General features: G+C 35.4%; 4 protein-coding genes across 4 annotated transcripts in view; 1 reads left to right on the plus strand and 3 right to left on the minus strand.

Annotated features, from left to right (window-relative positions):
* Window positions 1-6,168: 6,168 nt before the first annotated feature.
* LOC122318214 (L-type lectin-domain containing receptor kinase IX.1-like) lies at window positions 6,169-8,511 on the minus strand. The gene has a single exon (XM_043135412.1). The coding sequence runs from the start codon at window positions 8,472-8,474 to the stop codon at window positions 6,378-6,380; it is 2,097 nt and encodes a 698-aa protein (XP_042991346.1). The 5' UTR covers window positions 8,475-8,511; the 3' UTR covers window positions 6,169-6,377.
* Window positions 8,512-38,801: 30,290 nt separating this feature from the next.
* On the minus strand, window positions 38,802-40,696 carry LOC122317775. The gene is made up of 2 exons (XM_043134776.1): window positions 39,737-40,696; window positions 38,802-39,621 (listed from the first exon to the last, which is right to left on the minus strand). Exons 1-2 carry the CDS (start codon window positions 39,836-39,838, stop codon window positions 39,244-39,246), a joined length of 480 nt encoding a protein of 159 aa, XP_042990710.1. The 5' UTR covers window positions 39,839-40,696; the 3' UTR covers window positions 38,802-39,243.
* Window positions 40,697-45,176: 4,480 nt separating this feature from the next.
* Window positions 45,177-47,138, minus strand: LOC122274598. Its single transcript, XM_043083623.1, has one exon. It carries the CDS (start codon window positions 47,136-47,138, stop codon window positions 45,177-45,179), a length of 1,962 nt encoding a protein of 653 aa, XP_042939557.1.
* A 24,742-nt stretch (window positions 47,139-71,880) lies between these two features.
* LOC122274315 (MADS-box transcription factor 23-like) overlaps window positions 71,881-72,089 on the plus strand; it is a 34,048-nt gene continuing 33,839 nt past the window's right edge. The window contains exon 1 of the mRNA XM_043083356.1: window positions 71,881-72,062. Within this exon, the coding sequence (XP_042939290.1) occupies window positions 71,881-72,062 (182 nt within the window). The remainder of the gene's footprint in view (window positions 72,063-72,089) is intronic.

Below are 72,089 nucleotides of genomic sequence, written 5' to 3' on the forward strand. Positions count from 1 at the left end.
GGTCTCCCCATATTCCCGTCACAACACTACTCTTGACCCTCCTTTAAGAAAACAAATAAAACCATCATAAAACCAATAAAAACAAAAACAGCACTACACAGCAGAAACAAAAGAAACCAGCATGCCAAAACATAACTAAATAAATAAAAACAAACAAACAAGCTCACACAAATAAAACAAATAAAACAACTATACTTAACATAATTTTCAAAACACAACTTTAAAAACATTCTGGTACTACCTACGGGACATGTGGTTTTACCCAGAGCCAAACCACTCTGATACCACCTGTGACGCCCCCAAATCCCCACGCCCGGACACTGGGAAATTGAGACGTCCGGATGGTGACAACCCGAGTCACCATCCCATCGACGGGTGCCGAGTGTGTGCAAGGCAACAGATGTGTACAGAGAAACATGCAGCGGATAACGAAAGTCATAACTAAGTACCAGAATTTTTCTTAACGTAATACAAGCTGTTTAAAACGTACATAGATAAATATTACAAAACACGAATACAGTTATAAACTAATATAAAGATAGCATCAGCAACCCGGCGGAGCCGCATCCTCGGGCTCAGCCTCCTCCTCTTCGTCCTCTAACTCTCCACCAAAAGCTACGGAACCACGAATGGTACCGCAGGTAAGTAAAACCCAAACACTACCAGATAAAAACACATAAAACTCATACAAGATGCATGAAACATGCCCAATGCACAAAGCCCACAAAAACCCAAGTTTTCCACACACGCCAAAAAAACTCATTTGGCCCAAAAGCATATCCTTTCTGAAAAACACGCCAAAAGTCACATTTGGCCGCCAAAAGTCCATTTGGCCCAATATCTCGCCAGAAGTCCATCTGGCCCACGCCAAAAGTCCCATTTGGCCTCATAAACCATTATCCAATTTTAACCGTATGCACCATGACCTCCCCTAGGGGTCACCCGCACACCCTGGCTCCGGTGTCACACCGTAGAGTACCACCACGCATGTGACGCCTAACGAGCGATGCCCAGTTCCGCGCCTCCCGCGCGTGCGTAGCCAAGCATCCTCTAGCCCTCGCCAGCGAAGGGCCACGGAGTCGGTGAGTAGGGCGATGCCCGGTTCCGCGCCCGGCGCGTTCGTAGCCAAGCATCCCCTAGCCCCGCTCCCGTCATCTCTCTCGACAACTCAGGGGACATCACTCAGTTTATTCCACTCCCGAGTGACCAGAGTAGCTCCACCGAGATAATAACCCATCCCGGCTTGGGCTCGTGATACACACGCACCCGTAAAACCACTCACACCAATACACAGGCTTTTCACACGTGAACAAAAACACACATGCATGCACCATGAAATGTCAAATCAATGCATAATAAAATAACCAACCAACATAAATAAATTAAACAGACAACTCCGTCCTCCGTCCATCCGACCCCCGAAACTCCTCGGACTCAGTCCGGAATCAACAACCAACAACAGTAAATAATTGAATGAGCAATATGTATTAAAATCTGAAAATAGGGTTTGGAAAATACTTACAGCGCTATACGGCAATTTTAGAAAACAAGCGGCGTTGCAAGCGGCGGAAAAACAGCAACGTCACAGTGAAAATTCACTGTGGCCGTGGGTCTGAAAAACCCACTTTTGAACGGGGACAAACTAGGACACGAGATTGATGGGGGATGGTCAAGGGATGGTTATGAAGCTAATGGAAGTGACGGACGGTCGTGGGTGGCGGCGGAATGGCCGGAAATGGCCAAAAAGAGCAAATCGGAAAACAAGCTCGTGGGAGCTGCTCCGGTGGTCGTTGGAGGCCGGAAATGGGTGGGTTAGGACGGCAAGGGACCGGTGATGAAGTGGTGAAAAAATGGTGGCAGGAGGTGGAGAGACGGCGGCGGATCGGAGTGAAATCCGTGGAGGCTTGTTGGGCTTTTTCCGGCCAAATGGCCGGCCGGTTGGGGGTGGTTTTCGGTGGGGAGGCGCACCGGAGGGAGGGGAAGAAAATGGGACTGGTGGGGGTCCGGTTGGTGGCCGGACGGCGCTGGGCTGGAGGAGAGAGAGGGACGACACGGGGGGAGAGGGAGGAGAGAGGGAGCACGGGGGGGGGTTCGATCGAGCGGGAGAGGAGAGAAAGAAAAAGAAAAAAGAAAAAGAAGGAAAAAGGAAAAGAAGGGAAAAGAAAAAGGAAAAAGAGAAAAAAGGAAAAGATGTGAAAAGAGATGAGGTCCAATCCTCACTCCGGGAAAACGAAACAAACCGCCAAAAAGATTAAAACCACAAAACAACTTAAAGAAATAAAACACAACCTCAAATAAAATAAATTAAATTAAAACCCCATTATTTAAAACGCAAATAAATTAAAATAAATAGCTAATATATAATTAAAATAAAAACAAATATTTCAGCGAAAATACACTCAAAAACGGGTCATCACAAATATTGCATAATGTTATATGCATGTTAGGAATATTCCATCTTATATGTCATGAACGGGGGCAAGTAACCTTGTATTGCATGTCTCGACGCTTCAATATCCGTCCGATCCCAAACGGAATTTGGGGGCGTCACACAATTCTAGGCTTTTTAGGACTGGATCAGATCAATTCCATTTAATATATAATTTAAATTATTTTTTAAAATATTATATATAAATTTTATATATAATATATAATAATATAAATTATAATTATATATAAGATAATATTATTATAATTTATAAAATAAAATTTTAATCTTAAACATGAAAATTTAATTAATCATATACTTTAAACATAAAATATATATTAATAACATTTTATCACAAGAACTACTTAGATTGAGAAAAAATACTTAAAAATAAAATTTATAAATCATGAAATTGATAAATAATAAATTAATTTAATAATAAACTGAAATTGTAAAACTTCAAACTGAAATTGATAAATAATAAATTAATTTAATAATAAACTGAAATTGTAAAACTTCAAACTGAAATTGATAAATCACACCAAAATTTTTTTATCACTTTAAATCAGTCTAAAATTGAAAAATATAAATCCTAAATATCAAAAGATTTGAATTTATATATCAAAATTGTAAATAAGATCAACCTAAATATTATTTACAAAAAAGAAAGAAAATCACTCAAATTTTATTAATTTATTACTAAATTTTTATGGCTTAATAAATTCTTAATATATTCTTTTTTATAAGTACATAATACATTAATATATTCTTTTAGAACTTGGACTTGTAATTTAATGAATTGTTAGACTTTTGGACTTCTAATTTAGATTTTTGGACTTATTTTATTCTATAGTAGATTTTTCTTTTTATTGTAGATTTGTTTCAGTTTTTGTAGTGGTTATATTAATAGGCTTGTAGCAAATGTTTGTAAAGCAGTTTTTAGTAAATCAGATTTTATTTTTTTTTTAGTAAAGCATATGTTTTTTAATAAAGTAGATTTTTGTAATAGTAACATATTTTGGAATAAAATTATAAAATATATTTTTTTAAAGTAGTTCTTTAAATAAACATTTTTTTATAAATTTATATTTTATTAAAAGAAAAAATTAGACCAAATCGAACTGGGACAGACAAAATCGGACATACCGGTTTAGGAGATAATCAATACGTAATCGATTTTTAAAAATGTAAAACTGGTATATATCATTTCAATTTTAAATTTTACCTAAAATTAGACTGGACCGATTACATCCCTACTTAAAAGAGAATAAATTTTTTTTTTCAGATATATTTTATTCTACTTTTTATCTTATTATATAAGATGTGGCATATTCATTATCATTAGATAATAAATAAAAAAGATTTTATACAACATGCTGCTATCCTATTCTCATTCTACTATATAAGATATAGCACATTTATTATTATTAGATGATGTTTTATTAGATTATTCTTTATTATTTAATGATGATAAATATACTACATCTTACATAGTGATATGAAAATAAAATAAGAGTATGGGGCATGAGATTATTCAATAAATAATTATTCAATAAATGATTATTTAATAATAATATGTTCTTATATAATATGATTGTAGTGTAAGTATAAACATTAGTTATTATAACACCATTGGATGAAAAATAATTATTTAATAAAAAATCATCTAATAATGATAAATATGTCACATCTTATATAATGAGATAAAAATAAGATGATAATATAGTCAATAGAATTTTATTTTTTATTTTAATTTCGAAATGAGATTTCTGATTCCATCATTTGACCTCAACAATTCACACAGCTGTGTACGATACTTTGTAGTGCCGTCGGTCATGTCCTACGGGTAAAAATGTAAAACGTGACATTTTTCTCTCTTTGATATTGTTTATTTCTAAAGTTAAGGTACAATGTCACCTCGTTATAATGTGTTAAAAATAAATAAAAGTACAGTACATAGAATTTTTGTTAGCATAAATAATAGGAGAATTGGCTTTCAAATTTAATAAAATTTTGTTAAATACAAGCAAGTTCGTCCATCAATTTGCACATCAATTTTTTTATTTAAAAAAAAAATTAAAAAAAAAATCTCATATTTTATAAAAATTATTTATATTTTTAATTCATATTATTTCGTTAAATATATGTTTTATATATTAATATCAATGTACAAATTAATATACGAACTCTTCTTACAAAAAGATTTTTCGATTTATAAGAATGTTGAGCAGCTGATGTTTTGTGATACATATGGCAGATCTGTCTCGGTACAACTACTGTACAAGTACTTGTGCAGGGCATAGAGAATAACATCGCTTTCGACCGTGTTCACTGTTCAGGCTGATCTAGGCCCAATGCATGAGCCCGTGGCTACATCATAGGTCCTGCAAATAAATTAAGATAAATTAAAGATGCAAAACTTCATTCAAGATATAAAATTACAAAGGTGGTTGGAAGGGATATTTTCACTCTCACGGCCGTCAACGGGCCTGGGCCAGGTCTATGGAGTCCAATTATTAGGATGTAACCAACCCACCAAGCAAAGGAGGAGAAATAGCACCCAGTGTCCACGTGGGAAAACGATCTGCATGGTAGATAACAATGCTTGCTAAGCAATTTGTCCATATGACCTGTGAGGGCGTCACGCGGACAGATGACCTGCGAGGGCGTCACTCCACGTTAAATATATAGATACAAAACACAGACAAGAGATCTCGTTCGGAGGCATTATTCCTGACTTAATACCCAGGTAGCGTTCCTAACATAATGCCCAAGTAGTGATTGCACTCACCCACTTGCCACAAGGGACGTGACCCGAGAGAACCACACTGCATTAAAAGTGACGATATGACACCTTATATTTGAGACGGAAACCCCTCAAACAGCAAATGGGGACACCTCCATAGGAAGTTTAAAAACTTAGCTCCAGGTCAAAATTCGACTCTCATGCATTCTTACTTATATAGAAAAATCATGTCTATTACACTGAGATCTAACTTAAATATCAGGAGTGTTTAATCACCCACCAAGCCTTTATGTTGCTTGTGTGCAAGATCGTTGGGCCCGGTGTGCAAAATACGTCGTCAATAGTGGGAATGCATGATATATCCTTTAATTTATATCATTGGAAAGAAGGTAATAGTCTCCGTGGTGAATTAAGTACTTAAGGGAATTAATTCTTTCAAGTTAGAGGATTGTGGCCATATATTGCGTCAGTTTATGCGCCGAAATATTTGAAAGGTGACTACCTGCAACGTTATTAAGATAGATTCAGTATAATGATCCTGTTGTATTAATTAAATGTTGTTCTGGTCAATGTGAACTCCAACACTAAATATATCGGAGTTCATATACCTATATCTATATCACACCAAATTATAAAAATGCTTGAATAAAAGAATTGTAGAAAATCTTCATCTGCTTGATTAAAGTTCCCTTTCATTATAGATATGTGAATATGGATTTTTTTAAAAAGCTTTTTTTGCCAAGGCTTACATAATTTTCTCAGTGGGTTACCTTAACTTTTGAGGAGGAGACCAAGACGTTGGTGAATTTTGGGATGGAATTTTTCTAACCAGGGGGTGCTTTTGAGTCTTTTTACTTGCAAGCTATTAAGATAAATATAAAATTAAATTTAACTTTTTCCATCAAACCACGGACGAGTACTAAACTTACAGCCACCTAACTTAGGCCATCCAGTACCAACTAAAAGAAGTCAGAAAGATTAAAAAAGGGGGTGATTTTCTTGGAATATGACAGATTAATTAATATTCAAACTTGGTAGGCAAAGAAAATGCCAAGCAATTAATGATCACTCGTTAGGTGGATCTTGATCTTGTCGAGCCAGCATCTTCTTCTTCATAGAAGTCGAATATTCCTTCTAATTAATATTGGAGAATATGAAAAAGAAAAATACACAAATCAATGCGGCCTAATTGAAGTAAATCTATTAAGCATGATTATAAGCTTGATCGACACCCCAATTTAGAAGAGCTTTTGCGGAACCCTCTGACGTATTTGACAAATAAGTAGAGCAACTGCTACATGAACACTGTGTCCGGTCTTTCGTTGACCCTGTGTGACCCAATGATATATCGGAGAATATAGACATATTCACCGGAGGTAGAGAATACATGGGCACCGGAAACTTTGAGGGAAGTTCGGGCAATAGAGCTTCGGAATTAAGAACATTTATCACTTGCTTTATTGAGGGTCGGATAATGGGATCGGGATGGCAACACCATAGCCCAACTACCATCAAGCGTTCCATTTGCTGCTCATCGAACTCCATGCTTAATCCCTTGTCAACAGCTTCAAGGATTTGGCCTTTTCCATAGAGATTCCATACCCACTCTACCAGCCTTACCTTGCTCTGTTCTTCCCTTGGGTCCACTGGCTTTCTTCCACATGCAATCTCAAGGCAAACCACCCCAAAACTATAGACGTCAGATTCCTTACTTGCCCTGCCTGTGGTGACACACTCTGGGGCTAGGTAGCCCATGGTGCCTGCCAAAACAGTTGTTTGTGACCCCAACTCATGGTCTACAAGCCTCGCAAGACCAAAATCACCAAGCTTGGCATTGAAATTTGCATCCAACATGATGTTGCTTGACTTGATATCTCTGTGCACTACACATTGTTCCCATTCTTCATGAAGGTACAACAAAGCAGAAGCCAATCCAAGGGCTATCTTATCCCTTACCGGCCATGTTAGCATAATCTTTCCTCCAAAGAGATGAGTATCGAGGCTTCCATTAGGCATGTACTCGTACACGAGGAGGAACTCACCCTGTGCATGGCACCAACCAATAAGTTGAACCAAATTTCTGTGTCTTAAACGACTTATGATTTTCACTTCTGATATATACTCCTTTCTCCCTTGCTTTGATCCTTTCGAGACCCTCTTAACAGCAATTTCTGTACTGGATTCACTTAAGAAACCCTTGTAAACGCCTCCGAATCCTCCCTCCCCAAGCTTCCCTCCTTCGTCAAAGTTGTTTGTTGCATGAGTAAGTTCACGACAAGTGAACCTCCTTGGCCCAGTTCCCTTTTCAAATTCATCATCCGTGAAGACATCGTCGCCCAAACCTTCATTTTCTCCATCGCCCCTTTTTCTCCAATAGATGAACCAAAGTAGACCTAAGCCACAACTCAATACACCAAAACCCACACCTAAACCAGCCCCCAGCCCCACTTTGTTTTTTTTAACTTGATTTTCGACCTCCAAACTTGAATTGAATGACCAAGAATGTATTGTATGTAATTCTATGTGCAGACCTGTAGCAGCGGAGAAACCAACTCTAACCAATTCAGGCAACACATTTCTCAAATCAACTTTATATGAAAGGCTGGAGTTGCCACCGAAGACCGGATTATCAGCATACGTTAGGAAGACACTAAGATTTTGGGTGGTTGAGTTATAACTTACCCATGCGTTTGCCGTTGATCCATTCTTGATGCTGCTTTTCCATGTGACATTCGCCACAGAGACAATGGAATTGACATTGATTCCTACGTGATTATCATTTGGATCCCAGCGGTTTTTGAAAGTGTCAAACTCAACTGCCACAATTTTATTCATTGAGGTGTTAGTGGAATTGGATCCAGAACTAAACAGTCCAAGAGTCCCACCTGATGAATTTACAGGTATATCAAATTCAAATGGTGCAATGAAGAAGGCAATCCCATCACCATATAGCTTTGCATTCAAAGCATTGACGACAAAGGAGAAATGAGTAGTGAAATCGGCAAGCTTCCCTGTTCTTGCATCCCAGAGGCGGACAGCTTCATTATATGAGGCATGACCTACACTTCCACCGATGGAGCCATCGAGTTGATTCTTTGTGAGTTCAAGAACATCATTACCAGACCGGAATGCATCACCCTGGAGTTTTATGTTTGCCATATTTGGCTGGAAACTAGGATAGTCGAAGGAAAATGAATTAGCTTGGGGAAACAGAAACAAAAAGAAGAAGATTTGATTCAAAAGGGGTCGATGGATGTTTCGAGGTTGAAGAAAGCATGAAACTATGTTGGAGAGCGCCATTATTGAAACGCATATAGAAAGAAAGAAGTTCGTTATATTTATATGCAAGATCTGGGATGCTGATTCAACATATATTGTTTTCTATATTACAATTCCTCAGTCTATTAATGCGGCCTCTTATGGTTTGTCAAAGACAAGTTTGAATCATCTTGAATGAAAGTTTCAACAAAAGGATAATTCCTTTTTTTTTTTTTAATACTTAGTAATTAAAAAAATATTTTTAAATGATGTTGTGAATTTAAAAAATATATATATTTATAGATATAAAGAAAATGTATCGAAAAACATTTGACTGTTTAATAATTTTTTTCTATTTATTTAGAATAATATTATATAAAGTCGTAGAATTCCAAATATAGCCACTTCAAAAAAGTGTAGGTTTTACGATAAAAGTTTTAATTCTTTTTATGTAAATTTTATATTTATTTATTTTTTTAAAAATAATTACACTGTACATGTACCCTCACGAATTTACTATCATTTCCCTGCTCATCATACGGTAGATTTGGTTGTCTGCTTCTCACCAGGAACCAAATTCTTATTATGTCAAGGTTTCTTGGACTGGTTCAAATGCAAGTATATTATATATGTATATGACCTTGACGATCAAGAAGAAAATGCAGACACGTATCTGCGTAAGAATTAGGCTTTATGCCCAATAAAGTATTAGAACCTTCATCGATCATCAATAAGTCATCCACTCCCTATTTGTGTCCTTTTTGTTTTCTAAGCTTATACCTTCTAAATTTTATAATTAGTGGATTCATAAAATATTATATATTAAAGTGAAATAGTCTACCGGCCATCATAACTCTTGACGATGGCCCGCGTGTATTTTGGCACATTATATAAAAGATCAGCTCTTAATTCATGTAAAGTATTTTGTGAAGATATATAGTCAATAACATAGAAAACGAGATGGCTAATTAAGGAGATAGATCATAGAAGATAAAATTAGATATTCTGGAATGGATCTAAAATTAATAAATTTTAAGAAGTGTTGGAGCAATAAAAGTAAATTCTTGACGTAATTTTATGTAATCGATTAGATATATTTTTATTAAAAGTAGTAATTTTATAATCTGACATATCATATTAATTCGTCATTTTATGAATTTACTTTTATGTAATTATTTAATTTATGTCTAAAATTTTTTTGCATAAATTTTATATGACTGCTAATTGCTTGTTTGCATCTAATTGGATTAGGTTCTCAAATCACCATCATCTAGCATTGCATCGAAGAAAATGTCAACTGGTTTCTAAAGTAATTCATGGTTCTCCTAATCAACATTTGAAGCTCTTACTGACACAAAGAGCAAAGCTTTTAGAGAGAGAAACTCTCTCATCTCTCTAGAACCAAAAAACAAAATCTCCTCAGAGGGAGGGGCTGCTTCAGCTCCCCCCTCCCTCCCTCCCTCCCTCTCCTTTTGTTTTTTCTTTTGGTTTTGTTAGTTTTCCCTTTTGCAGTCCAGCCCATGTTAGTTCCTAGATTTAGTGTTGTGAATAAAAGGAGACGGTATCTAGTCTCCATGGCTATGGCGCAAGGCATTAGGGGGTTCAGGTCCATATGTTTTAAGGGAGTGATGCCTGTTTCTCGAAGCCATAGAGCAAGGGTTAGAGGCATGGTCTGATCAATCCCGAGAGGTCTAGACTCGAGATGGCCTTTACTCTGTTCTAGACGTGGCCCACGGTGAACGAGTTGGTGGAAAAGGTTGAAGACGAGGTGGCCCACAGCGCACAAGTCGGTGCTAGTCAAAACGAAGGTGAAAACGCCAGAGAAATGCATGGAGGTTTTCTCTGGCGAGATACCAGAGAGCAAAGTTTTTTCTATGGCCTACGGAGGACCGCTGGAAAGCATGCATGCATCTGGTGTTGTCAGCCAACGTGGAGGAGCTTGGAGCCATGAGCAGCCCTTGTTTTCAGACGGCGAGGAAGAGCTTGGAGCCGTGAGCTTGGAGGAGTGCTTTCCCTGCACATGGTGTTTCTCTACACCTGCTTGGAGGGAGGGGCGCCGCACGGTGAGGGAGCAGCAGCAGAAGTTAGTGATGAAACCCTAAGTGGGTTTGTACGCTGGCTGGGCTGTTTTTGTTTGGGCTGAAGAGCGAGAAACCCAACATATTTGGTTGGGATGGGTTGTGTTTTGTTTAGTCTGGCCCAGGATGTTTTTTAAGTGGTGTTTTTTGTTGTATTTGTTTATTTAGTTTGTTTTAGTTAGCAGTAGGAAACATAGTCTCTAGGACCGAGGGTTTGTAGAGTTTGTACTCCACTTCTTGGGAGGAGAAGTTGTGTGGACTGTCTTAGACGGTGGTCTAAGACAAAGTTTAGTCTCTCAGACTGTTAGTCTGGAGGCCTTGGACAAGACCCTGTCAGTCGCAAAGAAATTTGTGAACTGAAAAGCGAGAAAATATTAGAATTTGACTTGTATTTTGCAGGTTAAAAGTTGTAATTGTCCGCTTTCATGAATGAATGGAACTATGTTTCACTTTCAAAAAAAAATAAAAATTCATGATTCTCCTTGTTTGCTTGGTTTATAAGCTTCTCTGTCACCATCAGCATACATATAATTTAATAATTATTTATATATATGCTTCGTCGATAGGTTGCAAATGTTGACTCATACGGTTTCTTCATTATTGTTTCTTATTAATTTATACCGCTTCATCTTCTCCAATTTAGGCTCCAAATTTTTTGCTTCTTTCGTCCTTAATTATTCCAAGTCAAAAGAAAAAGTCTTCCATATCCATAGTATATATTATGTATACATTTTATGTTTCTGTGATGCGCTTCTTGGATACCATCTAGAACTACTAGTGTTACTTCTCCCACATTTGGATTGGTGTTGTTGATGAAGTTTGTGAGGATGAAAATGAGAGTTTCATCACTTGCTATGCAAATGGATGTTGTGGTGCTTCCATTACTTTTGACTGCCATGTCAAATTGGAGCAGATTGAAACCTTCCTTTGTTGTGTGAGTATTTTCTATGGAATGATTGCACTTTTGTGCCCATGCTGAGTCGTGGTCCAAGAGAAGTGAAGATACAGTTGAGACAAGCCAACTTGGGGTAGGTTTGAAGGCTTTGTGGATGACCTTGTTTTGAATGAACCAGATGTTATCCATAGCTAAGGAAGCAAAAAGTTGGAACTTGTGGGATTCTTCTTCTGGGATCAAGAGTGAGCTAGTGGGGTTTAGAATGTTATTGATCCAAACTGTGATGGGAAACACATTGAATTTGGCAATGTCAATTAGCCATTTTGACTATCTCCATAGAATTCTGAAAAATTGGCAGTTAAAGAACAAGTGGTGAAGGGTTTCCTCTTGTGAGTCACAAAAGGGGCAAAGTGTTTGTTCTGCGTTAATGTTGATGACTATTTTCAGGAAGGATTTGGTGGTAAGGATGTTGTGAGCAACATTCTAGATTAAAAGTTTGATACAATCTTGGATTTGAGCTTCCACAATTTTTTCCAAGAAATATTCGAGGCAGTTGCTATTGAGGAGTTAGTCATTGTCGCATAAGAAGACTTCACAAAGAAATTTCCATAGTAGTTATGTGTCGACTTGATTTTATCCTTCACATGGAAGAAGTTGTGCTTTGGTAGAGGAATTTTGAGAATTTCATGAACAGAATTTGGAGAGAAAATGGTATTAAGAAGAAGAATGTTCCATCTCCTTGGTTTCTCAAGGGTAAGCTCAACAATGTCGAGGTTTTAGTCTATTGTGGGGTTTTCCAAATTTGGATCAAGGATATGAGCATGGATTATTGGGATTCATGGATCTATCTAGACACAGGTTGAAACTCTATTGTTGATCTAAAAGTTGGTACCCTTTTTGAAGAAATCCCTTTGTTTCAAGAGGCTTTTTGAGAACAAAGAGTTGGTTGCTTTTCTAATTAAGGCAACCGCTTTATAAATATAGACCTGTCTAGGACTACTCTTTATATATAAATTATATTAAAAATAATATTCTTTTGAATTTTTATTCTATTTTTAATTAAGGGTAATATATTTTTTATTATATAGTACCTCATAATTTCAAGAATGTACTTTTCCAACGGTTGCTTTTTCAAATGAATGAATATTTAATATTATCAAAGAGATTTATTTATCTACCTAGCTAAGTTAGGGCAACCATTTATACCAAAACCCATCGTCATGGCTATATACATATTATATATCTTCTATATATAAAAAGTGTGTATGAAACGAAATTTCTTGTTTTAACAGAAAATGTTGTTTTTACCGTTAGTTTTATTCTTCCCGTTAAGCAACAGTTAAGCCACCGTTTGTGGCTATTTGTGTAATTCCACAAAAATCCCACCGCATTCCATCTCTCCCTTCTCATCGCTGTGAAAACCTCCTGTAGTACCTCGTCTTCGAAATCTTCCATTCCACAAGTGAGCAGCGATCTTGATCCGGATCCAAGATCGCAACTGCTATTGGTGGTGTGCCCTGGGGTGTTGCTGACGCCAAAGGTTCTGTCTATGCTAAATTTCCCGCCATTTCTGGAGCTGATTGAGTCGACAACAAGCATGCGACGTCGGTGTAGGTTAAGAGCTCGAAGCGGTAGCCGACGGCATCAGAGCAGCCACACTCGCGCCACGCCTCGAGGCGGCCCCACGGGTTCCAGGCGCCGTCCTCAGGGCGAAAGATGAGCCAAGCGCCGGGACTAGATTGGCTGACGCTGTGGGAGCCACAGAATGGTATGAACGGAGTGACCATGGAGGCCACAGCAACCGCCGAGCCCATCGACATGGTCTTGAACGACCCCATAGGCTTTGGACTTCAATGGCTGCTTGAAGGACGCAGACTGGAAAGTTGGAACCTCATGGGTAAGGATAGGTAGAGAATAAAAGAAAACAGAGGAAAAAGAAGAAGAAGAAGAAGAAAGAGGAAGTAGCGGTGCCAGCAGAAAGAAAGAAAGAAGAAACAAAGCCCTAAGGGCTAGAGAGCAAACGACGTCGTTTTGGGAGAGAAAGGGGGCTGGGCTTGAGGCACACGGGCTGGGCCCAAAAACTGAATAAATTTGGCCCCAAAAAAAAAACACCCACTAGAATAAAGCCCACCCGAAATTAGAAATCCAACATAATAAAAAGGCACAATAAAAATCAAGAAAAATCAAATAAAAACATTAAAATTAAATATTAATAAAATAAAATAATAAAAAATCTCCAACAATAAAATAATTTAAACGAAAGTGTAATTCAAATGTAAAAATAATTATTAATATCAAGAAAGTAGATTATTTAAATTTTATAATTTAAAAATTACAAAATAATAATATGAAAATCACGTTTGATTTAACTAGATAAACGTGCTTTGCACGTTGATTTGACCTATATATATATATATATGTGTGTGTGTGTGTGTGTTAGGACAATCCTTCCCTCGACTTTTATTTCTTTCCTATGAATTTAGGAGGGTATAGCCCTGGCGTGGTTTCAAAATCAATAATAAGGTTTGGACAGTGAGTTGAGATAAAAATTAAATAAAATATTATTATTATTTTAAAATTTAAAAAAATTGATTAAGTCATATTTATTATATTTTATGTAAAATTTTAAAAAAATTATAATAATTAAATAAAGTGAGTTGGTGAGACTTTTGTAATAAAAAATAACATATTATAGATCAGGAAAAAGTCCAGGGCTCCACACATGCATGGACAATATTGATGACTCCTTCCGGGCAAGTTGCGCTACATTTATGAGGCCTGTAAACAGCATCTGGCCGGCCGCCTTTGGGGCCGGGACTATAAAATTATAAGAAAAAATCGCATGATTATCTTTCACTATTTCAGCTAACTGTTTGTTTCTTTGGGTGTCAATTAAGACTTAGGCGGAGCTTGGGTAATCAAAGTATTTAAGGTATTATCAGTATATTTTATTATTATTTATGAATTTATTATTATTTTTTATATATGTTTTATTATTATTCAATATTCATCAATTTTTATTATTTAATATTTTATTATTATTTTTTATTACTATTCATAACACTTCTTACTATCCATACCCAACCTTAAATGTACACTACATTAATGTATTAAATTCTGGATCTGTTATACAAATAATTAAATCCATACTGAATGTCTTCTGGCCGGGAGCAGAAAAATTAGTGGCATGCATGCATGCGCCAGCTAGTGAAGTATATATTAATATTGGATGTGCGTACGCGCATGCTTATGAATGCAAATTATGCGCCAGCTAGTGAAATTATATATTGGAAGGATGAGCTATCTTCTGAATTAATACAACACCATTATTGGTACGTACTTACGTCTATCTTAGCATATATGCGCGCACTGGCTAATTAAGCTTTGCTCCGCAGGAAGTTGACCACAAAAATGCACCACAAAGCTAAGATATTTAAGCCGTTTGGATATACAATTTAAATAAGACGGATGAGATATTTTAAATAATAGTAAATTTTTAAATCAAGATGAGATAAAATAATTTATAAAAAATATATATATTTGAATAATGAGATGAGATTTGATAGTTTTTATTTTTTTTTATTTGAAAAAGATATGGGTCTCATTATTTTAATTTTTAGCCAAATTGTGTACTATTTATTACTTTTTTTACTGTTCACACACTATCTTATTTAGATTTTACTGTTTAATATTGTTTATTTAATTTGATATTTTTAAAATTTAGAGATAAGATATAATATATTTAGATAGAAAAAACTGTAATACAATAAGATGAGATAAAAACATCATATCTGTACTCCGTATGCCTTAATAGTAGGAGTGGCAATATGTTACACGACCCATTAACCCAACACGAATACGACATTATAATAGCGAGTTAGGGTTTAGTTTTAACGGGTTCGGGTCAAAACGGGTTGACCTGTTAAGATACGATTTCTTAACGAGTTGATAACGGGTCAACCCGTTTTGACACTTATAACCCGTTATGACATGTTAAGAAAGTTAAAGTTACAATTATACCCTTTTACTTAAAAGTAAAATTGTTAGAATTTTAATTTCGATATTTTTATTATTTAGTTTGTAATTTTGGATTTGTAGTTAATTTTATAATTTTTATAGATATTGTGATTTTAACATTTATAGAAAATTATATTAAATTTAATCAAGTCAAACAGATTAATTTTAGGCATATTCAATTCATTTACATAAATAGTTTGAAACGGGTTGTATTGTTTCGTGTCAACCTATTTAGTAATATTCACTAATGAGTCAAATGGGTTGACACGACACGACACGTTATGTTAATGAGTCGTGTTAGGATTTAAGATTTTAACACGATAAGCTTAACAGGTCAGGTTAGGGTTTACCTATATAGCATAATATACATATTTTAACAAGATAAGAATATGACCCGTTAATACGATTTGACACATTTATTTAATACATGACGATTTTTGGGTTAATATATATATTTTTTAAATGCAATTTAAAATTTAAATGGAAGAATTATTAACATGGCAAGTCTTGACCCCCAAAAGAACAAGAGGCCCAATAGGTATGCATGCACAGAATTTCCTCCGGCCGTGTTTGATGTCTTGCGTACTTCTGTTTGATATTTTGGGCCTCTTAGACCGAAAATTGGATTGGACCATATACGGTATATGATATTTTGGGCCTCTTGTGTCTTCAAAATGATATACCATTTCGATCCAACTTCCTAAGACACAAGAAATTAGTTTTCCACTTGCTAATAATGTGAGGGGAACAGGGGTCAAAGTTTATACCGGAAGATTGGAGAACCGGTCCGAATCCGATCGGATTGAATCGGTTGGTTCAGTTTTTAAATCGGCTTGATCTGAAATCAATTTGTACATTTTAATAACATATTAAATTTGGTCCAGAATCGACTCTTAGCTTTTCAGTACCGGACCAATTTATAAAATATATATAATTAATTTTTATATAAAATATTTTATACATGTATATATAACTTCTATATATAATATACGTAATTATATATGAAATTTTTTATATATACTATATATTTATATATGAAATAATTTTATATTATAACTTATAACATAAAATTTTAATTTTAAATACATATATAATTTTTATATATAATATATAATTACATTGACACTTGATTAAAATAAAATAAAAAGGGGACCGAATCGGACTGGAATAATTAAAATCGGAAATATCGGTTTAGAAAGGTAACCGGTCTGAAATTTGTTTTTGAAAATATAAACTGGTGTATATCGGTTTATTCCCAAAATTTATACAAAATCGGAACAAACCAGACCGATTATACCCCTAGAGTGGAATTAAAACTTGTTAGGAAATATAATTCTACTAACCTCAAAAAATACTCTATAAAACAACAATTGTGCGAAATAGACTTTGTGCCTTAAATAATTTTCCACTACAATAGGAATTAGTATACATACATATACATACATACATATATTTATTAGTAAAAAATACAATAACAAAAGAAATTACAATAAATTGAAATAAGAAATAACAAAAAAAAAAAGTTGAAGTCAATTGAACTAAGGCACAGAAATCTCACTCTTTTTAAAGAGATTCAAGCCATCTGCCGTATACAATATTTAAACACCCGTATAATAAACTTTCTCTTAACTTTTCCCCTCTAGGATACAACAGCCTAACGGTTCTTCGTATGACTCGAGCTAACTCTACATAAATATTTAAGCCCAAAGCTTCACACAAAAAAAATAATTTTTTACGTTACTTAAATTGGATGCAAAAAAATATAAAAAATAGTTGTTAAAACAAATAGTTGCTAAAACTATTTTTGTGTTTTTTACATCTAATTTAAATGACATAAAAAATTATTTTTGCTTGTAGTGAAATATGTTTCTTTTATTGAGAATCTCTCGAATGTCACACAAAAATTAACAGATAAATTAGTATGAATTTTTTACGCAAACCGTCTAACTGAACCTAAGGACCTATTTATAGGCTTGTAAAAGTTGCTGATAATTGCACCTATTAAGAGCACATTTATTCAAGAAGTAACCTAAGAAGTAAACTTTGTATAAGTTAATGTACGAATAAAGAGCTGAAACGGCTCTCGTACAGAACAATGAGCTCAAACAGTTAAGCCTTTTTTTTAAAAAAAAAAGGGTCAGAAATCATAATGAATCAAATTTTGAAGATACGGCAACAATGGGTTTCTGAAGCTGGAGCTATTTTTTCGTCAGTAAATACTAAATAGAAAGATAAGATATAGGTAAGAGTTGAAGTCATAGCTAGAAAATTAGCACCTTAATAGCCATAAATGCAATGCATGCATGCCTACCGAATGACGTACAACGTACATCACTAAATCAATCCATTTTATTTAGATCGGCTCAAACGACTTTCAAGCCATAATTATAATATATTAATACTAAAAAATCTACAATAGCATGCAAAAATAGTAAAATCCAAAGGCATAAATTAAAAAATAGTATAGTTAGAAAAATATTTTTTTTAAATGTACCAACAATATATATATAGGGATTTCTTTACTGTGGCAAGGATTTCAAAACTTTTTGTACAAATTAATTCTTGACTAATTATAAGATACTTTAGTACTAGGGCTGTACAGGTATATAAGATACTTTAGTACTAGGGCTGTACAGGTATAGATGGGACTGAGCGTCGCCAACAAAACCAACCATCGTTGACGAAGTTTAGAACCAACCAAAATCTGTTGGAAACTAGTCAACCGGCGATAAAAAATATAAAAAACCGACGTCAATCGGTTCAATTTCGATCTGAATCAAGTTTAAACCACCGAACTAGTCGATATAATATATATATCTTAGGTAAAACAATTCTGTTTCACTTTAGTGATTTAAACAACGTTGTTTATACCCATGGTTTTGAAAAAAAAAATGAAACAATATCATTTGGGCTAAGGCTTCAAACCTAACCCCCAAGGCCCCCTTCCCCTCAATGCACCATTCCTTCCTAAGCTCTCTCTCTCTCTCTCTCTCTCTCTCTCTCTTGCCATCAATCCATTTTAGATTTGTTGATGAGGTTCTTGTTCCATTCCCATCCATCTCTCCCTCCATCCATTTGCATTGCTTTCAGGCTTTTGATTCTCTCTCTCTCTCTCTCTCTCTCTCTCTCTCTCTCCAATTCATTTGAGGTTTGTTGATGGGATTCTTGGAATGATTTTGCTGTGAGATTTATTGAACCCCCTCTCAGATTCTTTCATCTTTGATTCAGTTGAGGATTGTTGATGGGATTTTTGGAATGATTTTGTTATGAGATTTATTGACACTAGAAGGATTTTGGCTTTTTTCAGCGCTTAAAATCTTTGCAAAAACTCTATGAAAACGCTGCTATTGCTCAATTCCAGCGTTATAAACTTCCTTGCACGTTCGACAGTATTAACCCTTTATTGTTGATCTATTGCAACGTAACGATAAAAACGCTGAAATAGCTATCTATTGCAGCGTATTAATATCGCTGTATTTTATTCGCTTTCACGCTGCAAAAATCATCTACAAATTCGGTATTTAGCGCTGCAAAATATCAATTACAGCAATCATGATATGATGCAATTAGTATAAAATTCGCTACAATAGATTACCCGCTCAAGCAGCGTGTATATGTTTTCGTTGTTTTTATGCTTAATTGCAACACTTTAATTCGCTGCAATAGAGCTCAAATCGCTGAAATAGAGGTTTGGTTAATAGCAACAATAACCAAACCTCGCTGCTGTTGATCCTATTTGCAGCGACAAATTAACGCTGTAATTGAAACATTAGCGTTGCAAAAGCATAATTTCCAAAGCAACAATTATAAATTGCGTTGCCTTAGACCTTTTTCGCAACAGCATAAAACTGCTACAATTGAAATATAAGCGCTGCTATAGATTCCAATCAAAAGCATCAAATTTTTGTTTTGTTGCTTTTAAAGATATTTGCAACGTTTTTAATTAAGGTGAAACTAAGGCAACAAATTTTATAAACGTCTATTTGCAGCGTGCTATGCCGTTGCTTTAGGAGGTTTGCAACGTCAAAAAAACACTACAATGAGGGATTTGCAGCAATTTTATTGTTGTTTGCAATGCTTTAGGTTTACATTCGCTGGTCAATTGCAGTGAGCAAAAATCGCTGCAATTGAGATAGGCCATTTTTTTTTTCCCCGCTTCGGCTATCTAAATTGTCCATTTTTCACACTCAACCAAATTATTAGTATTTAAATCACTAAATTATTTATACATCTAATTTATAAACTAAATTGAAATACTTATATATGCCCAAAGACCCTGATGAAATAATATATTAATTTTGTCTCTATACCTTAAACCCAGTTTTTAAATATTTCCCATACTTGTTCACCTATATGAAACGGCCACAATTTGCCCAACTATCCAATATTAAGTACTCCCATAAATTACTAGAATAACATAATACTAAAACCTTGAACTTTCCTTAGTTGCACTAATGAATATGATGGAATTACATTATAAAAGAACCATTTCTTTGTGATATAATAAATCAAACACATTCATTCATCTAATCCCAGTTTAACATGAGACCTTAATGTAGTTATGGGCTATACATTGGGGTGGACCACATGGAACCTAAAGCTTCAAGTTACGAACTACTAAATATATAGTGCACAATGTCCGGCTCTTTTATATTTAACAATGTTATCTAGACCAAGTGCACATGGGCATTGGTGGTGCAGGCTAGAACAACTTCATCGTGAACTGCGTCATGTGGGGGAAACTACTTTTGCAATCTTGATAACGTCTCTCTCTCCAACAAAACCTGGCAGGTGGGATAAAATGACTAGTCAACCAATTGAAGAGTACTAATTTGCATGCATGCTCGCTGGAAAACAGAGTATGAAACAAAAAAAATTCCCCCAATATCAGCAAGATACCCAAAAAACTAAATAAAACACACATCTCACATCTTAATGATAGAAACCATAAATTACAGGGATTGTCTAACTACACAATGACTAGTAGATTATCAAGCATATTAATGATGATCTAGACCCTCATGCATCATGTTACCAACCTGCATTGTCATTGGAAACTCGTGAAATATTAATACCCTTATGCCCACTTTTCAGAAATTTTGCTTGCATAAGTATGCTATTGTCATTTCTTTTAGATTAAATTACTAACTGCAGCACTTTTACTAAGTAATTTTTTTGTAACAAACTGCAGCAGTTAAAGAGGAACAAATCTGTCTGTCTTGCCCACGAGTGAAGTTCTAAAAAAAAGGTTATGGTTCAACTTCCATTCAAGTAAGATTGAGTGTGGATCCCATCAAAACCCATATGACAAACTAAACAAGTTCTGTGGATGAGATTTAACATACTGAACAGTAAAGATAATAAATTCCCTTGATTAAGGTTTGAAGCATGGCCCAACATTGGGACTGTATGTATTAAAACTGGAAATTTCAGTTTTAATTATGAGATATTGTTAATGATATTTACATGGTTCTGCTCTTAAGATGTTAAAGAATCCTATTTGTTATTAGGAGGAAAAACCCATGCATTACTGGACCATAAGGTTGGAGCAAATGCACATATTGAGTGTTTGATTGGTTCATGTACATTCAGAATTGTAGTATCTCTCAAATCTATTTTTTCCCGTCATTTAATGCAACAACCTAATTCACTCTTATGGAATTCTGAATGTCTTCAATGTGTAAAAGCCCTAATGCCAGAATCCATTAATGCAGTGAAGACTCCATACATCAAATTCAACCCAACAGATCATATAGTATCCGGTTTCTTCTTTGACAAAGTTAGTGATGTGTACCTGTTTACTGATCTTCACAATTCCCTCCATGGATTCAACAAGTTCTATTCAGACCTCAGCATGAGTCATGGCTTCTTGGAATTTCACATTTTCTGGCATGTACAAGAAGATTTTACTGAGATAAGTTGCATGTACAATTAAATTATCAATCCTTCAGCTAATCTATATTGTTTTACAATCTCTCATGACTGGCAAAATAAAATACATATTGGTTGTGAGGCCCAAATCATCTAAAATCGCATATATTGCATTATTTGCAGCATGATGCCTTTAGTTATAGTTGTTCTCTACATCACCGCTTAACAGACCATAACATGAAACAGGTATAAGTCCCAAAATTCACTCTTAGATATCCTTCTAACAATACGGAGAAATCATCTTGAAACACGGTTCAACTTCATCAATCTATTGAACACAGCGTATATCATCAATGTCACAGTATATAGCACATGCCAACTCCAAGTTTATAAACATTCCTAAAATTAGTACATATAATTTTCTGCAGTAGATATACAACATTGGAAATATGGTCAGATTGATAGAGCACATGATTGCTGTAATAACCATTTTGATACAATCAGCATTTGTGTTACACCCAACACAAACATAATCAGAATATAGCATTTTGGAATACATATAGCTTGTTTTCAGGCCACTTATATCAGTGGCCTGACATATGGTCCAATCTCAAAGCAAACTAGTTCACCACTAATATTGTGTTTTACCTATATCTTAAGAATTTAAAAAATAGAAACTGATTGACAAGGTACCAATCTGTCCAGTATTTATATAAACCATTACTATACATTGTGCATCATTATAAATGCAGCGTATAATGCAAAATCAGCTTCCACTTCCAATCAGCTTCCTTAATGAACTGATTCTTTGTTACTTCCATTCAAATAATTTCCTCAACTGTAAGACCTATTATGAAAATGAAGACATTTTCTGAATCTCTTTGAACAATGGTCAAAAAAACCATACTACATTAATATTTCCTAGGGTACAATCTCATGGCTCTAAAGTATAGTGATACATTAATCATCTTCCAAATGATTAATGTATGTGAACCACATACATTAACAATGTTCTTGCTTCTACTAAAATGCCAAATGATGAAATCTGAAATAAAGTCTTTTGATAAAGGATTTGGTAAAGATTTGGAGAACATGATAGTACTTTTCATATTATTAGCTTCATGACAGTACTTTTCATTTCAGTGATTAAAGTGTCGTTGGGGGCTTTGCTTGTGGACAAGCTCCAAAATAGTGGTTATACCTGTAAGTCCTAAAGTGGTAAAGTTTGAGTAAAACACTTCAACCTCAAAATTCCATATTCCATACCTATTCAAATAAATATAAGCAATACCTTCCCATATAATCTATACGTTAACAAAGCATATGGCAGAGCATACCTGAATCAGTTTTGACATGTGCTTCACCACAAATGAATACCATATCAGCCACCATAAGAAAAATACAAGTTAAGGAAATTCCTTATGTTTATTTCACATTTACCCAAAAGCTGAATGTATTAAAATACTTTAACAGGAAAACAGTCCAGGTATAATAACTAATATGGCAAGTGCATTTACCATACCTCAAGATATATGAGACCCCGGTCACTCCATGTGATATGGATGCAAGATAATTTGTAGTGTTGCCAACCAATTGCCTCATCTTTCCTATAGAGTCAAAATACATTAAAAGAATGGGATGAGACCTCTCTACCATAAATATACTGAAAAATAATACACAATGCATCTTGTGTTATACATAGTATGGTTTCCTACACAGTATATGGCAGAAATTGAAAAGCATTGATACGCTTGGAGTTCTTATCCCTCTAAGGTAGCCTTAATACTAATGTTCACACAAAAGATTAAGGATGGTTTAAGCTAGAATCATATCATTAATCATGGATATACCAACCTCTTTAAGGTTGCATATAAGTCCCTCACTATAAGTGATATTATAAGGCCTTACTTATCATGAAAAATCATACAATGTAGTATCAATTGAAAAAGAAGGAATCTTGGGGTTCCTTAACTTCCAGTTAAATTTACATCTACCGCACAGGGTTTAATCCTTCACATTCAACCCAGTGATGTGTGCTGAACATTCATTTGAGCCCACGCCAGTCACATCCTTATCCAACAGCTGGAAGCTTGACTATATGTGACGCCCAAAAAACTCCCACCTTGTCCTTATCCAACATCACTGCTTCACTATATCTGAAGTTGAATACAGTCAAGCCCAAAAACAACCACCAACTGCCTTTGCCTCCGACACATTACAAAAGTAGACAACCTTCCTCTTTGGGTGTGTATATATATATGTGTGTAGGAAAAACTATATATATATAGTTTATATCTTGGCCACCCACCATCAAAACAAGACCAAAAAGTGCCCAAACTACTCAAAAAATATTAATATAAATGTATCGTTGACGCTCAAGGAGTCTCTCCACGAGACTGGAGAGACTCCGTGTTTCCCCGAAAATTGAGGAAAAATTCCTTCATCAACTTATCAGTTTCATTTTGCCTCTCACGAAGTCTCATTACTTCGTCCTCAATAGCTTCAAGCTGTGTCTTGTACCCCTCTGCATCTTTCCTATAATTCTCAGCATCTTTCTTGTATTGGTCTGCATCTTGCTTGTGTTTTTCAATCATTGCAAGGTACTCTTTTTCTCTCTCTCTGTCTCGCTGTCTTGTCGACTCTGGTATGACCATCTCTCCTAGCCCCCTTGAATATCCAGCTCTAGAGCCAAGGACCTCCCTAAATACACTTGCTACTGCCTCATTGGTGCGTTGCTCAGGCTCGAGACCATCCAGCTTCTCAACCATCTCCTTCTGCATGTAAAAATTTTATAAATTAGATAAAATTTATAAGTCGTGTACTGACATATGAAAAACCCCCATTCAAAAGCAAAAGCTGGTAACTATCCATTGAAACACAATATATAACCTAACTTCTAATCATACTCACATAAGTGGCTTCAGTTGCTGATGTGACAAATTTTTCGGTCTTCTTTGAGAAATGAGTCTCTTTATAGAACTCCACCAAATCCGCATTTGCAGCCCGCTACAAGTGTGTAAGGATGTCAGGTATATGTTCATGTGAGATCAAAATATTTTTTTGGGAAAGATATGCACAAATGCTAGCCGTCAACCACACAAACACATCAAATCAATACACAAGAGACAAAAACACAAGGCCGCCCTACATTTCCTGTATCATATAGTCACAAACTAATTCGATCATTCTATATAAACCTTGTTATATAAACCAATACAAACAATTGTATGTTAAATACATTATTTGGCCAGAATTATTGTAATTCGTAAATTAGTGGGAATGCATCAATAGGTTTGTGATAGAAATGATCAGCAAGACAATGGGTTGTGACAGCATACTAGACTAAAATCAGTGTCTGTTTACATACCTTCTCCTCCAAGATCCTTACAAAGGATTTCTGGTCAGCTGTGTGGTTGACATATAACGCCTTTCTATTCTCCCGATTTTGCTGAGCCATTTTCTACCATTGTATACCCAATGTCAGCTTACCCAAACCACATAATAAATAGACATGCATCGCATGCCCTTGTTAAATTCCAAAATTATAAATTTTCAATAACCAATACATACCTTGAATTCCTCGCTTCCCCACCTCCGACACAAGGTAACCCAAACGTTCAAGTCAACCATTGAACATCCAGAGGCCAATGCCTCTTCGTGGCTTTCATAAGATTCATATTTTTTGTGTAATTGGTGATGGAATGCATTGAACCTCTTTCGCAGCTGCTTCAAGACGGTCAACCTATGATTCTCCCGATCCCAATCCAACACGAAGTCAGCCTACATTGATGATCATCATGTTAACATGTTATTCTCTTTTGTACGCCCACCCCAATCAGTCAAAATGAAAAGCACATATCTTACTCTCACACGGTCGACCAAGTCATCCTTGAGTGCTTGTGGCACATTGGTCCATCTCGCATAGCTCATATCGCAGTGTTGTTTTACAATTTGCGTTAGTCGTGCTGTGAACATGGAAGAGTTCGTACAGCATGGTGCTGTTTCGCTATCATTAATCTTCAACAAAACTTTTCCTTGCCGTCTCAACATTTCGAACGCAATACACTTAGCTGGCCCACATTTCCGTTTGGGCTGCTCCTGGTTTGTTTCAGTCATTGTGGGGGCAGTCGCATCTGTATTACAAACATAACAAAAAGAAACTATCAATCTTAAGAAATCATCTTTCTTGCCTATACCAAAAGGGTAAAGAAATGACAACCGTACCGATATTATCTCCGTTTGGTGGGGTGACAACCGTACCCATATTTTCTCCTTTAGGTGGGGGGACAACAGTAACAATATTCCCCCCAGTAGGTTCAGGCTCTCTTACGGGTGAGGGTTCTCTATCCGGCTCGGGTGGGGGCATCGGAATGGGACATGGAGGCTCCCATGGATGATTGGGAGGCTGACTTGAGTCATCCGAGCCGGACTCATTATCTTCATTTGCAAGGTTGTGGTATGAACTAATACAAACTCCTCGTGGTCAGCGTGCTCTGGTTGAGTAGGGTACAAATCGACGGCCTCTTCCACGTCGTCCAGCCCCATCAATCAAGGCATATAATAGTGGTTACTTAAAGACATATACAGTAATTACCTCAAAAAGGGCCCCTGTTCGCAAGATAATAAGAAGAATCGCCCAAATAGACCACCAAAAGTTGCACTTCACCGTTTACAGCCAAATTTTCCTAGGGTACAAAACAATGATGATATTTGTTTAGGAAACAACTATGCGACATAAATAACAGGCAAGACTTGAATACGTATACCCATATATGTATTAAATTTCCAGAGAACCTAATATCAATACCAAAAACATTTATATAGAGAAAAAAATTACAGATAGGAAAGACGGCCAATTCCAAGTTAGAAATGCTTGTCCTTCAAAAAGATATCCATAAGAGGAGTCTCATGACTAGTATAGGGGTTCACATTAGATAATCACGCCCCAACACTTACTATCACCAATCCATGTTAGAGGTATCATGAAAGCATTAAAACATTATACAACTATGCAAACCCGTGTGAATAAATAATATAAGACCAACAGATTGCATAAGTACTTCAGTAGTACTTATGCAATCTGTTAATTACCAACAAAAGCTTCCTCTAGCCCATTGTGCATCTCACGGCACAATGGGCTAGAGGAAGCTCAACCAGGTTAAATCACAACAATTCAAGGTGACTGCCAGTACTGGAAGCTACACTCCAGAAAAATGATCGATCATGATCTCCTGCTTCTAGATGTACCTGTTTATCATGTGTTCTTCTCTATATATATCGTATTTCGGACTGGTTTGTTATTGAAGGTAACTTTTAATGACATACAAGTATATACAGGTTCAAAGAATGGAAATTTGCATTTCTATTGCAACACCAGGAAGATTGTCACTGTGAACAGAATATTTCCATTCCCAGTCATATATGCCCAAGAAGATGATAGAAAAGATGAAGAAATTACCAATGAGACACCATACAATGCAAAAATGCCACTGGTATCAATATCAAATAAGGCCTCAACAGTTTAAGGAAATGCCATACACTGTAAGACAGCATTATGCCCCAAACATAATGGATAAAAGTAGCTGATTGCTATGAATCTTCCTTCATTTTCTTTTGTTATTAAAATGATTATCCAATTAAATTTGGATAAGCAAAGACTTTCCTACTGGACCATATGGGCCTTCGTACATTAAGTTCCAAATACCATTAATTCAGGCTGGACAGTCTTTCACGTACAAGTTCACATTGCTGCAGAAAAAGGGAATGACAATGTTTCTTGTTTGCAACACTACAGTTTAAACAGATAGTTTGTGGTATATCCTAAAACTACAGTTCCTTTCCCATTTAAGCACCATGGATTATGAGGAGCATAAATCCATCCTAGGTAAGTAGATATTATAACACAATATTCTCACAGCCATATTTTTCAAGTTTTGAATGAAGCTTGCTTATAGTCAAAATATTATTATTTAGCATGTATGGATAAATTCCACATTTTGGAATTCACATGAACATTAGGGGAATATTGGAGGCAGGACATGGTACAACTTGAGCGCACCAACTGTTTTATTATTGTTATAAGAATATGTTTTTTTATTACAATAATGATTTCCATTTTTCACCCCAAGTTTTCACCCATTTTTCAAAATGTATTCTAGACCACCAAAACCAACAATTGGGTACCCTAAACTAGGATGATGATTGGCAAATAATCGAATTTTTTTTTTCTAAAGTAGGTGAAAAATAAAAAAATTAATTTTCCAAAAATTTGATGCCACATAACAGGACGATGGTTAATAGGAAGTTGAAAAGCATTACTCATATATATATATATATATATATATATTTAATTTCATCTGGTTATAGGTTTTTGGTTTTCATCTTGATGTTCTTATCTGATGAGTTTCCTCTTTCAATCTGAGACAGCCTAAAGTCAGAGTTCTCGAAATTAGTACAGGGGTCTGTATAAGCATATGCACAGAATGCCTGCAGCCTGTTAGTAGTTTGTGTTACAGGATGAAATAAGTATGCTACCATGTTTCATTTATTTTGCTATAATTGGCTGGACATTCATGCATAATGGGTTTTTCACGTGTAACACTACAAGAAATCAGGTCTTTTGCAGCGCACAAAATCAGGCAAACTAGCCTCTTGAATTGTCTCAAGTGCATAATTATCGTTGGTATAAAGAAATGTCTTGAGAAGATCGAGCCACTTCTAGACCAAGGAACTAGTATTAAGCTTTACAAGATTTATCATCATTGATTTTTCATCAATCAAATGTTTCAGCTAATCAACACACCTGGAAATCATTGAAAGTTTCTAGAATATAACTCAACATATACAAATAAAGCATTAAATGAATTGCCATTAGTCTAGTGAAAAGGGAATAAGCAGTCTGGGCTGAACAAAACAGCGTGCAAAAAAAGTGTTTATTGAACTCAAAACAACCATTTACGTGAGGAGTGCTTCAAACCTTAAAGACTTCTTTAATTTGCAAACTTTGGACTCCCCTTAGTTTGAAAACATGAGGTAAAATCATGTAAACTTCTTCCAACAAATCACCATGTTAAAAAAGTATTAAACCCATAAAGCTGTACTAAATGCCCTTTCTGGGCAGCTGCTATAGCAAGTAAGGTTCAATTAGTGACCATCTTAGAATAGAGGTGAGAAGGTTTCAAAATAATCCAAAAAAACACATTGGGTATAACCCTTAGCAACCAACCCAGTTGGAAAGTCATTCAGTATAAGCATCAGCTCTATATTTGACTTCATATACCATTTACAACCAAATGGGTTGTTTATCTCAAGTCATAAAGTGTAATAGTCCAAGTATTTTTTGTTTCCAAGGCTACAATCTCAAAAACCATGGCATCTCTCCAATGAGAGTATTGGATTGCCTGATGATAAAATTTAAACAGCGTATAACAGAAAATAAATTCAAGGGCAAAGTATTTATATCTATGAAAAATGCTGATATCATCATAGGATAGTTACTATAATATCATATTGACTACCTACAGGAACAGAAAAAGAACCTACAGGATGAGAAAAAGAACCTATGGTAGAACAAGAAAAAATATGATGTAGAGTGTGTAGTAAAAGAGATATAATAAGAATTCTACAAATAACCAAGAGGTCCTTGAATTTGAGATGAAATTCAAAATGGTAAAGATACAGTCATTTTGAAACTTTATTTGAATATGTAGATAAAGAAGGTCTTATAAAAGAGATGTCTCCATGTAGGGATTAAGTTGATCAACTTCAGAGTTGTTGAAGGCAGAACAACAAGAAGTACTATTTATGATTGATTTGGTGATGGTATGAGAAGGAAAAGGCAAAGAGGCCAAGATTTTATAGAGGAAGACATGCTCAAGAAAAACAATATGTCTAGAAATAAAATATTCATTTCTAACAGGACCTAAGAGTTTATAACCTTTTATAACAAAATGATAACCAAGGAGAACATATTTTTGTGCTCTAGGTTGTAATTTGGATCGGGATCTAGTTAAGAATGAGGCAAAACAGAGGCATCCAACAGTTTTGAGGTGATCATAACTAGAAGGAGAATGGAAAAGTGATTCACAAAGAGATTTGTTATTCAAAATAGGTGTTGGTGGTAGATTAATGATATGAGTGGCTGAAAAAGTTAATATCACCATATAAAAGAAAAGGCAAGTGAGATTGAAACATAATTTTTCAAAGCTATGTTTAGAATATGTTGGTGGTTGCAGTGCTTGCACTCTACAGCAGAAATTGTTGTGGAGCTTCAATACAACTAAACTGATGTAAGACATCTTTAGACTTTAGAAAAGGACAAACAGAAAAATTGTGTACTATGATTAGTACAGAATTTCTTAATTCTGAAGCCTTGAGTTGTGTTTTAATCAGTTTGGATTGCATATTTGCAATGATGATTGAGACTTCAAATGGGCATTAATAAAGATATACCTATGTAGCACATGTACAATCATGTTGCTAATGTTAAGAAATATTCGTGACCTTCAACGGTTTGTGGATGTATAATGATCCCCATAAATCACAATGAACAAGATCAAACTGTTCAGTTAGAAAAAATGAGTATTTGAACAACTATCTGTTTATTTTGTATCCATGAAATGCACTTTGGTTAAACTTTGACATCATAGGTTTGGTCATCCCTGTGTTTTAAGGATGAAATCCCTGAATGAAGTTGTTCCTGATTTAGTTGTACCCCATTTTTATTAATAAACTTTGGTATCATAACTAATAAAATGCTACTTTCTTTTGTTTTGCCAGTGGACAGACAGAAAATTCTCACCACAGAAAGAAATGTTCTCCCATTGACAAAAGCATCTTTGGGCATAACAGAATCAGCATCTCCATAAACAAACTCACATGCATGGACTTTGGAGGCTATATATTACAGCCTATTACAAGGCTAATGGGTGAACATCTTTCACATTTGAAGGGAAATGCATTAGGTATTATCTTGGGTACTTCCCATAAGATCAATTGAAGTCATGAAAACCTCTCTTACTGAACCTTATACTTCAAAATTATAACCTATATATATAACTATTTACTAAGACATTATAGATTTAATTTTATTTTAATAAATCGGATTGTAGTTATATATCATAAAAGTATATAATTAGAACCTAATTTTATACAGACAATTACAAAACTATAATATTGTCAAAACGCATCATAATGGATTGTATATAATCTCATACAAGGTCATAATCACCAACAAGTAGATTGAGTTCATACCATAGCCTAGATATATACATGTTAGGGAGGTGGGCATGTGCATCACTGTCTTCCAAAGATAGTGATGAGTTAGATGACGTAAATGGAAGAAATCTCAAGCCATTTTACAGGGTCTTTATAAACTTATAACAGAATTACTAAAACTGCATTAATTTGGCAATCCCATACACACAGATTGAGCAATCCAAACACAAGAGGCAGATACACAACCATTATACCTCAAACAGACACACATTCACATCACTTTCATATCACGTTGCAAAAAATATACAAGAAATAGGAGATACTCGTAAAGGGGTTTCATAAATTCACAAGAAATAGAATATACCTGGAGCCTTGTTTGATCATTCTGGAAAACAGAGGACTAGGCACTTCGGACGGGAAATGGAGGCGTGGAATCGTCTATTCCAGCGAAGGTGGAAACGGACCCATTCAGCTTCCCAAACGGTGATGGTAGCCAAATGTAGTTATGGAAGGACGTGTAAACACTAGGGTTTACGATTGGGAGATCAAAATCTTTTTTGAAAAATCTGAACCAAAAAAGGGCTGATATAGAACGAAACCCGAATGGGAGAAACGGGAAAGTGGCTAGAGGTGGAGGAGCTGAAGCCACTCGAGAACACAGGGGAAATTTCTTTTCGTTTGGGTGGATTGAGCTACGATGAAGCTTGGTGGGAACGGGTCGAAGTGCAGCAGAAAGGTAAACTCGGTCGGAGTGAGCAAACGTGAGGGAAAAAAAAGTTGGGGGGAATTTTAAGTGAAATAGGATGTTTGGCGCGGTCATGAGCTGTAGTGGCGAACGATACAGCGCTGCAAAAACATTTCCCTAACTCGGACGACAAAAATCGTTGCAATAACACTAAAAACTGTTGCAATTCTAGGCAATAAACTGGTATTTTTTTTACAGCAATCATTTTCGTTGCAATAAAGATAAAATCGTTGTAAATAGTCTTTAAAGAAATTTACTGTTTTAAAACTCTGCAGCGTATCAAAATCGCTGCTGTTAACAGACTATTACAGCAATTTTATTTTCAACAAATTTAAAATCACTGCAAAAGGCCCTAAATCTTGTAGTGTGATGTGGTTCTTTTAGTTTTTCTAGTTTTTGTGATGATCTTGTTGTGAAATTTTTTGATGGATTTCTGAAATGAAAACCGATGGGAACACCGCTGAATCGATGGTAAATAGCCTAAACTATTGTAACCAATTTTATCCCCCTTAATCAGCCAATTTCAATTAGTATCACCTCCTGAAAAACATATTGATACAGTTTCAATTTTGGATTGAAATTACATCATTAGCATCGATTTTCACCGCTATTCAGTATGGAGTTGTGGTACTTTCATCATATCATAAAATATAGGTCAACCATGTTAAGTACAAAAGTTTTTTTTTTTTTTTTTTTTTTGCGAGGCAAATTTACCCTTGCATTGGGCAGAGAAATTTCATATTGGACCAAAAATGCCTTAAGGGTTACGTGTTAAGAAATCTAAAAACCAAAACTTTTGAAAACACATTATCCTATTGGAGTAAATATAAAAGTTTACTTATATATATAAAGGAAAGTTGAAATTGGAACTGAAGTGATTTACTGATAAAATGGGGGTACAACATCATCCGTATTTTGGGAGTATCTAATATAGTAATATTGCAGCTTGGATCTTTATTCATGTCGGATCACTTGGAGAAGCTAGAGATCCAAATTTGTTTTTGTTAGGTTCTCAAATTTGAGAGTTAAAAGAAGTATTTTCAAGATCGATGCTTAAAGGGCACATAAATATATTCTCCACCATAAGTGGGTGAACCTGATTGTCTCGATCGATCGATATTCTTTTACGTTACACAACTAAATTTTAGACATCTCTAATACCGTCCGATTATATTCCTTAATTTAGACATCAAAAATCATCTTAATTGGAGCTCAGATTCGAACATGCCCTTATTATATTAACAACTTGCTGTACGTAAAACTAGCATCCAATGTCACCTATGTTGCTAATATATATAACGATGATTATATAAATGAGAAATGCATGTCAACCTTTTCAGCAGCAACATCTGTTATAGACAGCCATATATAGTTCATTTCCACCGCATGGAGCTACATGGAAAAATTATTTTTTTAATAATGGACTCCATATTTTTTTCAAAATGAGTACATGAGATTTGTACACTCCAAAACTGTAAATATTATTTTTTTATTTTTTTTCTTTTATAGTTTTAGTAGCCAATCATGCCCGGCCATATGGTGGAAATGAACTATATATAAGGCTGTCCCCCATCAAAATATATGTAGTACCAGTACTAAAGGTTTTTTCAAGTGTACGTTATGTGAACTGCAACTCTGCCCATTCCATGAGCATGTGATCAAGTTTAGGGCATGGGATGGACATAATATATGTAAATCTCCTTTCCAAAGATGAGAGAGAGAGAGAGAGAGAGAGAGAGAGAGCCACACACACACACGATAATGATATATATATATATATGATCTACTTTGGCTGGGTAGGGTTAATGAAAGCTTGCTATGAATCTATAATGAAGCTCATGTGCTTTCTTCTACCGTTTGCATCACAAACTAAAAGATGTAGTTTTGAATTGTACAAATGACTCCGTAAAGCGACACAATCCATTGTTGGGATGATAAAGTAAGTGAAAATGTAAGCAAAATCAACTTTTTCTTGGACTATGTAGGTATATGATTTCCTGATGATTGACACCTGGCTAACTTCATTGTTGGAGGGATAAAAATTTGAACTAATTAATCTATAGCTTAGCCTGATCTTGAACTTGGTGTAGTACTCTCCTTAATTCAAGGGCCTCATTAGGGTTCCGCAGCCAGATATCGAATCTTATTGGTTTAAGGAATCACTTAACGTGGGCGTAGCCAATAGGAATTGGCTGGTGTGTTTAAAGTTATGATTATATTAATGGTGCATTAATTAGCGGCCGCCTAACCACTAACGAATGAAAAATAAAAAAATAAAGCACTAGAGCTTATTATTAAAGTGATTTTAGAACCAATTTGCACATATAGAATAATAATAATATGTGCCTTTTTCATAAGCTACTCCATTTTTGGCCAGACAAGAACTCGCACACCTATAGCTTTGCGTTACAGATTGTTTGCCATTGTGCGATAAAAGCGTGGGAAGACCCCCCTCGATTGGCGAACAGTACTACTGACTCTAGACCTCCATATATATATGTCAGTCAACTTTACAGTGGCACGTGCTTGCTATTGATGGTCGATGCTGATCATCCATCGTGTTTATAATGCCCGCTCTCTCTATATATTGAGAAAGAGAACTCTTAGAGACATACATTGATTATACAAAATAACTTTATAAATTAATATGATTTTACGGAATTTATTAGATTTACTTTATAATAAAATTAATTTTATAAATATGACGTATCACATCAAATCACATCTGTTTGTGAGTTTATTTTTGTGTAATTCCTTTATAATTAAAGTATTTTCTATTGATAAATGATATTTTTAATTTTTGAATGTGCAGTCATACTCCTTTTAAAATTAAGAGTGGATAAATATAGAATTTTTACGAAAAAAATTATGTTTTTAATGGTGGCTCTCAATTAATTTTTCGAATAAGTACGCGGTGACTATACTCCAAAACTGTATATGACATTAGTATTACGACTATATATTAGGGTACTCGTAATTAAATGTATTAATTTATCTTATATAAACAATATTATTAAGTTTCATTAATCTGATCATCGGTCTTAATTATATATGTTATCTTCAAGAAAGTAAACATATTATAAGAGAGACGCAAAATTTATCTTCCCAATGTTCTCTATTATCATCAGCAAGAGGAGCTGGTGCCGTACGTGAAAGTTACGAATTAGTAAGATGATCGTGGTTATCATAATGTAATTTGTGATCCGATCTCATTTGTTTGGCATGTGGAACTCTGAACTCTGAAGCGTTAAGGGCTAGATCACCAAACTCGCCACCATTAAACTTTTCAGATTTGACTTTTGTAGCTGAAAATAGATAAGTGTATTATCTTCATAGGCCGTTATAGAGTTTGAAATCTATCGAAATTTATTCAAACTATAATATGTCATTTTTCACATCTATCTAACTGCTTTCCGTTTTAGTTTCCATATTGTTAATTTAAAAAAAAAAAATTATCTCTCAGATATTTTTCTATAGATCAAGTTAAGTCTTATCTTTCTAAGAAGGGTAAGGTTGTGTCTCTGTTTAGGCAGAATGCTATCTCTTAAAAGTTTATCTGTAGAAAGTATCAACAATAGTAAAGACCAAACCAGTCACAAAAGGAAATAATATACTAGTAGAGCTACAAATGCATTATTTTAATTTACAATGTCATGTTTGTTATGGCAATAAAATAAAAACATTAATATATATATATGTATATGACCTTTAAATTAATTTGGATTTGGAAGACTTTGATTATTTCTTGCCTCTATATATATATATATATCTTTCCAACTCCAACCTCTTCCGGCCAATAGCTGGCACATGCATGGACTTCAAAACCCATTGTTAATGCTACCATCTGCAAAATTACCTGCAACATAATGCTATATATTATAATTTCTGCTGTTCGGTGAACACACCATATATGCATTAATTCATGCAAGAAAGAAAAAAGACCACAACACGTCCCTCCATTTATACGTTTAATCATATTCAAGAATTTGGAACAAGATGTTTCTGACGGAATCTTTATTTCTTTTCATCAATTTTCATCAAAAGATCTACTTTTCTTTGGTCATGAAAAAAGTCTTTAATAATTTGTCTCCGTAAAATTCCACCTTTTATGGCTCTTTAAAACTAAGTACATCCATGTCTCGTACACATGATGATCTACATATATATATATATATATATATGATCTGGCATATATATCCAGTCCCCCATGCATAAACTCGCTTGCATGATCGAGTTCCAAAGTTGAATCTAGGTTACCAGAAAATTAAGGCTGACATCCCACTACTACAACAAATACGATTCATACTTACAATGCTTACATTATCTGATCTGATACTGATTGAGAAGTCAGAAAAGATGAAACATCGTATTAGCTGCAAACACAGTTCCCATTGGCGAAAAACACATGCAGTACTTCAAAGATAATAAAGAAACTTTTGCCGCTAATAAATTTATTAATTAGCCATTTAATTATTATATATTCAGGGATAATGTAATTATATTCCCACGTGTCAGTACTGACTAATTATTAATACAATTAACAGATGCGGCCTGTAAAATACCTGAACATAGGATGAATACAATCTTATACTTTGTAAAGGATTAATTTCACTGCTGAAAGTAGTACATGATCAAGGCATTCATATATATTTGTTTAATGCCTCAAATCACTCCATTAATACACCCAATTAGCAGCAGTCTTATCTTCGTGACCCCCTAAATGATATTTTCTCTTATATCATGGCCGGACAAGAAGATGCAACACAAATCTCAACCATCATCTAAACGGTCATCCCTTCAATATTTCTAAAAGTGTTGCTTGGGCTCAAACAAGTAAGATTTCTAATCTAATCCTTTCATGAGTCTTACCCTGTTAATCTTGAAAGGTTGCAGGAACCCTAAAAATGAAGAAAACAGAAGGGATGGGGAGAGGGAAGATCGCAATTCAAAGGATCGATAATTCAACGAGCAGGAAAGTTACTTTTTCGAAGCGGAGGAAAGGGTTGATCAAAAAGGCAAAGGAGCTTGCAATCCTGTGTGATGCTGAAATTGGCCTTGTAATCTTCTCAAGCACTGGGAAACTATATGAGTTTGCAAGCACCAGGTCTGGCCGCAATTTTTCACTAAAAACGTTAATTTGTTCGTTTGTTATAGTTTGTCTCGCATGATTTTAACAAAAATTTTATGCATAACAGAACATCTTCTGCACACAGCTTAATTATATTTTGCAATGATAAAATTCTTATTTATTTATTTATTTATTCTCTTGAAATTGTGCGTTTTACTACAATTTTCTATCTTCCAAGAATTTGACACGTCCTAATATCCTTCAAATATATGTATACATGTTATTCAAATTAATAATATTATTCCTTTAGGCTTTAAGTGCCTGTTGTATATAACTGCATGGCAGTAAGTAGCTAGACTAGCTAGGAATCTTGGCAGCTTGGTGTGCGGATGGTCCCTATAAGGAATTGCGTGCACTGCATAGTACTCTTGACTCTATTGTATGCCTTGGTCGAGTAAAAACTGACGTACTCGCACTACAAGAAAAATGGACAATTGTGATCAATTTATAACAACGAAAAGATTATTAGCAACTAAAATAGGAGGAAGCCGAGGTTTTAACACTACAACAGAAATCACTTTTTCCCGAGAACAATTTGGTCCCAATTACTCCCATTTCCTGCCAGAATAATGTATTTCTGGCATATTCAGGTCCTAGCACGGTCACCAGAAATAACTGGCCCAAGATGCTATTACTTCTTGCGAGACTTTGCAATGTCCGAAATTATGACTATTTCTGGCATCACCGAATCGTCAGAAAAGATGACTTTCTCCCAGCAATTTAACACCAGAAATATTATATTCTGATGTGTTAGTATATTGGAAACTAGTATTTCCAAGGAGTGTAACCAGCCGGAAATAGAAGTTTCCTACGACATGTAGGCCATCTCAGATAAGTTATTCTGGTAATTTTGTCTTCTCGGAATAGTAATTCCCGCATTATAAAGTTACCGGAAATAGCAATTTTCCGTGTTATTCGTCACACAAGATGATCATTTGGGACAAAATAATTGCTCGGAAATATGATATACCTATATATGTACTGGTAAGAAAAGCTGATAAATAGTAATGAAAGTGACTATTTCCGGCATAGTATTGGTTTGCCAGAATAACTCAATTTGGACATAAATTGAGCTTCACAGCTTTTGGTTAATACCTAAAGAATCCATTTGTCCCAAACAAATGCTACACTGGCATTTGTATATTGTCCCAAATTAGGGATCCTACCATTTCTATTTATCGTTTTCTGGAGTCGATAAATAATAGGGGTAAAGGTATTATTATTATTATTATTATTATTATTATTATTATTATTACCTATTTATTTATTTAATTTTGCAACATTCTTATTTGTTGTAAGATTAATGTTGATCGAATTTATGTATTTAGAATTCATCTGTAGTGATTTCTTACATTGTTGAGAAATCAGCTAGACATCAATTCAAAATAATACATGTATATTTCAGAGGTACTCAGTTTGAAATCACTATGTCGTCGGGCCTGAGATTCAGCCACCCTTATATATTCAATAACCAGTTTGCATTAATGCTAGTCGATCGGTAACTTGCCCAGACAATAAAATACCTGAACGTGAATGCCCAAAACCAAGTTCCATGGTCTATTGGGATAAGAAACCTTCTTATATATTGAATATATAAGAAAAGCATATGGTCTATTGGGATTTAGCATGTCACCAGCATTAATTTTTTTACAAAATATCTGAATATCGGTTAAAGCCATAGATACACAAAAGAAACTGCATGTTGTTTATCCAACCACACTTGTGCAAACCATATAATGCATACAAGGACCATGTGCTTCATTCCCAATCTTTGCTGGAGCATTCTTCTTTTGCTGCATGCATGGAGCTTCATAACTCACCCTTGCCATCTTGTGTTTGAACATAGTAGATCTGCAAATGTCACATAGAAGCTTGTAAAAACAGATGTAATTCTAAATCCATTGGTCAAATGCAATTTTTCAGAATACATGTATATAATATAATATCACATTATCAACAATAAAAGTAATTCCTATTACCTGGGGACATCCCAACTTATATTATATCCCAATATTACACTGCTCTTAGACTGCTCTTACAGTCTTGCCTAGATTAGTGTGAAAGTAGCCTATTTTTTGTCTTTGCATCTTATCTAGCACTGAAGATATAAACAGATTGAGTATTGCATATTCATCCTTCAGAATTTGGTGAGTTACATAGGTTATCTAGATGTGTACCAACCCAACAGCAATATTCTTGTATCCTCTTATACAAAAATTCACTTATTGTTTACATGACTTCACCTAGACTATCAATGTTAGAAGATTAACTACAATATTCTTTGTTTGAAACACATATTCCTTATATGTCTTAACCTGACACCACATAGTTACATAGTCAAGCAAGTCTCTTTACATACAGCAGTGACATTCCCCATCATTCTATGATTGTTGAAAATTATCTCTACTATCAATTTCCAACTACTGCAATAGTATTCCTAACTACAAGTGAACCAGGAAGATATAGTAATCTGGATGTATTAATAACATTTACAATCTCAGCACAGACCATGCAAGTAACACACCAGTGCTTACCACATTTATTGGCCGCCTAATGCATTAAGTAATAACCAGCATGCAATGAAATATAAATAACACATACCTGTTCCCTGCTCTAAAGGCCATGGGCTGGCATCTTTGACACTTCTCTTTAGGGAAAATAAACAAAAGTATGTATCCATCACTACTGGTACACAAAAATGTCCATACATCTTCATTACCACTCCAAAACCACCAACTCATAAAATATCATTCAAAAGGATGCTCAACAAAAGGATGCTTCATGCATTTTCTATGCTACTCCAGCAAAGGTTCAAAATACCATCAAAAAATTCAACAAAAGTGTTGTGAAGGGGAGGATGCCTACGCATCTCCTGGAGTCTCCCGTTGAGACTCCCTTTGGGACTCTAATTCTGTAACACGTTCATTAAGCCTGTCACACTCTAAAAAACAAGCATTCATCTTTTCCAAATCATTCATAAATGTCTCAAATTTCTTCTTGAACAACTCTGCCTCAGCCTTGTTCTTCTCATTCTCTGCCTTGTTCTTCTCATTCTCCTCCCTAAGACGTTCAAACTCCCTATTGGATAGCAAGGATTGAGATGGTTCAGGTATAACTAAGTGTCCTAAACCTCTAGCATAGCCCGATCGGGAACCCAACACCTCCTTAAACACTGCATTGGCATTCTCATCATTGTTATCTTCTGGTTCCATCTCATTCATCCGCTCAAGCATCATATTCTACATTAGACACAAATCAGAAATCCATGTTTGAGAACTAACCAATTACTGTCCTGACAAATTTCTATAAAACTGTCAAACTATATCATTATTATATATAGCCATTATAACTCACGTAGTTGTGCTCAGCAGCTTCAGTAATAAATCTACCCTTCTTTGTAGACCAATGCACCTCCCGATAGAAAGCAACATGATTTGGAGCTTGTTCCCGCTTCATGATTTTAACATCAGTTTAATAAGTAAAATATTCATAATGGAAACAGGAAGAAAAACACTATATGACTTTGTTAATTAAATGTATAACTTCACCTTTTCCTCCATTAGCCTAACAAATGACTTCCTGCCACCCGTGTGATTTATCCTTTGATTTTTCCTATTACTTTTGTTCCGCCTTGATAGGTTCTATCATTGACACAATGTAATTAATCCCAACGTCCAGGTACAAGAATTATTAGAAACGATTCAAATAAAGTGTAAAGACTGAGAGTACAGTTATCTTACCTGAAATTCCTCACTCCCCCATCTCTCACATAAAGCTTCCCACACAGCTTTGTCCACCATCTTTGTCCCTCCAGAAAGGGCTGCCTCATGTGTTTCATACTCTTGGTATTTGCAGTGTAATAGGTAGTGAAAATCATTATATTTCTGAGCAAGTGCCATTGCCACTGTCTCTCGATGGTTGCTTTTAGACCAATCCAATTCAAAATCAGCCTAGATGTATCAACTAGTTAGTGTCACTGAAAAATGCCAAATTAAAAAATTATGTCAGTATTTGCTGTAATCATATGCCAATGGTTTTACCCTGACACGATCTGTTAGCTCTTCCTTGTTCAGTTTATCAACACGAGTCCAGCTTGCATGACGCATGTCGGCATACAACTTCACAATCCATGTCACGCGTGTTGAAAAAATCGTTGCATTTTCACATGATACTCCTCTTTGCCCATCCTTAATCTCCACCGCCACTTTCCCAAACTTCCGAATGCGATCAAATTGGGAACACCTTGCTGGTCCTCTTCCACGCTTCCGAGTGGGAGGAGCTTGCACAATGAAAGCAGAATTTGTTATTTATCACCTTATTACCACTTGCAAATGGACAATGTACCAACCATATTTAATACATAGTTGGTACAATTCTGAAACTTGTGTATTAATGGGGCTTATATACCTTCAACTAGCGTGTTAGCAACTTCAGCCTCATTCACAGGATTTGTGTCCTCCTCTGGTGCGACACTTGGGCCTTGAGTGGATGCCTCTGAAAATGAAACAGACTCGTCCCTTAGAATGCGTGCTCGAGTTTGTGCCCCTTGGCCTCTACCATGTACTGATGTGCGATTGCCACCACGTCCATTACATGCATTCCTTGTTCCTCTCATTTTAGCTACATCATATAATAGTCTTTGTTAATATCAGCTTTTCATCCATATCTAAAATGAAAGGCCAGATTGTATATTTCCATAAATTCCCTGAATCCCATATCTGGTATTAATACAACCATCTGCCAGGACTAAAGTTATGCTATATATATAACAGATATGGACACTACAGATGAGCATATACATAAAACTAGAAGAAGCTATACACACTACATATGTTTGTTATAAACACTTACACTGTGAAAAACAGAAAATCCCAGTGACCTTTTCTCTTAAAATATCATCACACACATGTATTTTATGCCATTGCAATCTATTCTCAGCAACTTGCCTTCAAATGCCTCGTATTTCAAAAGCACCCCTATTCTTGAGATATTGATGGTGATAGGGACCAGACTTAGAAGGGGTGTCACACCATCGAATATTTGCACATTTCTAGATAATACAAACTTAGTCTTTTACAAATACATATTAGAACCTACTGGAACAAGTTATAATACTCATAAATCTATATCCTTTGACCCACCCAGCATATTTGGCAATTCCTGATACATATGTAAAGTTACTTGTAGCTGAGGGAAATAACAAATGCCAGTGTAAAAACTATTCTATTATCGCACCATTGACAACAGATTTCTCAGGTTATTGAACCCCATCATATTCAGGCACAAATACAACCTCTGTTCTTTATTTTTTTTTTTAACTTTCAAAGCTTAAGAAGTAGAGGTAGTCAGTTTATAGAAACAACTGAATGAACAGTTTGCATGTAAAGAGTAAAAGGTAAGGAGGACTCACACAGGGCAATTCGCAGTGGGAAGGCTTTGAACAACTGAATAGCTGGGGTCGGTTACTGCTGCTATGTAGCTTGTTGAGTTTCCCAGAGGACAGAAACTCGCATAGCCAAACTTCTCAATATGCCTCAGCTTCCCATTTGGTAATGGGCATTAGAGGGTAGCTTATATATCTCAATGAAACCCAGGAACGTAACCATGATTTACATAAAGCAACTTAACTCAGGATGTTAACCAGAAGTATACCAAACTCAACCACTTTCTGACTTCACTCCTTGGAAAAGGTGCCCAAAATTTTAGATTTCCCACGTATTGCAGGGTGCTTACCGCGCAATCACTTGCCTACAATCCATGGCTCTTATACTTTTTTTTTATTTATTCCCATCGTGTATAGAGATTGCTGCTCGTGATAAAGTCACGTATGCTTTCAACATTTGGGGCTCATATCTTAGTCATTAGCCGTGTGCAATGCCTATGGGTTTGATTTCCCCAATTTATTATTACTTTAGTCTAATAACCACATGAATCTCCACTAACCAATTCATACCAAATAATTAATTGTGCTTTTAGCTAGTCAGTTCTTTTAGAATTTCCAATTTAAATTGAGACGATATATATAGTCCCCTACAAAAGATAGTGCTACTGTGCATTGTTTACATTGCCTCAAATGTTCCTTCCAAATCGTACCGTGACATCTAGAATGAATGAATTTCCTGTAAATTCATTCCTCTTGCTCTCTCAATCACCAACAGTTCACTGAAGTTGCCAACTAAACTTCGCTTGTAGTAGCCAAACTTCAGTAGCCAATAAATTATCTCCTAATATAGAACCAGTAAAATATTTAACACTATAACAACAAGTACAATGTATAACCAGTAAATATATCACAAATACACTGTGATATATGCAAATCCCAGCCTTATAAGGTAAGTATGGAAGAGCTCCACCGCCACACAATTGAAGCTATATATAATAGCTTCTACTAACAGGAAATAAAAATACATATGAGAGTAAATTAGGCCTTGCATGGCTGCAAATCACTCCTCCATGACAGGTAGCCATGCTGCATTTTATATTCATACAAATTTACATCAATCCAAGTCATATATATATATATATATATATATATAGTACGCATCATTCATACTATGCATTGTGGACGTTTACTAACTAAAAACAGCAATCCATAGAAATACTCCTATATATATTTTGTTCCATACAACAATTCATAAAATTTAACATTTCTCAGGTTATTGAAGTACTCCAACAGCAATCCATTGGTATTGAATATTCATAGCTTCTTAGATAGCAAATGATAAAGTGAAGTCGTCTTACCATGTCTGAAACTTCAGTTGTCATTAAATACAACAGCAACAACAGAGCATATCCCTATTTTGGTCAATAATCAGGATGGGTTTTTGGTCTTAATTAAAACCTATTTATACATGCTTAAAACATGGATCAAAACCTGAGAGCATGCAGTAATGCTGTTATGTACTGAAGAGTTTAGCTATGTTAGAACCTACTTGTTCATATAATCATAAATACTTGTTCTACCCCTACATTTCGCTCATAACCAGTAATTACCTACTGATCAGTACAAATTACTATAATAAATCGAGTTCAAAAGTAACTCTACATCACCACATTAGTAAATATATAGGGAAATTCACAAGTACATGCAATTATGCCAAACATTATTCAAAATCTGTTTCAGAATTCGATTGGGAGTCGTCCTCATTCTCAGACTCATAATGGTCAGTATTGGGATGATCGCCATAGTCGTCACCATCCACATCATCTTCAATAAAAGTTTGGTCGGCATTGTCGGGAGTAGAACGAGGTAGCGTAGTTGCCTCATTAACAATAATTACTTCTTCATCCTCCCGATGCAATGTGTTTCCCAAGCCAGTATCACTTTCATTGATCGGAAAATCTTCAGTACTAGCTTCTTCCTCTTGAAATGCATCACCTTCAGAGGAGTCCTCACCATCATCCAATGCAGTTTGGACGGGTGGAATGTCATAGACATTCCTATTGGTTATCTTTTGTACCACTTGCCAATTCCCCACCATACTATCATCTTTTAAATAAAATACTTGTGAGCACTGAGATGCAAGGGCGAAAGGCTCATCCTGATACCACTTTCTTGATGTATTCACACTTGTAAGGTGGTCCCCTACACGTATGCCGCGTCTATGATCACCAACGTCCCACCAGTCACATTTAAACAAGTACACAAGATGCCACCCCATGTAGCGTAATTCAAGGATCTCTTTCAACACACCATAGAAATCAACCGGCATCGACTTATGTACCCCAGCAACAACCACCCCACTATTTTGGCTGCGTCGATGTTGTTCACGGTCTTTTGTGTGAAACCGAATTCCATTCATGATGCATCCACTATATGATCCCACCCAAGGATCTGGTCCGCAAGCAAGAGCATAAAGTTCATCTGTAACTTCATCTGGATTCAAGATACGCAATTCTCGAATCTATTAACAACCATAGAGGCAATAGGTTAATAAAATACCACTCTGCAATAACTTACATCTATATTTATTGAGCGGAAATGTATCTATGTTCAAGCAACATATATTCATAACTTACATGGTTCTTGAACCATTTCCCAAATTCGGTCTGGTGCCTACGATCAACATTGCTGGGGTCCTCTTCTTTAATCTTGTTATAGTGCTGACTACGAACATTGAAAATTTGGATAGAGTTAGTTTACAATGTGTTTCAAAAGATAAATACAACAGATTATCTGGTTGAAAGTTCTCGTGCCATACTTACTCTAGGTAATGCTGTATCTCAGGACAATTGTTAAGTACATACCACTCAGCTTTTGCTAATAGCTGATCATCCAATCTATCAGTGGAGGACGAACCCATTGGTCTCACCTTTTGAAAAAATACACTCATACTACCCGGTGTATGGTCTGGACCGACATCCACATTTCGCTCTTCCCTAGTAAAAGTCGTCTCAATGTCATGGAGATACATCGAACAAAATGTAAGGCACTCAACATGAATATAGGCCTCGGCAATTGAGCCTTCAGGTCTTGCCATATTTTTTACATAACGCTTGAACTTCCCTAGATACCGTTCAAAAGGATACATCCACCTATACTGGACAGGTCCCGCAAGCAATGCCTCTTGTGGCAAGTGAATAGCAAGATGCACCATTATATCGAAGAATGCAGGTGGGAATATCATTTCCAACTTGCAAAGAATAAGAGAGATATCAGTTTGTAGGCGGTGCAGAACATCAATGTTTAATGCTCGTGCACACAATTTCTTGAAGAATGAACTTAACTCAGTCAAAGCTTGCCGTACATCACTGGTTAAGTAGCCACTAATCACCACTGGCAGTAATCGTTGCATTAAATATGAGAATCATGACTTTTCATGCCTAAGATCTTTGATTCACGTACATTAACACATCGGGCGATGTTCGCGGCAAAACCATCAGGGAACTTAACACTTGCTAACCACTCGCAGAAAGATCTCTTCTCTTTTTTATTTAGCATGTAACACGCCAGTCTCATTGAACAACTATCGCCCTCTTGCTGTAAGTGTAATTCTTTCCGTATGCCTAGGTTGGCCAAATCCCGACGGGCATTGGCTGTGTCCTTGCTTTTTCCCTCGATATCCATCAAAGTTCCTAATACGCTATCGCATATGTTCTTCTCAATATGCATGACATCTAGGTTATGTCTCAATTCCAAGGATTTCCAATAAGGCAACTCAAAGAATACACTTTTTTTGGTCCAATTCAACTCATTGGCTGTGCGTTTCCTCTTTTTTGATAACTTACCAAACTGTACATCTTGCAATTCTCTCAATTGTTCCAAGATAGCCTCTCCCGACAAATGTATAGGTGCTGGGCGATGGTTAGTACTACCATTAAATTCAGCTTTTTTAGATCTCCACCTGTGCCCTGGCAACAACCACCGCCGATGACCCATGTAGCAGTGCTTTCGCCCATGGACCAGCCACAATGAATCCGTACTACCATTACACGTAGGACATGCCAATTTCCCCTTTGTGCTCCACCCAGAAAGATTAGCATACGCTGGGAAGTCATTAATGGTCCAAAGTAATGCTGCATGTAATCGAAACGATTGATCTGCAAATGCATCGTATGTATTGACACCCACTTCCCATAGAAACTTCAGTTCTTCAATTAAAGGGCGTAGATACACGTCGATATCGTTGCCTGGTGCTTTTGGGCCAGGAATTAGCAACGAAAGCATGAGGTATGGATCTTTCATGCATAACCAAGGGGGCAAGTTATATGCTACAAGAATCACTGGCCATATACTGTAGGGTTTAGCTATATTGTTAAATGGATTAAACCCATCACTCGCTAACCCAATTCTCACATTACGAGGATCTGAAGCAAACTGAGGGTACTGCACGTCAAAATCTTTCCATACCTTCGAATCTGCAGGGTGCCTCATCACATTATAATCGTTGACGCGTTCAGTAGAATGCCATCTCATTGCCCCGGCAGTCTTATTAGAAACAAATAGTCTTTGCAGCCTTGGGACCAACGGGAAATGTCTGAGCACTTTGTGTGGAATTTTCTTTTGCTTAGTACTACTTAACACCCATCTCGGAGTGTTGCATTTTGGGCACTTCTCTTTATCAGAATGTTCCTTCCAAAATAAGACACAATCATTCAAACAAGCATCTATCTTTGTGTAATTAAACCCCAGGCCACGTTCCAATCGGCATGCATCATTGTATGAGTCAGGGAGAAGAGCGTCAGGAAATGCAGATTTCAGGAGCTTGATGACCATGTTAAAGGATTTAACACTCCAACCACCAACAGTCTTTATATGAAGCAACTTTACGATAAAAGAAAGCTTTGAAAACGATGAGCATGATGGATAAAGTGGACTCCGTGCATCTTCTAACAATTCTGAAAACGTTGCTGAAGAACCACCAGGTGTGACACCATCAATACCAGGTATATGCGAACCTCCGGACTGATCCATAGAAGCTCCAGCCTGAATGTCATCCAGCAGCTCATCCATATCATCAATATAGGCATCATTGCCGCTGGCATCATCACCTTCTTCTGAAGAATTAACATCCAACACTTCCTCTTCACCGTGAAAAATCCAATCCTTATAAGAAGGATCAATCCCTATAATAAATAAATGCTCCTCGACTGTGGTTATTGGCTGGAAGAGCATGTTACGACATCTACGGCACGGACACCTAATGTCAATGCCCCCTTGTGCATGCTCCTTAGCCATATTCATGAAATGGCTAACCCCCATTGCATACTCATTAGACATAAATCTATCTTCAATACTCATCCACGCCTTGTCCATCTAAACATGAGGTCAGAAAAGATAGTGTGAAAGCTAAGCAGTGTATATTGGTAATAGAAATCCAGTAATCAGGAAAATGATAATTAAACCAATAGGATGCATTTATAGAGAAGCTGTGTGACATATACACAGCTGTGCAGGGTACACACATTCCGAGAGAGAGAGAGAGAGAGAGAGAGAGAGAGAGAGAGAGAGAGAGAGAGAGAGAAGTGGTAGGACCTCAATGGTAACATGCATTTGAGGTCTTACGAGTCCTTCAGTACATTACTGAAGAAGCATAAGGAATTGGGAACATGTTGTCACATTGAAAATAGTTTGAAAAACGAACAGGGGATTGGGTGACAAATACCATATGTTAACCTATTCCAGTTAACACATTACTAGTGTATTCCTCCCATTGAGAAGCTCTAATTCTCAGCCTGTTAGGAAATGTTATTCTGTTGGAGTAGAGCTGAAGATATATCTTGAGGATAATTCTCATAACCTACTGAATAGTCTGTGCATAACTAAGGAAAAAATGTTATACTTATCTATAATAACAGAAAAGGGACTAGGTTCTAAGTGGCCAAACCGATAATATTCTAGCTACGAAATGTCCAAACCTACTAAGCATAAGTCCCTACCTCCCGAAAATTAAGGACCATAATATAATATATATCAGGGAGTCTCATGTGGTACTCCGGTGAACCAAGGAAAGTGGTCAATTTTCTGACAGTGTTGAATATGCTTGAGTAGGTGAAGATTGAGTAGGTCACGTAGTTGATGCCCAATAAACTTGTGAAGCTATGATTCATAAACTGTAGTCATCAAGGAACCCTTTAATACAAATCCTTATTCTCACGTGATTTGGTTAATGGGTACAAACCAAAGTAGACTTAAAATAGCAATAAAAGTAAGTAGGGGAAAGCCAACATTTAACAAATTCATTCAACTAAACTGCCTACATGCAAGAAAACAATAGATACACAGGGCAAAATTGTTAAAACTCTAAAAATTCCAGGCAAATCCCAACCCAACATAATATCTGGATGTATTAAATCCCCACAGTCCATCAAGGTTCATCTACTTTAGTCTAATATTTCTATTAATGTATTAATATCTTAAACTGTAAGTGCATAATCATATAGTTATACAATAATAGGTTATTGTAGTATCTGATCCAGAGTGGGCTAAATGAAATATTTTGTCAAATCTATAGGGCTTAAGTCCAACCTGCCACACTTAGGGAAATTCAGCAACCCAAAGATGTTTAAAGTTCCCATTTGACCAAAACCTCTAAAACACAATAGTTCGCATAACAAATAAACCAGCAGTATGTAATTGACAAAACACATGCACCTAGCTTTTTGAAGAGTAACTTCATATTCAAACACTTAGTATAGATAAGTATATATATATGAAGTAGGGGTATCTACAGTTGTCCTCAAATTTAGTAGAGTTCCAAAACATAATAGAAAATAATTTCAATTGAGCATGAAACCGAACCATGTCTACCAACAAGTTCAGCAAATCCAAAGCAGAAGCAATAAATTTTTAATCCAAAAGCGATGCATCAAGAGATTTTCGTGTACTATCTCTAAAGGAATTAAAACAGAATTTAGATATGGAATTAAGGTTTCACCTTCTGATTCTTTAGGACTGACCTTGGAGCTTTTTAACCAACAGAGGTGTTGTGGCCTGCTCGTTGGAATGATGACATGAGATAAATGTATTCTATATACACATATCAGTCCAGGTTAAATCTCTAAAAAAACACGCAACTAAATATTTAAAACAGTTATATATGAGAAACTCAATTCCTCATTGTTGGAATCATAGCACGAATGAGGAATACTTGCAAGCAGATTAATAGATCAGAGGTACTCATGACAAATGCGTTGAAGGGTACTAATCACATACCAACCTATAACTATCGGGTACCAAAGGCAAAACAAAGTCAATTAAATACAGCCTAGCAAGATGTGGGTGTAGTTGTACACATGAATGAAAGCATATCTCAAACCACAAATGAAAACATTGCACTCAAAGGTTATAATGATGATGTGAATGGAGCATGAAAAAACTCAAATTTTCTCATAATTTATATATCCCCAATTACAAAGTGATCGGAAATCTCAGAAATTTTTTCCAATGATGGTTCAGACTCTGTTTTTCATTTGGGGACAGTAAATGAAAATTTGGCATCAACAATGGATTCCGGGAAAACTGATCTTACAGAAAAGTAGCAATGTTCACCAGGCAAATCTAGGCAAATTTAACACGAAATTGGAAGAGGAACAGGGGAGACGAACTCACATAACAAGAAATTGTTACCTAGATTTGCCCCAGAAGCCGAGTCATGGACAGTCTATTGAATGATTTTCGGGCATAGGTTTTGCTTAATGCCCTCCACTACGTCCTCACTAGTGAGACTCAGCAACTGGATGAGAGGCCGGGAACATCTGGTTTGGCCTCAGGTGGTTCGATTTTTTCCATCGAATAAGGGGGCTTGAGTGGGGCAACTGGATCCAGATGTCGATAGAAATCGATCCGGGAGGAGTTCTCGGATGGAAGGATTTATGGACAAAATAGATGGTTGCCGTGAGTAGCCGGCGGTGAAGTTGGTGGTGGCCGGACGATAGGCTAGGGCATATTCAAGTTTGCTGGACTTTGGCCTTCGCGGGAGTGAAAAGCTTTCCGCGGGAGATAAAAGGCAGAGGAGAGAGAGTAGACAAAAAGGCATGAACTGATTCTGTGGCAGAGGTTTTTCGCCGCGGAAAACCCAATTCTCGCCGCAATAACACATTACTAATATTATTTATTGAGACAGTTTAAAAAATGCCAGAATTATTTGCATATTCTGATACATTGTTGACATGCCAGAAATGGGATGTCAGTAGAGGTAAAACACTACTATTTCCGGCATAATATTTGTCATTGGAAAAAAATTTGGCTGGAAAAGCCACATTCTGTTGTAGTGTAATTAGGATGTCAACTTCGAGAATAGGCCAGAGAATCAAAAACTGAATAAAGGGACTATATATATATATATATATATATTGCTTTGGAGTGTCTTCAGTTCTCCTCTTGTAAATATATTTTCTCAAAGATAACTTGTAATTAATTAGATAGCTAGCTAGGGTCCTTTTAGAAATAGGTCAAATGAAGATCAGATCATACTGATCAAAAGAAGAATCACACGCAAGCAATTACATCTACATGCCCATGAGTACTACTAGAACCCCAATCATGTTTTGTAGGTCAAGGGATTAAAAACTTGGCCAACTACTATGTGACCACTACTATGTGACCAGAGTACAATTCCCTTTTACCGGTCAAAGGCGACCTCAGGGAAAGGTTAATCAATCTCCACCTTAATTTCTTGATCATATTTTTATAATCATGAGATCACCAGTATTTATAAGTTTCTAAGTATACAAAACAATACCTAACATCGAAGATATTGTAGTTTAGGACTCCACTTGTCTCCCCAGTCCCCTCATGATGAACTATTACCTCATTACAATTTACGTACCTTCCTAATTAAATTTTTACCAAATCGATCGGTCCGGCCACAAAGCTAGCCCTAAATATTGTAACTCACTTCTATATAACTTTGATCATGTGCTACAACTTACTCTCACAAAGTAAGTGACAATTGGATGATAGTTAGTCTGCAGGAAATGATAGTTAGTGTGCATGAATTACCCCTTTAATTTAAGGGATCGAAAAATTATGGAATCAATTAATTTATTGACTTTTTTTCATCGTTTGGTAAGCAAAACTATCACTAATTAGAGCTGTCGATTCGATATTTGATGATGCATGCAATAAGATATACACACACACACATGACACGTGTTGGGGTGTGATTAATTTTCTATGTTCAATAAATTCTCTTGTATATTTTGCACATCATATATATATTGTCGTGGTTTATTGATAATTAGATCATAATCCCGATTTTTATTTTGGGTTGAGATTTTTAGAGGAGTAATACTGGGGAATGCATGGTAACAATTAAGAACATATATAAAATTACATGCATGCATGTGCATATTGAGAAACTAACAAAGAAATAACAAGCCATGATTGTAACCCCCCTCCCTCTCCATATAATAAAAGAGACCGAATTCTCAGGCATAGATATGGAAAATAAAAATAAAAACAAAAACGAACCATGACCGTAGGCAAAATATGACACTATTGCTTGAGTAGTACTGGTAGGTCAACTTAGATGCATGGTTTCAGATTTTCCTTCCTATTTTCTGATCTCTTATTGATCTATTAGTAAGATTAGTGTCGTATATAATATACCGAGAAACTACTAGCTAGCCGCATCTGCATGCAGCATTATAGTCAAAATTATAATTGGAGTTCCATAAAATTACTTAATTATATGACATTCTTTTGCATAATAAACATTCCAATTAATGAGACATGGTACTATATACGCATTGAACGTACATCTCGCAATCCACCCACCATTATATATAGGGTTTTCACAATCTAAGATACGATGTTATAATTTTCCAATTAAATCTTTGCATTGAGACTTGACACCATATATATGGCATTACAAAGGTCCTAACTTTGATACCATGCATTTTTCAATTTTCATATCTTATTAAGAAAGCTCTAATCAATTGACACCATATATTATTAATGGATCAGGTTCATAGGATAATTGGTTAATTCTACCACAACTCATACATGGTAGGGCTTTCACAGATCACCACTACTTCACTTCTGTACTAACGACGATGCCTTCACCATTTTGTTATTTCAACATTGGCTTCTCGAGTCAAGTCAATATTCTTTAGAGTAGGAGCTACCACGTGAGTCTTTCTTCTACTTTAGAATTAGATATATGTTGCAAAGCTATATTTGATCTATTAGTGCAAGGTAAACCCCATTGTTTTAGAAAACATAATCAAGACCTAGTCCACTACTGAATGGTTTCAATATTGACAAAGAACAAGTATAAAATTTAAAGAACTATTACATATATATTATAGAAAAAGTAAAATCCCATGATCTACAGGTTCTGTTAATGTTGGGAACTTTCTCTCTAATCAAGTCCATGATTAATCTTTGTATTCCTTTCATTGACATGACAATTTTGAATATGCAGCATGCTTTTATTCCAGTATGCAAAATTCCTTATCATCTATCTTTGAGCCTTGCTTTTGGACTCCTATTAATGTAGAAGAATACATATGAAGATGGCTGGTTTCATGATCTCATGTTTACACATAAATCAATCTAGTGATGAAAGATCAATTATTTCATCATAGAAAATGATATAGCTCTTCCTTTGTCAAAATATTATGGCTTTCTTTGATCAGTCAACACAATATAACTTTCATGTGAAAAATATGTAAAATCATGTTTGAAAACCATAATTCCGTGTGTGACAGACAATAATTAGTATGCATAAGTCAGATTAGGTTCCACCATTAACTATTTAACCTAATTTTCAATTGAGAATACAAGTGCTTAGCGAGTAGATTATAATCCACCGATCTCCTTGAATCTACACTGTCACAAGGATAATGGGTGGATTTCTTTTCCATTACATCAAGAATGCATGGATTTTTCTAAAAAACAAAAGGGAAAGTTGGCAGATGCTAGGCTGGTATATATATATCAGGTACAATAGGGGACGATGCTGATCTCCAGATACTTACATAGCTACTAACTTTAGAAAAACATCTCATAGTTTCCTATTAGAATCCAAGTTAGGGTTTCCTTAAAGAAAACTCTTTGATCTCTTGTTTTCTTCTCTCATCCTCTCAAGTGCACCACTATTGGAGATGCCCATGAGCCACCGTAGCATTGCCCACTTTGCTGCAAGTCATCATGACCTCCACTCACTATAGGTGTACTCTCTCTCTCTCTCTCTCTCTCTCTCTCTCTCTCTCTCTCTCTCTCTCTCTCTCTCTCTCTCTCAAAATGAGTGGTGACCAAAATATACACACACATTGGGGCAAATACCTATTGGTGTTTATTTCCTTAAGTAGGCAAGAAACTCCTGAAATCACCCATGTCTTGTGTTGGATATGAGTTTAGTTTAGTGTTAAAATCTGCCCTTAGGAAATGGCTCTCATCAATCGCAACAAATTACACGGACCAAACTATCAACTGTGAATTGGCCAACCATTTTGGGTTCTAGTATGATGCATCACTACATCACACACAATTGAACAAGCTATTTATGAATTTTCAATCAAAACTCTTCATTGAAACATCATATCTCATGTACTTAAGCACAATCAATCGCTTCTATGATCCAATCAATCTTGATCTAGGGTTTTCAGAATTTTTTATATTTCTTACTTTGAATTCCCATCCTTCCCATGACCATGAATAATCTAGTCGTACTAAATTTGACTTAAGGTCGCTTCCAACATGTCTTCCTCATATTCATTTACCACTTCTTCACCATACTTGTGACCCAAAATTCTCAATGTTTTGCCACAAGTTTTCTTAGTAAACCATACAAGATTGCACATGTTGTTGGTGTGTGTGTGTGTGTGTGTGTGTGTGTGTGTGTGTGTGTGTGCTTTTTTTCTTCTTTTTTTAGGTAATCAAGATATTGTATTCATAGAAATAGGCAAAGTCCAGGTGCATAAATAGTATACATGAAAAATACCTAGCTAGAGGTTACAATCGAAAGTTGAAGGTCATGGACACTAAGTCCATTACAAACTATGGCCCCCACCCATAAGAACAATGACTTAAGGAAGAAAAGTTTTAGTTCATCCATTGTTCTTTCTTGATCCTCGAAGTTTTTAGCATTTCTCTTCCTCCAAATACACCAACACACTCAAATAGGAACCATTCACCAAATGGCCGCTACCTATGAGTTACCATAAAGGCCTTTCCAACTTGCAAGGAAATCCAACAATCTAATAGGCATAACCTATGAAAATCCGATTCTCGTGAAAAAACTCATCCCACATGATCCTAGTCACATCACAATGTAATAATAGATAGTCTACTTATTCTCCATGCATATTACACATATAACACCAATCCAACACAACTACCCATCGTTTCCTCAGATTATCTATGGTAAGGATCTTGTCCAAGGATGATGTCCAAACAAAAAATGCCACTTTTGAATGAGCTTTCATCTGCCATATGTTCTTCCATGGGAACTTGGTCGTTCCATGGCTCGTCAGCACTTGATAAAATGATTTAACAATGAATTTACCTTTCTTGAAATGACTCCAGTGGATCTTATCTTCGATACTCCCTAGCATACTAATGGAATACAATGCTGCAAAGAACTCCGAAATAGTCACCAACTCCTAATATTGGGTTGCCCTAATGAAACCAATATTCTATTGAGGGGAGCCATTTGAAAAGGCCAAAAGATCGGCAATTGCAGCATCAATTTCTCTTACGATCTTAAAGATAGCAACGAAGGTGTCACGGAGGCAATGGTTACCACACCATTTGTCATAGCAAAATCTGACACGAGAACTATCACCCACCACGATATGTTCATGTCCTCAAAATGTCTCCCAATGTCTCCTTATATATTTCTACAACCCCACTCCATGAGTACCTTGTACTTCATTTGAGCACCATCCTCTCCAAACCTCTCCAAATTGTGAATTTATAACGGACTTCCATAGGGCCTCCCTTTCATGTTGGTATCTCTACAACCATTTACCCAAAATGGCTTGATTGAATTTAGTCAAGAGGCGAATCCCCAAACCGCTCCCAGAAATATTTTGAAAATATTTTACAATCTTGAAAATTATGATATGTTTATTGGGTTCTGAAAAATAAGAGAGAAGATTTTGAATTTTTTTAAATAACTTCGGTACTGGAGTTTGTGAAAGCAAATAGGTATCATTGAAAAGTTGTTTGAATATAACTTTTTAAAAGTATTTTTATTTTGGAGTTTGTAAAAATTGTATTATTTTATATTTGGATAATAATTGAATGAAAAGTTGAAATAGTTTTTTTAGATTTATTATGTTTGTTAATGAGCTTATGAGAAAATTTGAGAAATGTTGAAAATATTTCGAAAATAAAAAATCTATTTATCATCATTTTTATCATTATAATCTTAACATCCATTGATGTTACATTAAATGATAAGCCGACTAGTGAAACATAATAAATATTCTTCAATAATTTTATACCACAATATGGGATGATAGTAAATTAAAAAAGATTATGAGTAGCATTACTCTTTAGAAATACTTATATAGTTTCCAAACAAGGTTAGAGTTGCCAAACATGATAAAGTTGGATTATTCATATTCTAAAAGGCTGGTATTATATGAGTTGCATGGTTATAATTCTAGATAGCTGTAGGTTTAACAATATGTGATACTCCCCGTTAACCTAACATGAACACAACATGATAAAAATGAGTTTAGGTTTAGTCTTAATCGGTTCAGGTTTAAATGGGTTGACTCGTTAAAACATGATTGTTTGACGGGTCACTAACGGGTCAACCCGTTAAGAAAATTAAATTTACATTTTTATTCTTATACCTAAAAACTTAAAAACCCTACTCCCGCCACACTCTAACTCAGACTCCCTCACAATCTCACATTCATCATTAGATATACTGAGTCTCTCTCTTAATTCTCAGTTGAGTCAATTCTCACAAGTCATGACCACCTTCCACACTTCCCGCGGATTGTAATTTTAGTGGTTTTAATGTTTGGATTGTAATTTTAGACTAATGTAGTTAGTTTTATATTTTTGGAAAATATTGTGATTTTAAATTTTGTGAAATTATGTTTAATCAGATCAAATTGATTATTTGAGTCAATTCAACCCATTTATATAAGCAGGTCGAAACAGGTTATGCAATGTCGATATATTTTTAATTCATTCATAACGAGTGAAAACAAGTCGTGTCGTGTTAAGCCGTTATTTTAATGGGTCATATTAGGGTTTGTAAATCTAATCCGTTAAGCTTAACGGATCATGTTTGGGTTGAATCATATCGTATAATATACATGACTTGACAAGACACGAATACAACCCATTAACACAATTTGCCACTCCTAGAAAGTTGGTAACGCAAGTGCAATATGGTTGGATGGACTTATTAACGCCAAGTGCTTAACTTTCATTAAAAACAAATTAATGTCCATTCACAAAAACTTTGTTTTCTAGTTTTTGTTGGCATGATTTGTGCCTCATGTAGAAAACCTAATAATGATATCATTACACAGGTAACCTAATGGCCTCATGAAAACTTTTAACTATTAACTAAGCTAGCCATTATTGATACCCCGTAATTTAGCCGAAAACTTTGGCTTTTCATTGTAGATACATTGCATCAAGTGCTAGCTTTTGCTAACCTTATCTGATCGATAGACGTACAAACATTGTATTTAGGCAGATTCATCAGCCTTTGGATATAGTAGTCATGTTGCCATCCTCTCATTCACACTTCATGTGTATCAGCTTGTCTTAAGATTGGTGGTTTAGGATAGCTTTTGTTCCAATTCAAATATCCCGATCGAAAGATAATATTTTTCATAACAATTGGTATCAGAGCCAGGTTCGGGTCTGAGGGAAAACGATGGCTGGAGATAAAGTGAAGGTATCAGGGATCAATAAGTTTGATGGCAAAGATTTTGGATACTGGAAGATACAAATAGAGGACTACCTCTATGGGAAGAAACTCCATCTTCCACTATTGGAAAAGCGAATGGAAAAGATGGATGAGGCTGATTGAAACCTGTTGGATCGACAGGTTCTGGGAGTTATTCAATTAACCCTATTGAGATCCATTGCACACAACGTCATCAAGGAGAAGACGACTGCAGATCTCATGGCGGCTTTGTCAAGTATGTATGAAAAGTCGTCAGCGAATAACAAGGTATATTTGATGAAAAAGTTATTCAATTTGAATATAGCAAATGGTACGTCTGTTGTAGAACATCTGAATGATTTTAATACTATCACAAATCAATTGTCGTCTGTTGAAATTGAATTTGATGATAAGATATGTGCACTGATATTATTGGTTTTACTGCCAAATAGTTGGAAAGCCATAAGAATGGATGTCAGTAATTCTGCCAGTAAATCTAAGTTGAAATATGATAATATTTATGATTTGATTTTGACTGAGGAGGTGCGCAGGAAAGATTCAGGTGAGACCTCGGGTTCGAGTTCAGCCCTAAATGTTGATTCTCGAGGAAGATCACAAGACAGGAACTCAAACAGGGGAAGATCAAAATCAAAGCACAAGGGCAAGAGTAAGTCGAGGCCTAGTCAGCAGGCAACTTGCTGGAATTGTGGCAAAACTAACCACATAAAGAAGAACTACAAAAATCCTAAGAAGACCGAGAATGATAGTGCTAATGTGGTAACTGAAGAAGTACATGATGCACTATTGCTTGCAGTTCATAATCCAGTTGATGACTGGATACTAGATTCAAGGGCTTCCTTCCATACATCTTCTCACCGAGAGCTAATACTTAACTATGTTGCAGGTGATTTTGGGAAGGTGTATTTGGCTGATGGAGAGGCTTTGAACATAGTGGGGATGAGAGACATTGACATTGTACTCCCTAACAAGAACAAATGGACCTTGCAAAAGGTCAAACACATTCCTGAGTTGAAGAAGAACCTCATTTCTATTGGGTAGCTCGATGAATGTGGTCATTCAGTAGGGTTCTTATATAGCACCTGAAAGGTCACAAAAGGGGCATTGGTACTGGCTCGGGGTAAGAAAACCGGTACATTATATATGACTACTGGTTTGATTAACACGATTGCTACTACCATTGCAGAGAGCACAGCAGATTTGTGGCATTGTAGGCTTGGCCATATGAGTCAGAAATGTATGAAAGAACTTTTGTCTAGAGGTAAGCTACTAGAACTAAAGTCAGTTGATCTCAGTATATGTGAGAGCTGTGTTATGGAGAAACAAAAGAATGTCAACTTCTTGAAAGGTGGCAGAATGCCTAAGACTGGAAAACTGGATCTAGTGCACACAGATGTGTGGGGACCTTCCCCAGTGGCATCTCTTGGAGGTTATCGTTACTATGTCACGTTCATTGATGACCATAGTAGGAAGGTATGGGTTTATTTTTTGAAGTATAAATTTGATGTATTTAATGTATTCAAAATTTAGAAGACCATGGTTGAGACAGAGACAGGTTTGAAACTGAAATGTTTGAGATCTGACAATGGTGGTGAGTATGTTATTGGTGGGTTCAAGGAATATTGTGCAGCTCTGGGTATCAGAATGGAGAAGACCATTCCTGGGACACCACAACGAAATGGAGTTGCTGAATATATGAACAGAACCATAAATGAGCATGCTAGAAACATGAGGTTGCACGTTGAATTACCACCTACTTTCTGGGCAGATGCAGTTAGCACTGCCATCTATTTGATAAACAGAGGGCCATCAATCCCATTGGATTGTGGATTGTCTGAGGAGGTTTCGAGCGAAAAAGAGGTCAAATTTTTTCACCTTAAAACTTTTAGCTATCTTTCTTATGTTCTTATTGATTCTAATGCTCGTAGTAAACTTAAGGCTAAGTCAAAGAAATGTTATTTCATTAGCTATGGAGACGAGGCATTTGGCTATCGTTTCTGGAATGATCAGGATCAGAAGATCATAAGAAGCAGGAATGTGATTTTCAATCAGAAGATTTTGTACAAGGATAAGTCTAATATAGTTTCTGAAGTAGCTCCTCAGGAATCCGAATTTGTAAGATTGGATGACCTACCAGAGGTCACAGTGCAGTGTAGAGATGTGAGTGATGGGGAGAGTGGGTCCAATGCACCTATTCCTATTATTCCATAGTCAATTTTAGAGCCATCCACTCCTACAGCTGCAGTTCGCAGGTCAATTAGGACTATACGTCCTCCACAGTGTTTCTCACCTACTTTGAATTATATTCTGTTGATAGATAGTGGAGAACCATAGAGTTATTAAGAAACCTTCTAAGATGGAAATTCTAACAAGTGAGAGCTGGCCATGAAAGATGAGATGGATTCCCTGTTAGAGAATCACACATGGGAGCTAACAGAACTTCCATCGGGGAAGAAGGCATTACACAATAAATGGGTGTACCGGGTGAAAATTGAGTATGGTAGCAGTAAGACGTACAAGGTCAAACTTGTTGTAAAAGGCTTTCAGCACCAGCAAGGTATTGATTACTCTGAGATTTTCTCTCTTATGGTGAAGATCACAACCATCAGGATGGTACTGGCTATGGTTGCTACTGAAGATTTATTTCTTGAGCAGTTAGATGTGAAGACAGCTTTTCTTCATGGAGAACTTGAAGAAGACATCTACATGTACCAGCCTGAGGGGTTTGTAGTATAGGGAAATGAAAGTTTAGTTTGCAGTTTGAAGAAGAACTTATATGGCCTGAAGCAAGCTCCTAGACAGTGATACAAGAAATTTGATAACTTCATGCATAGTGCAGGATACATAAGATGTCAGGCAGATCACTGTTGTTGTATGTGGATGACATGCTTATTGCAGGGGCTAGTATTGATGAGATCAATAATCTAAAGAAGCATATGTCAGAATACTTTGCAATGAAGGATTTGAGAGGTGCAAAACAAATCCTTAGCATGAGAATTGTTAGAGATAGAGTCAGAGGTACATTGAAATTCTCACAAACTGAGTATGTGAAAAAAGGTACTCAACAGGTTCAATATGGACAAGACCAAACCAGTTAGCACACCCTTGGGCAGTCACTTCAGACTCAGCAAGAATCAATCACTAGAGTTAGAGGATGAACAACATTACATGAGTAAGGTTCCTTATGCCTCAGCTATTGGTTCACTTATGTATGCTATGGTTTGCACAAGACCAGATATTGTCCATGCAGTGGGAGTTGTGAGTAGATACATGAGTAACCCAGGAAAACAACATTGAGAAGCAGTGAAATGGATTTTGAGGTACCTAAAGGGCTCCTTAGAAATGTGCTTGTGCTTCTCAGGAGAGAGTGTGGAGGTGTAGGGCTATGTTGATACTGATTTAGCTGGAGATATTGATAGCAGAAAGAGTACCACGGGCTTTGTTTATACACTTGGTGGTACTGCAGTGTCATGGGATTCTAATATATAGAAAACAGTTTCTTTGTCTACCACAGAAGCTGAGTATATTGCAGTGTTAGAGGCTACAAAAGAGATGATATGGCTACAGGGCTTCTTGGAGGAATTGGGTAAAAAAAATCAGAAAGGCACTCTCTACAGTGATAGTCAAAGTGCCATATTCCTTGCTAAGAATCCAGCATTTCATTCCAGGACCAAGTACACTCAGATCAGGTATCACTTCATACAATCATTGTTAGATGACAGACAGTTGCTACTTGAGAGGATTTGTGGAAGCAAGAACACTGCTTATATTTGACAAAGGGTATTACACTTGAGAAACTAAAGTTGTGCGTAACTTCAGTTGGTCTTCTAGCATGAAGATAGGGGCAGTGAGTTACAGAGGTAGAGGATATCATGTTTGAGGAAGATGGCGATACAGCAAGTGTACCAGTCTCCAAGTGGGAGAATTGTTGAGTACTGTGAAGTCTGGTCCATATGGCTCGAGCGGAGGCATTGGCCGCTCAACCAAAGTCAGGCAGAGTCAAACGCTCGATGTCAGCTCGACAGTTTGCTCGAGCGGTTGTGAGAAGGAAGTTCGCTCGAACGCCACTCGAGCGAACATTCTTTTTACACAGATTTAGGATTTTTTCCGTCGTTTGACTATATATATGATTATTATATCATAAATATGTCGAACCACATAAATATTTGTGTCGTGTGTGATTGTTTTCTCTTTCGTATTATTTTTCACTTTATTGTCATCGTTTTTCACAACACTCCAATCATGCATGGACAATATTGATGACTCCTTCAGTGCAAGTTGCACTAGATTAATACGGCTTGTAAATAGCACTTGGTCGGCCACGTTGGGGCCGGGACTATAAAATTATATATCACACAATTCGCGTAATAACTAAATGAGACGAATTGGTGGGATTTTTGTATTCTTTTTTTTTTTTTTGAAAGTGAAACATAGTTCCATTCATCATAAAGGTGGAGAATTACAACTTTTAACCTGCAAGATACAAGTCAAATTCTAACCTTTTCACGCTATTCAACCTACAAATTTCTTTGCGGCTGACAGGGTCTTGTCCAAACGACTCCAGACTAAACGTCTGAGAGACAGGCCTCCAGACTACCGTCTGAGAGACTTAACTCTGTCTTAGACCACCGTCTAAGACAGCCCACACAACTCCCCCTCCCAAGGAGTGGAGTACTAAACTCTACGGACCCTCGGTCTTAGAGACAAAGTTTTCTACTGCTAACTAAAACAAACTAAGAAACAAAATGCAACAAAAAACCACTTAAGTAGCTTGGGCCCAGCCCAAAACAAAAGTATAGCCCAGCCCAAAACAAAACCCAGCCCATTGGGAGAGCCACTTAGGTTTTCATCGCTTCCTACTACTGCTGCATCCTCTCGTGCAGCGCCTTCCCCCCAACCAGGTGCAGGGACCACCATTTGCAGAGGCACCGCTTCTCCTCCAAGCTCACGGCTCCAAACTCCTTTTACGGACTACTCATGCCTCCGAAATACAAGGACTGCGCGCGACTCCAAGCTCCTTCCGGTAGTCTAAAACCTTCCGGATCCATGCATGCTCTCCAGCAGTCCTCCGCAGGCCATAGAGAAAGCTCTGCTTTTCAGTATACGTCGACCGAGATAAGAAACAGGGCAACTTCCTCTTCATTCCATCTCCATGCACTCCTCCGGCGATTCATCTACTTCTGACCAGCACCAACCTGGATGTCGTGGGCCACCTCGTCTTCATCTTCGCCAGCTCAGGACGGAGCAGATCGTGCCTTATTACGCCGCCCTATGGCCTCGAGAAAACAGGCGTCTCTCCCTTAAAAAACATCTGGACCTCAGCCCCTAAACACCTTGCGCCACACCAACTGGACCTTCTCATCTTAACCGCCCCACCAGAATTAAACTAAAACGGATTGGAAAACATAAGGAAAAGAAACTAACGAAAAGGAAAAGGAACGGGGGGGGGGGGAGGGAGGAGCCGAAGCTCCCACCTCCCTCCGAGGGCAGTTTTTTTCTTTTCGAGGTTTTAGAGAGATGGGAGAGTTTCTCTCTCTTCCCGCTGATCCCGGATACAGAGGGAGCTTCCAGCTCTGGGATTTTTGTATTCAAACAATGGATTATAGATCAGGAAAAAGTCCAGGGCTCCAATCATGCATGGACAATATTGATGACTCCTTCCAGGCAAGTTGCACTAGATTAATACGGTCCCGTAAACAGCACCTGGCCGCCCACCTTTGGGGCCGGGACTATAAAATTATAAATCACATGATTCGCATTCACTATTTCAGCTAGCTGTTTGTTTCTTGGGGGTGTCAATTAAGACTTAAAGGTACATTACACGAATGTATTAAATTCTAGATCTGTTATACAAATAATTAAATCCATATTAAATGTCTTCTGGCCGGGAGCAGAAAAATTAGTGGCATGCTGCATGCACCATTTATTAATATTGGATGTGCGTACTTGCATGCTTTTGAATGCAAATTATGCGCCGGCCAGCTAGTGAATTATGTATTGGATGGATGAGCTAGCTTCTGAATTAATACAACACCATTATTGATACGTAAGTACGTCTATCTTGGCATGCGCGCACTGGCTAATTAAGCTTTGCTCAGCAGGAAGTTGACCACAAAAATGCACCACAAAGTTAACATATTTAGGACTCGTTTTGAATATACAATTCAGAACATATGGATAAGATATTTTAAATAATAATAAAATTTTTTTATTAAGATAAGATAAAATAATTTATAAAAAAAAATGTGTTTGAATAGTCATGAGATGAGATTAGATTATTTTTAATTTTTTTGATTTGAAAAAGATATGGACCCACTATTTAAATTTTCAGCCAAAATGTGCACTATTTATTACTGTTTATTCACTGTTTACACACTTTTTATACTGTTTATGTACTGTTTACTGTTAAATTTTACTGTTTATTTAATTTGATATTTTTAAAATTTAGAGATAAAATATAATATATTTAGATATAAAAAACTTTAATACAGTAAGATGTGATAAAAACATATTATCTGTACTCCGTATGCCTTAATCAATACATGACGATTTTTGGGTTAATATATATATTTTTTAAATGCAATTCAAAATTTAAATGGTAGAATTATTTACATAGCACGTCTTGACCTCCAAAAGAACAAGAGGCCCAATCGGTATGCATGCACAGAATTTCCTCCGGCCGCGTTTGGTGTCTTGCGTACTTCTGTTTGATATTTTGGGCCTCTTAGACCAAGAATTGGATTGGACCATATACCATTTCGATCGAACTTCCTAAGACACAAGAAATCAGTCTTCCACTTGCTAATAATGTGAGGGGAACAGGGGTCAAAGTTTAATCCGGAAGATGGAGAACCGGTTTGAATTCGATCGGATTGAATTGGTTGGCTCGGTTTTAAATCCGCCAGATCTGGAATTAATTTATACATTTTAAAAACTGATTAAATTTGATCCGAAATCGGTTTTTTACTTTTTAGCACCAATATATAAAATATTAATTTTTAAAATTATATAAAATATTTTATATATGTATGTATAACTTTTATATATAATATACATAATTTTATATGAAATTTTATATATACTATATATTTATATATGAAATAATTTTATATTATAATTTATAACATAAAATTTTAATTTTAAATATATATATAATTTTTATATGTAATATATATAATTAGACACTTGATTAAAATCAAAAAATTGGATCAAATTAGACTGAAATCGGTAAAATCGAAAATACCGATTTAATAAAGTAACCGGTCCAAGATCTATTTTTGAAAATAAAAAATTGATGTATACTGGTTTACTCCTAAAATTTATATAAAATCATATCAAACCAGACCTATCATACCCTTAGAGGGAAATTAAAACTTGTTAGGAAATATAATTCTGCTGACCTCAAAAAATACTCTATAAAACAACAATTGTGCGAAATAGACTTTGTGCCTTAAATAATTTTCCACTACAATAGGAATTAGTATACATACATATATATATATATATTAGTAAAAAATCACAATAACAAAAGAAATTACAATAAACTGAAATAAGAAAAAAAAAAAACTTGAAGCCAGTTAGACTAAGGCACAGAAATTTCACTCTCTTTAAAGAAATTTAAACCATCTATAATATACAATATTTAAACACCCGTGTAATAGACATCCTCTTGGCTTATCCCATCTAAGATACAACATCCTAGCTAATGGTTCATCGTATGACTCAAGTCAATTCTACATGAATAGTTGAACTCAAAACTCCACACAAAAAAAGAAATACATCTGGCATCTCTCGAATATCACACAAAAACTAGTAGATAAATTAGTATGAAATTTTTATGCACACCGTCTAACTGAACCAAAGGACCTATTTATAGGCTGGAAAAAGTTGCTGATAATTGCACTGTGTAACCTAAGAATTAAACTTTGTATAAGTTAACGTAAATTGAGCTGAAACGGCTCTCGTACAGAACAATGAGCTCAAACAGTTAAGCCTTCAAAAAAAAAAACAAAGAATAAGAAGAAGTCAGAAATCATAATGAATCAAAAGTTGAAGATGCGGCAACAATGGATTTCTTAAGCCTGGAGCTATGTTTTCGCCAGTAAATCGTTCCATGTTTCCGCCAGTAAATGGCTAGAAAGGTAACATAGAGGAACGTGCTACGGCTATAGAAGATTCTCACCGAAAATTCTCACCGAATAGTAATATTTATTTTATTTTATTTTTTACTTTTTTTTAAATATTTTTTAAAACTATTTAAATATTTTTTAAAAATAAAATAAAATTATAAATTTATTTAAAAACAGTTTCTTAATCACGAAGTAAAAAAATATATATTAAAAAAAATAAAATACAATTCGGTAAGAACCTTCGGTGGAAATAGTATTTTTCATAAAGTCATAGCTAGAAAATTAACACCTTAATAGTAAATGCAATGCACGCATGCCTACTGAATGACGTACAACGTACGTCACTAAATCAATCCATTTTATTTAGAACGGCTCAAACGACTTTCAAGCCATAATTATAATATATTAATACTAAAAAATCTGCAATAGCATGCAAATCAATCCTTTAATCCAAAAGCATAAATTAAAAAATAGTATAGTTAGAAATATATTTTTTTTAAATGTACCAACAATATATATATATATATAGTGATTTTTTTACCGTGGCAAGGATTTCAAAACTTTTTGCACAAATTAATTCTTGACTAATTATAAGATACTTTCAGTAGTTGGGCTGTACAAGGACAGATGGGGTGTTGCCAACAAAACCAACCATAGCTTACGGAGTCTGGAATCGATCGAAACGTGTTGAGAACTAGTCAGCCAGCGATAGGAAATGCAAAAAACCGACGTCAACAGGTTCAATCACGATCTAAACCAAGTTCAAACCACTGAACTATTCAATAAATATATATATATATTAGGTAAAACAATTATGTTTCACTTTAGTGATTTAAAAAACGTTGTTTTATACCCATGGTTTTGAAAAATAAAGAAAAACAACTCTCTCTCTCTCTCTCTCTCTCGCCATCAATCCATTTTAGATTTGTTGATGAGGTGCTTGTTCCCATCCCTTTCTCCCTCCGTCCATTTGCATCATTTCAGACTTTCGATTCTCTCTCTCTCTTTCTCATCTGCGATTCAGTTGAGGTTTATTGGGGGGATTCTTGTAATGATTTTGTTGTGAGATTTACTAAATGGGTTCTTTTAATTTTTCTAGTCTTTGTGATGATCTTGTTGTGAAATTTTTGATGGATTTCTAAAATGAAAACCGATGGAAACACCGCTGAATCAATAGTAACCGGCCTAAACTATGGTAACTGGTTTTATACCCCTTAATCGACTGATTTCAGTCGATATCATCCCCTAAAAAACATGTCTGTGCGGTTTTAATTTTGGATCGAAACTACATCGATAGTATCAATTCTCACCGCTATTTAGTATGGATTTGTGGTACTTTCATCATATCATAAAATATAGGTCAACCATGTTAAGTACACAAGTGTTTTTTGTTTTCAAGGAAAATTTACCCTCGCATTGAGCAGAGAAATTTCATATTGGACTAAAAAAGCCTTAAGACTAGGGTTACGTGCTAAGAAATCTCAAAACCAAAACTTTTGAAAACACATTATCCTGTTGGAGTAAATACAAAAGTTTACTTATATAAAGGAAAGTTGAAGTTGGAACTGAAGTGATTTACTGATAAAATGGGAGTACAACATCATCCGTATTTTGGAGTATCTAATATTAATGCAGCTTGGATCTTTATTCATGTCGGATCACTTGGTAAAGTTAGAGATCCAAATTTGTTTTTGTTAGGTTCTCAAATTTGAGAGTTAAAAGAAGTATTTTCAAGACCGATGCTTAAAGGGCACATAAATATATTCTCCACCATAAGTGGGTACGAACCTGATTGTCCCGATCGATCGATATTCTTTTACGTTACACAACTAAATTTTAGACCTCTCTAATACCGTCCGATTATATTCCTTAAGTTAGACATCAAGAATCATCTTAATTGGAGCTCAGATTCGAACATGCCCTTATTATATTAACAACTTCTTCTACGTAAAACTAGCATCCAATGTCACCTATATTGCTAATATAACGATGATTATATAAATGAGAAATACATGTCAACCTTCTCAGCAGCAACATCTATTATAGACAGTCATATATAATTCATTTCCACCCTATGACCGGAGTCACGTGGAAAAATTATTTTTTTAATAATAAATTTCATTTTTTTCAAAATAAGTACATGGACTTACACATTCTAAAATTTCAAATATTATTTCTCTATTTTTTTTTTCTTTTAAAGTTTTAGTACCTGATCATGCCCGGCCATATGGTGGGAATGAACTATATAAGGCTATCCCGGCCAATCAAAATATATGCACAACTAGTACTAATACTACTCAAGGTTTTTTCAAGTGTACGTACGTGAACTGCAACTCTGCAATTCCATGAGCATGTGATCAAGTTTAGGGCATGGGATGGACATAATATATATAAATCTCCTTTCCAAAGATGTGAGAGAGAGTGAGAGAGCCACACACACACACATGATATATATATATATATAAACATATGATCTACTTTGGCTGGGTAGGGTAAATGAAAGCTAGCTATGATGAAGCTCATGTGCTTTCTTCTTAATCCATGCTACCGTTTGCATCACAAACTAAAAGATGTAGTTTTCAATTGTAGAAATGACTCTGTAAAGCGACACAATCCATTGTTGGGATGATAAAGTAAGTGAAAATGTAGGCAAAATCACCTTTTTCTTGGACTATGTAGGTATATGATTTCCTGATGATTGACACCTGGCTAACTTCATTTTTTGGAGGGATAAAAATTTGAACTAATCTATAGATAAGCCTAATCTTGAACTTGGTGTAGTACTCTCCTTAATTCAAGGGCCTCATTAGGGTTCCGTAGTCAGATATCGAATCTTATTGGTTTAAGGAATCACTTCACGTGGGCTTAGCCAATAGGAATTGGCTGGTGTGTTTAAAGTTATGATTATTTTAATGGTGCATTAGCGGCCGCCTAACCACTGATGAATGGAAAAAATAAATAAAAAATAAAGCACTAGAGCTTATTATTAAAGTGATTTTAGAACCAATTTGCCCATATAGAATAATAATAATATGTGCCTTTCATAAGCTACTCCATTTTTGGCCAGACAAGAACTCGCACACCTATAGCTTTGTGTTACAGATTGTTTGCCATTGTGCGATAAAAGCGTGGGAAGACCCCCCTCGATTGGCGAACAGTACTACTGACTCTAGACCTCCACATATATATGTCAGTCAACTTTGCAGTGGCACGTGCTTGCTATTGATGGTCGCTGCTGATCATCCATCGTGTTTATAATGCCCGCTCTGTCTATATATTGAGAAAGATAACTGTTAGAGACATATATTGATTATATAAAATAAATTTATAAATTGATATAATTTTATGTAATCTGTTAAATTTATTTTATAATAAAATTAATTTTATAAATCTGACATATCACATCAAATCACATCTGTTTATGAGTTTATTTTTATATAATTTTTTTATGATTAAAGTATTTTCTATTGATAAATGATATTTTTAATTTTGAAGTGTGTAATTCATATTCCTTAATTTTAAAATTAAGAGTGGATATATCTAGAACTCTCGCAAAAAAAAATTATATTTTTAATGGTTGCTCTCAATTAATTTTTCAAATAAGTACGCGGTGACAACACAGTACTCCAAAACCGTATATAATGGCATTACCACTATATCTTCTATATATAAAAAGTGTGTATGAAACGGAAAATCTTGTTTTAACGGTTTTTCTTGTTTTTTCGTTAAAGTTAACACCGTTTGTTTAAATACATGTGAATGTAATTGGCATATAGAATGAAGACATAAATATTGAGAGAGATAACATTCAATGTTGTTATATAATTTATTCATCACAATAATTACAATACTTAATAGTTTATATAATAATAAGTAATTAAAGATTAGTTATTATATTTTTCTCTTTCTCCTTAACATATACACGTGTATTAGGTGCATAAGACGTGAATTCCTAAGTATAATACATGTGTATTATACGTTTCATTAAATCAGATTATTAAGTATTCTAAATTTAAAAATCTCATATAATATATAATACAAGTGTGTTTAATCAAAGTGTTTTTTTTCCCATGGTAGTAGGACGTAACTTCCACTAAGTCATATTCCACACGTGGGCTTGCTATGAGGGGCACATGACAAAAGTCATGATCCTTGAACTAATCAAGAAAGAGTAAATTCGACCAACAACTTCAAAATATATTTTAAGATTTATATATATGTTATATATAAAAAAATATTATACCACCAATTTTATAAAAAGATTATGTTTTAACTTTATGTTGATCTTGATCGATTCAACTAACAGCAAAATAAGAATTTCAATATTGTCTCTATTGATCGTCTACATGATTACATACATTGATGAATTATAATACAAACATCAAACGATACATATTTTAAACTACCGTTTGTGTTAAACTTTTATTAAATTTTTCGTATACATCTTTACTAAAATTATAGATGTTATAAATATGTATTAGATTATATAATATTTTGAACTAATTTTTTTATCTTCTCTAATATGCTTTAAATTATTAAGTGATATCAATAATTTTTATAAAATATATATTATTTTTTACAAATAATCATTTTATAAAATTAGACAAACGTGCTTTGCCCGTTGTTTCCACCTAGTATATATATATTAGGATACTTGTAATTAAATGCATTAATTTATCTTATATAAACAATATTATTAAGTTTCATTAATCTGATCATCGGTCTTAATAATATATGTTATCTTCAAGAAAGTAAACATATTATAAGAGAGATGCAAAATTTATCTTCCCAATGTTCTCTATGATCATCGGCAAGAGGAGTTGGTGCCGTACGTGAAAGTTATGAATTAGTAGGATGATCGTGGTTATCATAAAGTAATTTGAGATCCGATCTCATTTGTTTGGCATGTGGAACTCTGAACTTTGAAGCGTTAAGCGCCAGATCACCAAATTCGTCACAATCAAACCTTTTAAATCTAACTTTTGTGACTGAAAATAAACAAGTGCATTGTCTTCACGACCGACTACAGATTTTAAAATCTATCGGAATTGATCCAAACTGTAATATGTCATTTTTTATATCTATCTTACTACTCTTTTTTTTTAGTTTCCTTATTGTTAATTGAAAAAAAAAATTGTCTCTCAGATGTTTTTCTGTAGATCAAGTTAAGTCATTTTTTTCTATAAAGGATAAGGTTGTGTCTCTGTTTAGGCAGAGTGTTGTCTCTTGAAAGTTTATCTGTAGAAAATATCAACAATAGTGAAGACCAGACCAGTTACAAAAAGAAATAGTGTACTAGTAGAGTTACAAATATATTATTTTGGTTTATAATGTCATGTTTGTTATGACTGGGACATCACAGAATGTATTCGGTCATGATTGTATTTTTTTTTATGAAAAAATGATGACAGTTTTCCTATAAAAAAAAAAAAAAAAAAAAAAAAGAACACACTCTGAAGCGTTAAGAGGCAATAAAATAAGGATCGTTCTACAGCCACCGCTGGGGGCTCCTGCTGGGAGTTCCCGCTTGGCTTAGAAATTTTTTTTTATATCATTTTTTATTATTTTTAAACATTTTGAAAAAAAATAAAAAAATTCATAATAATATTGAACAAATTTTTCTTAATCATTAAGAAAAAGAAAAAATAAATAAAAATAAAATAAAATACTGGGAGCGGTAGCTCCCAGCGGGATCCCCCAGCTGGGGATCTAGTATTTTCCATAAAATAAAAACATTAATATATATATATATTTATTTATTTATATGACCTTTAAATTAATTTGGATTTGGAAGGCTTTGATTATTTCTTTCCAATATATATCTTTCCAACTCCAACCTCTTCCGGCCAATAGCTGGCACATGCATGGACTTCAAAATCCATTGTTTAATGGTACCATCTGCAAAATTACCTGCAACATAATGCTGTATATTATAATTTCTGCTGCTCGGTGAACACACCATGCATTAATTCATGCAAGAAAGAAAAAATGCCACAACACGTCCCTCCATTTTTACGTTTAATCATATTCAAGGTTTCGGAAAAAGATGTTTCTGACGGAAACTTTATTTATTTTCATCAATTTTCATCAAAAGAGCTACTTTTCTTGAGTATCTTTAATTTGTCTCGGGAAAATTCCATCTTTTATGGCTCTTTAACACTAAGTACATCCATGTCTCGTACACGTACATGATGATGATCTATATATAAAAGATCTGGCATATATATCCAGTCCCCCATGCATAAACTCGCTTGCATGATCGAGTTCCAAAGTTGAATCTAGGTTACCCGAAAATTAAGGCTGACATCCCACTACGACAACAAATACGATTCATACTTACAATGCTTATCTGATCTGATACTGATTGAGAAGTCAGAAAAGCTAAAACATCGTATTAGCTGCAAACGCAGTTCCCGTTGGCGAAAAACACAGTACTTCAAAGATAATAATGCTACAGATTCGGAACGATCACTTTATCCTAATAAATACGTATATATGTAAGTTTAGGTATTATAAAATATCCACGATGACAAAGAAACTTTTGCCGCTAATAAATTTATTAATTAGCCTTTTAATTATTATATATTCTGGGATAATGTAATTATATTCCCACGTGTCAGTACTGAATTATTAATACAATTAACAGATGCGGCCTGTAAAATATCTGAATATAGGATGAATACAATCTTATACTTTGTAGAGAATTAATTTCACTGCTGAAAGTAGTACATGAAGGCATTCATATATATTTGTTTAATGCCTCAAATCACTCCATTAATACACCCAATTAGCAGTAGTCTTATCTTCATGACCCCCTAAATGATATTTTCTCTTATATCATGGCCGGAAAAGAAGACGCAACACAAATCTCAACCATCATCTAAACGGCCATCCCTTCAATATTTCTGAAAGTGTTGCTTGGACTCAAACAAGTAAGATTTCTAATCTAATCCTTTCATGAGTCTTACCCTGTTAATCTTGAAAGTTATTTATAAAGAGTAATGTCGCAGGAACCCTAATAGTGAAGAAAACAGAAGGGATGGGGAGAGGGAAGATCGCAATTCAAAGGATCGATAATTCAACGAGCAGGCAAGTTACTTTTTCGAAGCGGAGGAAAGGGTTGATCAAAAAGGCAAAGGAGCTTGCAATCCTGTGTGATGCTGAAGTTGGCCTTGTAATCTTCTCAAGCACTGGGAAACTATATGAGTTTGCAAGCACCAGGTCTGGCCGCAATTTTTCACTAAAAAC

This window comes from Carya illinoinensis, chromosome 8, assembly GCF_018687715.1.
Source record: "Carya illinoinensis cultivar Pawnee chromosome 8, C.illinoinensisPawnee_v1, whole genome shotgun sequence".
In the NCBI taxonomy this organism is placed as follows: Eukaryota; Viridiplantae; Streptophyta; class Magnoliopsida; order Fagales; family Juglandaceae; genus Carya; species Carya illinoinensis.

Excerpts from the sequence above, each read along its gene's own strand:
- LOC122274598 (XM_043083623.1), bottom strand. The coding sequence starts at position 47,138 with ATGGACAAGGCGTGGATGAGTATTGAAGATAGATTTATGTCTAATGAG.
- LOC122317775 (XM_043134776.1), bottom strand. The coding sequence starts at position 39,838 with ATGAAGCGGGAACAAGCTCCAAATCATGTTGCTTTCTATCGGGAGGTG. Across the intron at positions 39,622-39,736 it reads AAGCTGCTGAGCACAACTAC|AATATGATGCTTGAGCGGAT; the intron begins GTGAGTTATAAT and ends TGTCTAATGTAG.
- LOC122318214 (XM_043135412.1), bottom strand. The coding sequence starts at position 8,474 with ATGGCGCTCTCCAACATAGTTTCATGCTTTCTTCAACCTCGAAACATC.